The 72,089-nt window shown below is 47.4% G+C and overlaps 1 protein-coding gene across 4 annotated transcripts; it reads left to right on the forward strand.

The window, feature by feature from the left end:
* Positions 1–8,491: 8,491 nt before the first annotated feature.
* On the forward strand, positions 8,492–44,681 carry LOC142493853 (platelet-activating factor acetylhydrolase-like). Of its 4 annotated transcripts, none has more exons than XM_075598506.1 (12): positions 8,492–8,655; positions 28,137–28,341; positions 29,635–29,796; positions 30,453–30,603; positions 31,611–31,704; positions 32,826–32,894; positions 34,952–35,099; positions 37,165–37,278; positions 38,310–38,401; positions 39,062–39,232; positions 41,332–41,480; positions 43,026–44,681. In XM_075598506.1, the coding sequence occupies exons 2-12, from the start codon at positions 28,282–28,284 to the stop codon at positions 43,136–43,138; spliced, it is 1,323 nt and encodes a 440-aa protein (XP_075454621.1). In that variant the 5' UTR covers positions 8,492–8,655; positions 28,137–28,281; the 3' UTR covers positions 43,139–44,681. The 4 variants fall into 4 exon arrangements, with proteins under 4 accessions (XP_075454621.1, XP_075454623.1, XP_075454624.1 ...); XM_075598507.1 differs by lacking the exon at positions 8,492–8,655 and adding an exon at positions 21,508–21,638; XM_075598508.1 differs by lacking the exon at positions 28,137–28,341 and having other exon boundaries at positions 8,493–8,655.
* Positions 44,682–72,089: the final 27,408 nt, after the last annotated feature.

Consider the following 72,089-nt stretch of genomic DNA (forward strand, 5'->3'; position numbering starts at 1 on the left):
TGATGCATTTTCTGTTCCGGCCGTCGGGCTGGTTGTGTTACAGCCCCTAAAAAAACTAGCAGAGGCCCCTTGGGTGCCCCATTTCTTGATGTACACCATACATCAATAGCATAGGGCACTGAAAGCTGCAGTTCAGTCTTTTTTTTTTTTTTTTTTTTTTTTTTACTTCAATAGTTTTATGTGTGCAATCTCTAATTACCTAAAGAACTGTATAGCTGCAGGTCAATTCGTTCTCCATGTATTGATAGGTCGAAATTTGGTGACATAATTAGTGAAGGGATCTGTTTATATTCTGCTTGTCTGTCAGTGGAAGCTCATGAATATTCATGAGCAATCCTGCACTGACATGTGCTAGAGGGAGGGCAGGGCTGACAAAGGGGTGTGCCAGGGCTTGTGACAGGACATGAAGGGGCAGTGCCTTAGCAAATGGCTGTTAAAATAGAATACAAGAAAATTGGTCTTTAAAAGTTGTTTTTTTTAAAACAGAAAATGCTAAAAGTATTTTTTCTTACTACAGAACTGATTTATTACAAAAAACACACATGCAGGATATTGACTGAACTGCAGCTTGAAGTGGCTAATAGAGAGGCCCTGAGACTTTTTGACTGTTGACTTTTGTACATTTATTTGTGTCTCACACTGTGAGTTTCTTGAATGTATCTAATTGTGCCTCCAAATTGTATTGGTGATTATAGTCTGATATCCGTGTTGAGACTTATATCCTACTAGCTTTTGTGCGCCGCTTCGCCCGGGGAATGTAATATTGAATACACCTCCCTGCCCACCCCCCTTGCCCCCCAGCTGCTGGAACATCTCCCCGCCCCCCCAATCCCCTCCCCCTCCTCCCCCCACAGCTGGATGTAGTGCGGGGTGAGATTTGTCTCTGTCTGTGTATCTCTGTGTGTGTCTGTCTTTGTGTGTGTGTCTTCCCCCGCTGCCAGAACATGTCCTCGGTCCCCCCTCCCTCCCACCCCCGCTGGTGGCATATCTCCCCGCGCTGCTGTGGCATGTCCTCTCGCTGCCGGCAAATCTCCCCCCTCTCCCCATCTCCCCCCGCTGTCGGCACATGTCGTCGTCCCCGCCCCGCTGGTACATCTCCCCCCGCTAGCTGGCAGATCTCCCCCACACATCTCACATCACACACACACACAAAGACACACACAGCCCCGATCCAGGCAAGGACATGCACCTTCCCTTAGTAGCCACGCCCCCCCCCCCCCCCCCACTCCTGCTCTAACATTTTTGCTGTACAGCCGAGGGAAACTTAGAATGTCCATAATTTGGGAGGTGAGTCACATTGGAAGCTCAAAATAGTTGCGTTGACCAACAAAAATGCGTAGCAGAATGTCCAGTGAAAGTTTTGTTGCGCTACGTTGTGCCGTTTCAGAGATTTCTGTAACGATGCACGGAACACGCCCCCTTACCTGTTTACTTCTGATCGTCGCCCTCTAGCTGCGAGTCAAGATCCTGTGTCTTTAAGGATTTTGAAGCAAGTAACGCCATCTTGCTTTCTGGCAAACCCTGCCCTCTTCCTCCTGACAGGAAGTAAGCCTCTCTTTGACTTTCTCTTTGCATTTAGTCTTTTGCTACCAGCCCTGGTGCCTGCTAGTACTCATCGCATACTGTTCCTGTCTGGACCTCCTTGGGACCTTTACTTATCTCCTGTGGATTCCGGAAGACTGGGACAGTCACTCTTATACTACTGAGGTTAGTTTATCGTCGGGTAGTGTAGGTACCTGCTTAGTAGGGTTCACCTTGACGTGGTAGCAGGCTTATAATTCCTTGTCCAATGGATTAGACAAAGAACCCTTATGTTATGTTTAGTTTCGCTGCACCTTGCTGTTTCTGTCACTATGCCTTTAAGAAGTCTGGACGTTCTCCAAGAAGCAGTCCTTCTCTGGATGTTACCTTGTGCTCTGGACTCCATGTTCCATGTTTCCTGGTTTCCGTTTCCAGAATCCTGTGCTGAAGCATTGGCTTCCCGCAACCCCCGCGTTTGTGCCTGAGAGCGCACGCACTCCCGCTCTGCTGTCAGAGCATGCGCGCACATGCAGCTGGATCAGTCATGTCTCTGAGCTTGGCTCCGCACCTACGGACGCGTCGCGCATTCTCATGCGCGCGGCGCGGTCACGTGACTACGTGCGCCGATCCCCAGCTGCACGGCAACTTACTCCCTTCGTATCCCCTGCGGCCCCCCACCTCGCTAACGGGTCCTTCCCTTTCTTCCCTGCACTTGTGAGGAGAGCACAAGCATGACAATTTCGATGCTTCGGACATACAAAGAAACAAACAAACGGAATCCAACTTAGAATTATAGTATAGATAGATTCATGGTCAGAAACAATTCTTCAAGATTTTTTATTTCTTTTGTTTTTTAATATTTGTTGATTTTTTCATGTTTATTTTATTTAATGGAACATATGTTTTATGGGGTTATTTTTTACCATTTGTTCTAATTTAGTTGCCTACATTATGTCCGGTATCTTCCTCTGCAGCATCATATTGTTTTATATTGGTACAGTGTTTTATTATTTTAGCTTCTACTAAATTCTATTATTACTAGTATTATAGCTTCTACTATTCTGTTTTATTCCGACTGTTCGTACATAATTTCTGTAAGGTTCGCATCATCTTGCTGCTGTATACAATATATATGTTTGAATTTGCCTTTTAATCCTGTATATGTTGAAAACTATTAATCAAAATATTATTTTAGAAAATTAAATAATTGTTTATAACTTTACAGTGTATTTTGATAGGAAAAAAAAGTGCTTATATAAGAATTCTTCTATTTTTGTAGTTTGCATGTGTAGCACTGTGTAGCATTTCTTAGGCCGAGTCCATAGACGGACAGGCCGTGCTGAGGCGTGCGGACGCTCCGCGCTGAGCCCCTGCATCCTCAATGAGGATGCCTTGAGAGGGGGCTCACGCGAGCGTCCGCAGGCGTGCTGAAGAGTTGGATTTTCAGCCGAGCGCCAAGCTGTTTTTCAGCACGCTGTCGGCTGAAAACCTCCAATCACAGCACAGCAGTGTCAACGTCACGGCGCCGTGACGTCGGCGCCGTGACATCGACATCAGTGCGTCGCGGGCGATTGGCCCAGCAACGTCACTGCCGCGCCTCCAACCATCGCCCCCCGGCTCCGATCGCGCCCGCTGGCTCGCCTGTATGGGCATGAAATCGCCCAGATTTCAGCAGGCGAGCCTCAGCGTCAGCGCGGCTCGGATCGCCTCACGCTTCTATGGCCCGGGCCTTAGACTCATCACAAGACGAAACTTTGATTATCAGATATTGGGTTTCCTTGGAGCAGACCTCTATGCAACCTATATGGTACAGTTGTCTTTGTATGAAAATGTGGTAAGCACAATTTGGTATTCCCATTATATACACAGTTGCATACACTATGTGCCACTGTGCTGAAGGTGTTGAACTGCATGCAATAGTGAATAGTATGTATTTTTTAATAATCAGTGTTTCCATTTGAAATAAACTCTACAATGTATGTCAGGCACTCAAACAAAGGCTTCCGGCTGCCCGCTGCATCTCCCACCACCCCCATAGTCATGTCGTTGTCCAATACTCTGCCATTTGTTTGATTGTATCTGACTGCTCTGTCCTAGGCTCATCGGACTTGTCAGTTTATATTACATGCTCATACACCGCATGCAGACTCTTACCACTGCTGTGCATATCGTTCTGGCTGTCCGGGGACGAAATGTTTTCAGCTTCAGACTTTTTGTCCATTGTCTCGATCATTTAGTGTGGTTTAGTGCTGTTCCTATTTCTGTAGTGTACCTACGTGTCCTTGTTGGCTTTACTCTATATATACCCCACGTTTGGGTTACTATACTACCCCGAGAAGGTGGGCTTATCTTGTCCTCAAGCCAGAGGATTTTTAAAATAAAAACTATGCATTTGGGATATGAATTTAGAATTTAACAAGATGTGTGTTCTGATGCGAACCAGACATTCCTTCTCATCTTCCATGCTCACACAAGGCCTCTTTTGGGAGGAATCAGATATTATTATGTGGTAATGTATAGGAATTCTGCTTTTAGCCCATTATTTTTATACCCCCTCTTACTTCTGGGCCCCAGGCTGATACCTATTGCTGAGGTGGGAGCCTGAGTCTTTTATTGATTACTGATACCCCACACATGGCTGAGGTCAGACAGAGAGAAATATTATTAATAATAGCATGTTCTTGTATAGCGCTGCTAGTTTTACGTAGCGATTTACAGAGGCATTTTGCAGGCACAGGTCCCTGCCCCGTGGAGCTTACAATCAGTGTTTTTGGTGCCTGAGGAACAGGGAGATAAAGTGACTTGCCCAAGGTCACAAGGAGCCGACACCAGGAATTGAACCAGGTTCCCCTGCTTCAAACTCAACAACATCCAGGGAAGGGAGAACCAAATTTCGGCCAAAGATCCTCAAAAATGTCCACCAGACACTTGGGGGATCTTCAAACGGGCTGCAGTGCTCACCCTATGCATTTCGTTCTGCTGGAGCTTCCTCGGGGGTTAATTTTGTCTGATACCGATACTCACCTTACAGATGAGCAGAGCAGCTGTCTTCAGACGTGTCCCCGTCTCTCTGTCTGCAGCAATGTCCCCAACTCCCTCCTACTGTCTCTCTACGTTCTCCCTACCTACCAATTAGACTGTAAGCTCCTCGGAGCAGGGACTCCTCTTCCTTAATGTTACTTTTATGTCTGAAGCACTTATTCCCATGATCTGTTATTTATTTGATTACCCCATGTATTACTACTGTGAAGCGCTGTGTACATTAATGGCGCTATATAAATAAAGACATACAATACAATACAATCTCTCTGTCTGCAGCCATGTCCCCACAGCACAGGTAAGATGCAGTGCTGTATTTACTTATATAGGTCTCTACATCATGAAGGGGGGGAGGCTATATGGCCATATTTGGTCATCTACATCAAGGCTGCTGGACAATATTATGTGTCCTGTCCAGCCCCTTTGATTGTGTAGATTACCAAATATGGCCATTAAAGAAGAATTAATACTGCGGGATGCCCTTAAGGCGTTAATCGTCTTTGTTCACGGTCACAAGAACAGTAAGTCTATCTACATCTGGACAACTGGACATTCATTTTTGGTGGTGTCAGAATTGAGGTCATATGTGTGATGGGGAGATATTACTAATTTTTGGGACTCTGCAGGGAAATTAACAAGTCAGCTAGATAGCTATACAGTATGTATTAATCCTTGTCACATACACAAGTCACGTGCCGTTCATGACAGGTATGATGACACATGCTTTCGTCAAAACATAGAACTCAGAAACCCATTTTCCACACCCCTGTAACTATTTTGTAGGAAGTCTTAGGTGGTTTCTCTTGACATGTTTCCTTTTCCAAAATGACAAGTAAATATTTGGATTGTGACTCAGGGAATTGAGACACCGGCTGAATCATGTAGCTTACAAATATTATAATAAGTACATCTGCATCATTATCTACAGACAAGTAGTTTTTAAGCAACATTAGTACTGTATATAGCTAAACGGGGTTTACTTAAACCATACATGTACTAATCTCTTGCTTATATTCCACTACTGGCAACATATCAATGGCTAATCCCTTCCAAAATGTTAAATCAAGAAACAAATCAAATACTTTTAAAACAAATCAGTGGTGTTTTTTTATTTCAAAGGATTATTAGAGATCCAAGCAAAATAATGAGAAAAAGGTATGAAAACACATATCCTGAGATATACGGTATAAAGAAAGTAGCGTTGCTGTAAAAAGCATCATCAAACGTCCCAATCTGCAAAAATACTGTATCATTTTTTAAACTAAATAACACATATTGCAATGCTTTAAAGAAGCAAACTGCTGGTTTTCTTTTTTTTTTCTTCTTCTTCTTTCCCTTTTTAATATGTGCATCATGCGCTACAAGCAAAACAGTGCACGTGTCGCCCATCTGTGCTCAATGGGTTATGTATTGCTTTACTTTCTTATTTATAAATGGACAATTGTAATTGTAACCCTGTTTCCCCCCCCCCCCCCCAGTCTCTAAGGGAGTGTGAGGGATGCATGGGGGTTGGTTACGGGTGTGGTGGTGCGTACCTGTGAGGAACAGGAGGGCCTGAACTTCCCGCGATGTTGTGGGGGAGCCAGGACCGGGCTTCTGGGGTGATAGCCTCCATATTATCTTAGTGGTGCAGCGCCTCCATATTCTATACTCCCAGGGTAATGGGACAGGACCGGTATAGAAGAACCCCTCAGGTCCCAGGGTTATACTCTCCAAATCACACATAGTCTTTACGGGTGCAGAACAGTCTCTTTATTTGACAGAGCAACGATATCCCAACAACACGGCTTCCAGCAGCCACAATACAATCGCCAGTGCCAAGTACAACCTACTCAACTCCCTACGACCTCCTCCTCTCCTTCCCTCCAAGTCACTCGGCCGACAGGATGGTCTGAGCCAGGGCGGAAAAACCCCGTGGCCCACCCCCAAGGTTATTCTCGGGGTGGGTCTTGATTTTTATTCCCATCACCCCTGGCAGCGGGGTGAGGGCATTGGTCCACCAGTCTTATGATTCTATCAGCTCTACTTTACAGACGCTGATCGGTTTGGTTCCTCTCGCTCTCAACCGGCACGCTGCGCCGGGGAGCCCGTAGCCTCCCGATACTCCTCGGACCGTTCCGCAGGATTCGTGGCTTACGGCCTAATACTCAGCAGCTGTAGACCCTTGGTCTCTCTGCTCGCTCGAACTCTTCATTAAAGGACCATCAGTCAGAAAGGAACACAGCACACAGCAAGCACGAAGAACAAGAGCACCACTCACCGGAGTTGGCTGCTAAATATAGAGCTAGCCCCTCCCCTCCTGGTGTCAGCAGAACCTCCCTCTTGCTCACGCCTGCAGCAGAGTCCAGGCCTGCGTCTACCATTCAGGTTAGGGCTATGAAGGGGGAAAACCCATAATGATTACTGGCGCCTGATCTTAACAGGACTTACCGCAGTAGAAGGAAGATAGGTATAGCCTGAGCTGTTTACAGGGGGCTACATAATTATTGTTAAAGAGAAAGAAATTTATGTTTGAAAACCTCTCACTATTTTACAGCATAAATACTGCACAAAGCCGTCTCCAGTCTAAGTTCTTTCAAGACTTCAGCTGTCTTGTCTGTACAGTACTGTCACTCTCGCTCTGTATCAATCTCTCTCTCGCTCTGTATCAATCTCTCTCTCTGGCTCTGTATCAATCTCTCTCTCTGTATCAATCTCTCTCTCAGCATCCCTCTCGTTATCTCTCTCTCAGCATCCCTCTCTCTATCTCTCTAAGCATCCCTCTCTCTATCTCTCTTTCAGCATCCCTCTCTCTATCTCTCTTTCAGCATCCCTCTCTCTATCTCTCTTTCAGCATCCCTCTCTCTATCTCGCTAAAGCATCCCTCTCTCTCTCTCTTCCAGCATCCCTCTCTCTATCTCTCTTCCAGCATCCCTCTCTCTATCTCTCTTTCAGCATCCCTCTCTCTATCTCTCTTTCAGCATCCCTCTCTCTATCTCTCTTTCAGCATCCCTCTCTCTATCTCTCTTTCAGCATCCCTCTCTCTATCTCTCTTTCAGCATCCCTCTCTTTATCTCTCTTTCAGCATCCCTCTCTCTATCTCTCTTTCAGCATCCCTCTCTCTATCTCTCTTCCAGCATCCCTCTTTCTGTATCTCTTTCAGCATCCCTCTTTCTGTATCTCTCTTTCTGTATCTCTCTGTGTACTGTATCTCTCTCTGTGTATCTGTCTCTCTCTCTCTCTCTCTCTCTGTATCTCTCTCTCTCTGTATCTCTCTCTCTCTGTATCTCTCTCTCCCTCTCTGTATCTCTCTCTGTGTATCTCTCTCTCCCTCTCTGTATCTCCCACTCTCCCTCATAACTGTCCATGAAATGTTTGTGAAAACATAACTTTTAATGTCTTTTCATTTAATATATCCATGTACTGTCACCCCTCTGTGCCCAGGACATACCGGTACTTGAAAACGAGAGGTAACTCTCAATGTTTTACTTCCTAGTAAAATATTGTACAAATAAATACATTAAATAAATATATCATTCTAAAGTATACTTCAAAGAGCTCTGCCGCAATCTTTAATAAATGTAGATCTGTTATTAAATTTTCCCACAACTTTTATTAAACCATCCGACAACTTAGCACACAGGAACAGTACAGTATAAGAGCAGCACACATAAAACTAAGCTCGTCGAGATAATCATTTACAGCGTGAGACGCTCATACTTTCCCATTCAATTTATCCAATGCTCTGCTTTTCTGTAAGAAGCTGTGAAAATCAATGTTTTCTTTTGCGCTGCTTGCGAATTTATATACCATCGGCAACTTCCTAGAACCGTTTAATTAGTTGCACTCAAGAAGGGAGATTTTGTATATCAGCAAGTTACAAAATGATTGCAAAGGAAGGTAAAGTTCAACTCCTCCCAGTCAGCAGTGAACAAAAGACGGGAAAAATTCATTCCTGTCCCCTCCCCTGTTGCAAACAACATTGCTCATGCTACTGGTCAAATCATCTGACGGCAGAAAATAATGCACAGTCATTACACTGCCTATACTGTACTGTAGATCTGTAGAAGTCACAGACAGAATCAGCACGTTCGGGATTAGAGCTACAGCAGGGAGGTAAGTGCATGGTTTTGTTTCATCCTGTGTGGCATTATTTCATTATAGCTATAGTATGTGAAGCAGGCATTTATTTTCAGGTCCTCTTATTGCTGGTCCTGCCTCAAAAATGAGCGTGGTGCGCAGTGCAGTGATATGGAGTATTGCTATACACGTGTAAACTGTTTTCTGGAGTATTGGAATGAATCAATAATGCACCCCCTATAACTGTTTATCGGCAGTAGGGTAGACACTTCGGTGGTGTCTATATGAGCTTGGCTATATCGCGGGCACAGGGGGGGCATAATATGTGCCTATAGTGCCGTCGACGGCGACACGACGGGTGACGTCACCCGTCACCGTCGCCACCGGCGAAAGTTATGTTTCTCCGGGCGGCGGCGGCGCGGGATTCCGGCACTTTGATTTGTTCAAGGGCCGTCACGTGACGCGACGGCCCTCGAAAAATCAAATTTTGCCGGCTTCAGGTTTTCGCTCTGGCGGCAATGTATTTGTTTTCGGGCGACGTCGCGTCGCCATCGCCGGCACTATAAGCGGGGCCCTTAGGTAGATCAGGGGTCTCAGACTCAGTCCTCAAGGGCCACCAGCAGGCCAACTTTTATGGATATCCCTGCTTCAGCACATGTGGCTCAATCACTGGCTCAGTCAAGGACTGAGTTCGCGACGCCTGAGGTAGATGATGCAAAGAGTGATCATAGGTACCTGGGGTAGGGGATAAGTCCTGTATATTTAATTAGAAAGCCAAAGTCTATATTTATTATCTATGTTCTGTGCAGCATGTTCATTTTGCAGTGGTCAGAGGAAATCTCCTACCGCACCCCACATCTGAGCTTATGTTTTATTTAAAGCCTTCACTATGGGTGGCCTGTCCCACTGGCAGTGAGGGGACTAATTGTGCATTGTGAATACTTGGCCTGCAGTAATACAGTATGAAGTTTGGAGAGGGGTTGGAATGTGATAAGGTGCCACTACTTTTAACCGTTCCACTTAATTTTATTCACTTATTTATTTTTTCAAAATCACTGTGTATTCTTAATCATAGAAACCATTTCAAAATTTCCTTCAGAGAAGCGTAATATTTGTTTAAAGCAGCAAATCCCTGCTAGCCATTTTACAGAATTCGAAGTGGGGGTTCTGTGGAGATGAAGTGCTTTTTTTTAGCTAAAGATACTCTCTCCCCTCCCCGCCCCCCTGGTTAGCAAAGATACATACTGTAGAGGTTTAGTCACCGGTGTTTGCCTCCCCATTAGAAAAATGTACGGTAAATGGGTCCAAATTTTGTGGGTCTCACAGGCCAATAGGAAGCTCCAGTGTCCTGCGGGGGAGGGGGTGCAGCTTTCTATTTGACAGCTGTGTTAATGTCCATGAGGGAACACTGGTAACTGGTAACATACCTCAACATTATACAAAGTTATATTGTGTAACAAAAAGTGACAAAATCCCTCCACCATACAGTGTTGCAGACCTGTCTGAGACATGCACATGCACCATTTTTTAGTTACTGTAAGTATCTCAGGTACAGGGGGGGGGGGGGAGGGAGGTGTCAGAGCTAAAAATAGCATGGTTCAGCTCCTGGGGACCTTCTGGTTTGGATTCTGTACAAAAAGCAATAACTCAACGGGGCAGGATTGCTGCTTAAGGCCGCGTCCATGGTTAGTGCTTGCGGGCGGAGGCGCACTGAGGCGCGCTTCCGCTCGGCACTGAGCCCCTACAGCCGCAATGAGAGCGGCTTTAGTAGGGGCTCGCCTACGCTTCCGCAAGTGCGCGGAAGCGTAGGTCTTAGGTCAATTTTAAATCTTGCCGGAGCGCAGGGCCGGTCACGTGAGCGGTTCGCCCAATGACGGCGAACCAGCTCCATGACGTCACTGGCCCGCCCGCCGACACGCCCCCGACACGCCCCCGGACGGCGCGCTGTCTAAGGCCAGGGAAAGCACCCGCTTTAACCATGGCCGAGGCCTTATACGTATTATGCTTTCCCGTATTCAAGCACAGAATAACTTTTTAAATGCAGTGTAGCTAAAGGTTGCATGCCGTCTGTGGCAGAATTCTCACACGTCACTGGGATTGTATATGCTTTGGGATGGGCAGTATGTGCAATAAAATGAATGGTATACGACTGGAGAAGTTTGAGGACAATTTGACCATGGTGGTATTGTTATTTGCTTGTAGGCCATTAGAACATGAGTAGAGTACACTTACACAGTACCTCCAGTGTGTATGAAATCTTAGAAGTGCCTGCTTTAATCTGGAGTACGTTCATGGTATCAGGGCTAAACACCCCTTTTATCACATGCCTGCCAACCTGACTTCAGTCACCTGATAGTGATACGGATATTGGTAATGGTCTGTTTGCCACTTAAAGATACAGGATATGGAGAATCTGCACATCTATTTGCAAGTGACTGTGTGGATAACCGATCACCTACCTGGGTCAGGTGGTACCAACACAGAACAAATCGGGCTGCAGAGATACATGCGTGTGTTTACCGTGTTTCTAGAAGTGCATAAAATAGCGGCGATTTTCACTCACTGCAAGTATTGGTTTTGCTGCCTACACATTGCATATCACTTCGATCCTACTGAGAATTAAAAACACAGATAGTCCTACCAAAAAAAGCTTTCAAAAGCTTCGTTTTTTCAGAAAAAGGGCAAATACAGGCTTAAAATACTGTTCTTTGTCTCAAACTCCTATAACTTATTCAACTGGACCACTGAATTGAGAGCTGTGTGAATAAATGTATTTATCAAATGTTTTACCAGGAAGTAATACATTGGGAGATACCTCTGGTTTTCAAGCAGGTCCTGGGCACAGAGTTATGATGACAAATACATGGTTACATTAAGTGAACAGGGTTATACATTATGTATAAAGACATTACATGAACAGTTTAACATATTTGATCTTTTATGCATGACACAATTACAGACCAGATAAAAATTTGAGACAGCTTTAGTTTTGAAAGAATTTAGACCGGTGGCGGCTGTGAGAGCCTCCGGTAGATTGGTCCAGTTGTGGGGTGCACGGTAAGAGGAGGAGGTGCGGCCGAATACTTTGTTGAATCTTCGGACCGTGAACAGTGTTTTGGAGTCAGACCTCAGATAAGTGCTGCATGTGGTAAGTGCGAGGAGCTTGTTCAGATAAGGAACAAATGAAACTGAAAACGTGGAACATTCTATAACATCATTATTTAAAAGATATGTCAAAGATAGTGTATTATTGTTCAATTAGGGCAATGCTGGGTTAGAGTCGGAAACAACTGCAGCCCTGTGAGGAAACAGAACAGAAGGACAGGAGAAGCAACCAAAGGTTTTAAATCCCATCAGAAGCAGACAGCAACAAGGATACAGGCCGGGCCAGCCTTACCTTTGGCAAGGCCCTAGACGGCATGCTGGCAGCGGGCCCCCCTCCTCCTGCAGCGTAATGGCATAAAGACGTCATACGACGCCACGACAATGCAACGCTGCAGAAGGAAGGCCGCTCTGCATAGAGTAAGACCTCCCCCAGCTATACATACACACACACCCTACCTTGGGGTGAGAAGCGCTGCGGTCCAGCGCTGGTTTGGGGACTGCCCATCTCCCTCCTCCAGGTTTCCCCTCTCCTGTCAGGTGGAATTTGAATCACGGCACCAACCGGATGAGGGAGAGGAGAGAGCGCGGGGGCCCCTGAAGGCGTCTGGCCCAAAACAACCTGCTTGATCGCCTTGCCCTAAGGCTGGCCCTTAATGGACAGAAACTAGGTGAGGAAACATTTCTACCCTAGTAAGGACGGACAAAATTGTAGGTAATTAGGTGTTTTTTCCACAGTGTTTCTTCTCCCTATTATTGCCACAATGATGTAAATTGGTTATGCCAGCTCATTATATTGTGTGATCAGGTTTGTCCCGGGCAAGAGAGCTGGAGAAGGTGCAGCTGAGTGAGTCAAGACTCTGGCTCTGAAACAATGACCCTGAGTTTGAAGCAGGGGAACCTGGTTCAATTCCTTGTGTCAGCTCCTTCTGACCTTGGGTATGTCACCTTATCTCCCTGTGCCTCAGGCACCAAAATCATAGATTGTAAGCTCATCTGGGCAAGGACTGTGTACCGCGCACTATACTATAATTATGAAGTGCTTTGAGTGCCATTGGGAGAAAGTTTCTATAGGAAATAAAGTTGTTATTATTATTATTAACTTGTAGAGGCTGAGTTACTTCTAGTATAGGACATATATGGCCTAGATGTCTGAAGCATGCTTGTCACAATATTGTGGCCATATAGCACAATTACATCTAAGTCCAACTTGAGTTTGGTTTTCAACGCTATGAATACTACTACACTACTACACCCATACTAAATACTGTACTGTGCTCCAGATTATCAGACACTGACTCAGTGCATTTTCTTGTATTTCTTCCAACTACATTTTCCATGGAGGAAACTGTGTGACCAGTCTTTCTTCATACACTTCTCTACTGCACCACTAGCAAACATCAAATGTAAAATTAAAACCAGAGCTGGATTACTATCACTCAAGTGACCTGGTCAGTTCACATTTGTGTGAGATTTCCTCTGTACTGTTTATAATCTCATGTTCTCGTTTATTCTTTATCAAGGAGAGGAGCAGAGGCACTTACTGTATGGTAATAACGTTTCAGCCATTTCTCTTCATTTTTTTTTTTTTTTAAAGATTTAGGTGGATTTTTATTGTTGTCCAAATCTACTATATATTTCTGAAAGTGTTTATGTGTCCGTGTCTGTATGTGTCTCCCTGTGTCCCTCCCTGTGTCCCTAGCGGCAATCCCATTGGACCTGCCTCAGGCCAATGACATTGCTCCCTTGGCCCACCCGCCCCCGCACACCTCACACCACTGCCTCAGGCCAATGAGATTGCTCCCTTGGCCCCACACCCGCCCCCGCACACCTCTCATTGGCCTGCGCCCAACACACCAAACACACCAACACCACTGCCACACTCTCCCAGCCCTCACTGACCTTTGGGAATGCTTCACAGCACCTAAACCTCAGTTCTCTGGGAGATTTGGTAACGCTTCACAGCACCTAACCCTCATTGCTCTTCACAGCTCTCACCTCTCAACCAAAACAACTGCGGAATCAGGTACAGACTCTTAGCTATATATATATATTCTTTTCACCACTGCAACACTACCCACCCTCACACAACACCGCACGCTCACCCCACCTCCACACAACGCACCATCACGGAACACACTCCACCTGTTCACAACCACCCCCCCACCAATGCACACCACAAAGCACGCCACACATCTCCCGGTAGGGCCTCACACATCACCTTAACACTCCTGCAACATCAATGCTTCACTATATGACATAGCACTCATTCCATTCTAAACCACCTCCTCACACGTCTGCTTTATGCACCACAAAAACCACCTCCACGGACCACACATCTCGCCTTCACCCTGCTGCCACATCCGTGTTTCAATCTACACAACAAACCCTCCTGGATACCGGCCCCCCCCACCCCCCCCAAACACTCCCGTCCCACAGATGCCCCCCCACCCCCCTCCCAAACACTCCCGTCACCCGGATGCCCCCCACCCCCCCCCCAAACACTCCCGTCGCCCGGATGCCCCCCCCACAAATAACTCCCGTACACCACAACACCCCACAAACCCTCTCTCACTACCTCCGTTCAGGGCCCGCATCCCAAGTGCGCACGTGGAGCGCCAACAATACATCCACACCAAACCCAGCACCACATACACATAACTCCCAGCACCACACTAATAAACTCCCGTCGCACGGATACCCCCCCCCAAACACTCTTGTCCCACGGATAACCCCCCCAAACACTCCCGTCCCACGGATGCCCCCCCAAACACTCCCGTTGCCCGGATGCCCCCCCAAACACTCCCGTCGCACAGATGCCCCCCCCCCAAACACACCCAAGCACAGATGCCCCCCCCACCCGTCGCCCGGATGCCCCCCCACAAATAACTCCCCTACACCACAACACCCCACAAACCCTCTCTCACTACCTCCGTTCAGGGCTCGCATCCCAAGCGCACACGTGGAGTGCCAACATTACCTCCCGTCCCACGGATGCCCCCCCCCAACCCCCCCAAACACTCCCATCGCACGGATGCCCCCCCCCACGGATGCCCCCCCCAACTCCCCAAACACTCCCGTCGCACGGATGCCCCCCCAAACACTCACGTCCCACAGATGCCCCCCCCCAAACACTTCCGTCGCCCGGATGCCCCCCCACCCCCCCAAACACTCCGTCGGCCGGATGGCCCCCCAAACACTCCTGTCGCACAGATGCCCCCCCCCCACCCTCCCCAAACACTCCCGTCCCACGGATGCCCCCCCCCCACCCCCACCAAACACTCCCGTCACCCGGATGCCCCCCCACCCCCCCCAAAAACTCCCGTCGCACGGATACCCCACCCACCCCCAAACAATCCCGTCCCACGGATGCCCCCCCCAACCCCCCCAAACACTCCCGTCCCACGGATGCCCCCCCAAACACTCCCGTCGCCCGGATGCCCCCCCAAACACTCCCGTCACACAGATGCCCCCCCCCCACCCCACCCCAAATACTCCCGTCGCACGGATGCCCCCCCACCCATCGCCCGGATGCCCTCCCACAAATAACTCCCGTACACCACAACACCCCACAAACCCTCTCTCACTACCTCCGTTCAGGGCCCTCATCCCAAGCGCGCACGTGGAGCGCCAACACTACCTCCCGTCCCACAGATGCCCCCCCAACCCCCCCAAACACTCCCGTCGCACGGATGCCCCCTCCCCACCCCCCCCCAAACACTCCCGTCCCACGGATGCCCCCCCCTAACCCTCCCAAACACTCCCGTCGCACGGATGCCTCCCCCCACCCCCCCCAAACACTCCCGTCCCACGGATGCCCCCCCCCAAAACACCCCCCCCCACGGATGCCCCCCCACCCCCCCAACCACTCCCATCACCCGTATGCCCCACCACAAATAACTCCCGTACACCACAACACCCCACAAACCCTCTCTCACTACCTCCGTTCAGGGCCCTCATCCCAACCGCGCACGTGGAGCGCCAACAATACATACACCAAACCCAGCACCACATACACATAACTCCCAGCACCACACTAATAAACTCCCGTCGCACGGATGCCCCCACCACACCCCCCCCCCAAACACTCCCGTCGCCCGGATGCCCCCCCACCCCCCCTCCCAAACACTCCCGTCGCCCGGATGGCCCCCCAAACACTCCCGTCGCACAGATGCCCCCCCCACCCCACCCCAAATACTCCCGTCGCACGGATGCCCCCCCCACCCGTCGCCCGGATGCCCCCCCACAAATAACTCCCGTACACCACAACACCCCACAAACCCTCTCTCACTACCTCCGTTCAGGGCCCTCATCCCAAGCGCGCACGTGGAGCGCCAACACTATCTCCCGTCCCACGGATGCCCCCCCCAACCCCCCCAAACACTCCCGTCGCACGGATGCCTCCCCCCAACCCCCCCAAACACTCCCGTCGCACGGATGCCCCCACCACACCCCCCCCCCAAACACTCCCGTTGCCCGGATGGCCCCCCAAACACTCCCGTCGCACAGATGCCTCCCCCCACCCCCCCAAACACTCCCGTCCCACGGATGCCCCCCCCAACGCCCCCAAACATTCCCGTCGCACGGATGCCCCCCCCACCACCCCAAACACTCCCGTCGGCCGGATGCCCCCCCCCAAACACTCCCGTCCCACGGATGCCCCCCCTCACCCCCCCCCCCCAAACACTCCCGTCCCACGTATCCCCCCCCACCCCCCCCCCCTAAACACTCCCGTCGCCCGGATGCCCCCCCAACCCCCCCAAACACTCCCGTCGCACGGATGCCCCCCCCAAAACACCCCCCCCCACGGATGCCCCCCCACCCCCCCAACCACTCCCATCACCCGTATGCCCCACCACAAATAACTCCCGTACACCACAACACCCCACAAACCCTCTCTCACTACCTCCGTTCAGGGCCCTCATCCCAACCGCGCACGTGGAGCGCCAACAATACATACACCAAACCCAGCACCACATACACATAACTCCCAGCACCACACTAATAAACTCCCGTCGCACGGATGCCCCCCCACCCCCCCCCCAAACACTCCCGTCCCACGGATGCCCCCCCACCACCCCACAAACACTCCCATCCCACGGATGCCCCACCACCACCCCCCAAACTCCCGTCGCACGGATGCCCCCCCCAACACCCCCCAAACACTCCCGTCGCACGGATGCCCCCCCCCACCACCCCCCAAACACTCCAAAATCAACACAATGCACATTAAGTGCTCTGGAACACCTCTCCCCTGGAACATGAACCGGCCACACACCAAAACCTGCCCATAAACACACACACACAACACAAAATCACCTCAAACAATAAATAATAAAATATATTTTAACAAAAAATATCATTCTGCCGTCTGTGTAATTTCTGACACAAACACTCTACACACACACACACAACACCCATACCACACTCGCACACATACACACAACTATCAAACAACACTCAAATCACACACACAACACTCCCTCACCCACACAACACTCACACACACACACACACAACCCTCCTGTGCTCATACACCACACACAACAACTATTTAACACACCCCTACCCCCACAACACACTCAACTATGGAAACACACCTCAACTTCACCATCATACCACACACACTACATACAATGACAATTTACACGTCTATGCCCCCCCTCCTCTTGCACCTCAAACACCACAACACCCTTCCAAACAACACAAACACACCACTAAAACATCTACAACAACACCTGCACTACCACCACACCTCACACACCCAGTCGCCTTTTCCTTCCAATAACATCAATTACGCACACAATGCTAATTAGCCCCTATCTGTACTTTTATGCAACAATAATCATCTCATACACACACAACACTGACCAACACACACCCACAAAACAACACTACACCAACAACACTCACACACCCCACACACCACACTCACCCACAGACCCCACACTCATTCAACTACCCACACCACACTCAATCACACACACAAAAATCACACACCCAGCACACACTCAGTCATCCACCCACACCACACACACAACCACACACCACACACACACACAAGCAACAATCACCCACAACACACATACACACACACACACAAAATACATTAAACAAAACACAACACTCAACACACACACAATACTCACTCACACACACACCACTCCTGTGCTGATACACATCACACAACACTCGAGTCACACACACAACACGCCCTCACCCACACAACACTCACTCACACAACCCTCCTGTGCTCATACACCACACACAACAACACGTCAACACACCCCTACCACCACAACAATTTCTGTACACATTATTACACTACATTAACACATAATTATTCACAGTTCACATCACGGGCAACGCCGGGTCTCTCAGCTAGTGCTAACTAAAAGTAAACTAAGTAAGCAATAATGTGTCTAAGACCGCGTTTATAGTGCCGAAGATGGCGACGCGACCGATGACGTCACCCGTCGCCACTGGCGAAAGTTGAACTTTAGTTTTAAGCGACGTCGCTGGCGACACGGCCAGTGACGTCACCAAGGAGGGCAGCGCTCTGTGATTGGTTTAGAGACAGTCACATGTGGCGACTGTCTCTAAAAAAATCAAATTTCACTGGCTTCCAAATTTTTGGTCGCTCCGTCACCATCACGCTTACTATAAGCGCATTGCGACGGATTCAATGGATTTGTTTTGGAGCGACGTCGCGTTGCGATCGCCAGGCACTATAAGCACAGCCTAATACACTTCACAGCAAAATTCGGTCCTGGGCACTTGTGTAGCTTCCCAAGGCATAGTCCCACCAAACATATAGTTACATAGTTACATAGTAGATGAGGTTAAAAAAGACATGCCTCCATAAAGTTCAACCTATGTTACATTTAGGCAGATACTTTATCCTATATCCGTACTTACAGTATATTGATCCAGAGGAAGACAAAAAAAAAAAACCCAGTGAAATATCTAATGATGTCTAATAAGGGGAAAAATAAATTCCTTCCTGACTACAATATTGGCAATCAGATTACTCCCTGGGTCAACATCCTTCCCATGTTTACTTATTTGGTATATCCCTGTATACCTTTCCTTTCTAAAAAGGTATCCAACCTTTTTTTTTTTTGTAGACCACAACTCATTGTTTCTGCACATTCAGTGACAGAAGCATGCAGCCGGACTTATACCATTTGGGATTTCTGACAGAGTAGAGAAAAAGTTACCTGGGCTTCTATGTGACTCATAGAAAATGTATGTTTTTTCCTCATATCTGCTTCAGGGCTTTTGTTTGGGTTACATTTAAACATCATACAAAAGAAAGGGCAGTTTACCTATGCAACCTCTTGCTGTACACTCATCGTGCGTTATTCATTAAACAGCCCTAGTGCCGATCAGGGCACTGTCACATGGAAACGCCTATTGCTCAGCACTATCACGGTTTCATGACTCATCCCCAATGACACAAAAGTAATGGATAGAGACAATCAGACCCTCTCTGTCTCTGCTTACTTTTACTAAAGTTACTAAACTCACTTTTAAAAATTGATGGGGCCCCAAATCCTTAGAAATGGTTATGTGACCCTTTTTAGACTGATAAGCATCAATAAATGCTTTTGTGAGGTCATCAGAGATTTATTTTGATCGTGGTATGACGTGCTTCCACACACCTGTATGCTGAAGACCAAACTCACAAAGTTTCTGATCTTTATATAGGGTGGGATAACCAGTGGGATAACCAGAGGGATAAAACATCCACATCCGGACGTGATTGGGTGATGTGCAGTGTTGAGCTTGCGCAGTGTTGAGCTTGCGCCAGATGTAACACTTGTCATCATATAGTTTGTGAGGAAAGGATTTAAATCCAAATGTATTCCGCAAAGCTGTGTTTGCATAAAGTATAGACAAATAGAATTGTAGAGCAGGGGTGCGTACACTTTTTTCCTGGTGCCCCCCAGCCTGCTCTCCTCCACTGCTCCCGCCCCCATTACCTGGTCTGAAGTGTCAAATGATGCCGCGGGGTCATGTGACATCACGTGACCCCAACGCATTGCCATGGCGACGTGGCATCAAATGACCCCGTGGCATTCATTAGATGCCGCGTTGCTGAAGCCAACTGAGTCACGGTAAGTGAAGATGCAGAGCCGTGAGCCCCCCAACATTTCATTTAAATACCTTGGGGCAGAGCACGAAGCCAATGCAACCAAAAAAAATCAGGATCTGCTCTGGAGGATCGTATGCTGTACTGGAAATGAGACATGCCAGTGTCTGCTTCACTCAGATCACTGACTCAGCCTCAGCAGGAAGTATAATCAAAGATATTAGGGCTCGTAGATATCACAAGGTAGCGAATGTTGAAGGCAGATGAATAATTAGCCTTGCATCCGTGTAATAATTTTGTGCCCGTTAGTACAGTAAATAGCCTCAAGTTCCATGTAGATCCGCTACTAGTGAAGGTAAATGAATGTAGCAAAACGTTGCTGCGGTTCTGAGTTGCTACAATGTAGCTGTATAAGGATAGGGAAACAACTGAAACAGCTGAGCACGAGTCTGATCCAAGTCTCAACTACCAGCAGTATACTGTCTGTGACGTGGCGGGCTCACGCTGGCCGCGATGAAACACATGGCGGCAATGTGTGTGGCCAACGTGAGGAAGCGCCTGAGCATGCGCGATGCTTACCTGCTTGCCAAGCAAGCAAATTTGAATTTGGCACTCGCTTGTGCATCACGGGAGCGGTTCGTCCAATGAGGGCGAACCAGCTCTGTGCACCTCCGTGCACCTAGCCAGCCACAAATCGCCCGGCTGAACAGGGCGCAGCGCACGAGCGCGCTGACGCTCATGCGTGGTGACGTCACGCTCCCTGCTCGGCCGGGAGATTTGTGGCCGGCTAGGTGCGCGCGTGGGGGGGGGGCGTGGCCATGACATCACAGAGCTTCTTCGCCCTCAGTGGGCGAACCGCTCACGTTATGCGCCAGAGACAGACAAATTCAATTTTGCTTGCTTCAGCAAGCAGCTAAGCGCCGAGCATGCGCAGGCGCTCGCTCACGCTGGCCACACACATTGCTGCAATGTGTTTCATCGCGGCCAGTGAGTGTGAGCGCCTGCTTAGCGCCACCCTGGCCATAACCTGAGGCCGCAGACCGTGCTGACGCGAATCGAACAGACTGCCTTAAGGCTGTGCTTGCGTCTATGCGCGCGGAAGCGGGAGGGGGCGCGCGTTGCTCAAGAAATCAGTTGAAACTGATTTCTTGGTGCGACAGGCCGGTCACGTGAGCGGTTCGGCCAATGAGGGCAAACCAGCTGCGTGGCACGCCGCTAGACACGCCCACAAGCGGCGCTCTTACCATGGCCAGGGAAAGCACCCGCTTTCCCTCAGCCTCCGCACCATGTCCGCAGCAAATGATCCACATACTTTGGACATGCTAGATGTCATCGACTCAACCCCGGACACCATAGGGGTGTGTGTGTGTGTGTATATATATATATAAAACTATATATATATATACATGTAGCCAAATAAAAGCATTTCGTTAGCCACAGAACGGTATCGTCTATTTATTTTTTGATTATATATATATATTTATACACAGACATCTATATATATTTATGGGGAAAAGTTCGCTAAAACAGATGTGTACACGTGCATAGTACAGTAGTTGGTGGTGAGGATGTGTAGAGTGTGTCCCTGTGCTGCTGCCTCTGCTATTGCTCTGACACATGGAGATAGCTCATTACATTCTTACAGCCTCCCACACGTCACGAGCGAGGCGGGCACACCCCCATGTGACTTTAATCATAGTCGCTGCGACCCGCCCCCGGACACGCATAGTGCAGCCCCACTCCCTTTCCCCTGCCAGTGAGGACCCCGTTCACAGCACTGGACACCAAGGCGCTGCGGGGTCTCGCTGGCTGGGGGAGGAAGGTAAAAATAGCTTTTGCGATTGCATAGTATGTCAATTCATAAAGGTGGGGGAGGGAAAACGGCGGTTGTATCGGTTGGACCAGCGCGTGCGGTGAAAAGTGCGCGCGCGGGATGCGCGAGGTCATGGATGGGGCGGGGAGGTTGAGTTAAGTCATGACGACCAGAGGCTCGCGCATCATTTAACCCCTTCGGTGCTGAAAGGGCCCTGGGTTACTGGAACTTGCTGGGCACTTCACTGATAGTTATTGGTGCCACGACCATTGTATTGTGTAGTTGAAATGTATATTTACATGCAGTACTGCCTGCAGGTCACAGGGTGTCATTAAACTGCTGGAACCTATTCAGCTCGTGCGTTTTTTTTTATAATCAGTATAATATATTTTCCTGGAGAGTTGTTAAAATACATGTTCCCTACGCACTAAAGTACTGTGTCCTTATATCTGGGGGCACTTCAGCTTGCGGCCTGTGCTCCAAACCCAGCCCCTGTAAGGCTGGGTACCATGGTGCCTTCTCCCGTGCGGAGGCGTGCGCGCGCCCGTAACGTCACCTGCGTGACGCGGGTGCGTTTTGTGGCCTGTGGAAACGAGCCGTGGGGGGGGCGTGGCTAGGGGCGTCACGGAGCTGGGTCAGGGCGAACCGCTCACGTGACCGGCCTGTCGCGCCAAGAAATTAGTTTGAACGGATTTCTTGCGCAACGCGTGCTTGCTTCATCGTGCCGCATGGACGCGATCGCTGCCTTAAGGCGGCGGCAGCCTGTTCGTCTGCACGGTCTGCGGTAAAGATATGAGTGGCGCATGCACTGTCTGCCTCAGCTGCCTGAGTAAATGCAATGAGATTAGCAAAGTTCAATGAAACTCACTATAAAACTAAGGCATAAAAAAAAAGTATGGAGATATATATAAAATATATATCTCGTCTATTCGATTTTGATTATTAAGCTCGGCTAACACGGTACAGATATATATATGTGTATATATATATATATATATATACACACTCACTGAGGTAGTCCTACAACCAATCACTGAAAGTGATCGAATAGTGTTTATTATCCCATCAAACACGTGATAACGTGACGTTTCAGTTCAGTGCTGGTTTTATGACTACTTTGGTGATCATATATTGTTCTCTGTTACTCCCTATTGCTTTGCATAGAGTTGTCTTTCAAGCCGCTACTGCAACCATGTTGACTGCTGGTGTATGTAACTGAGAAACTAAGGGGGCGGGCGGGAATACTGTATCAATGTAGATTAAAGTTTCTTCTGACACACTGCTCCATCTTCTGTTTGTGTCCAATTTAACAGTTCTTTAATATATTTGATGGCGATCGCAAGGGAGACTTCTGCTACCTGACAGATCTTTTTTACAAGAAACGGGAGGGGGATCTTGAGGACTGGAGTTGAGAACCCCTGCTGTATAGCAAACTGAGGAGGCAATTAAAAAAAACTATTGCCCCGATTTAAAAATATATATTTTTTCTATTTAAAATGACACTTAGAAACTGTTTGCAGAAATATATTCTGATTGACATTTGTTAATGTTAATATACGCTGTACTCGCATGAACAAGCAGTTCACGTGAATCTGCTATGCATTATTCATTTGTTTTCAGGCATTTTTTAAACATACTAGGTGCAGAGGCTTAATATAAAATCACTGTTGCCCAGTAGTTTGCAAATGATGCTTTGTTACTATTCAGCTGTAAAAGGTATTTTATTCTGTACTACCACACAAAAGAAGAAGCTCTTGAAACTGTCTGTTTGTGCTTTGTAACTATGCTGTTCTTTCTGGCACCATACATTTAGCTATATTCAGCTTTCCAAAGGAAATGCAAGCAGGAGGTTTTTTTCTTTTATATAGGTTTTAAAGGATCAGTTTGTCAACTACCCCACTATAAAAGTCTACATCTTAGCAACAAGTACTACCAAGTATGGTAGCTTAAAAAAAAAAATATATATATATATACAGTATATACACACATACATACATTGTATGGTTAAACTGAACACTGTTATATGAGGATGAGGTTAAATGTCAGCAATGGAAGAGAAAAAAGGGGAAATGTACTAGTAGTATAAGTATTCAGCCTTTTAAGTCAGTACTTGGTAGAAGCAGCTTTTGCATCAATTACTGCTATGTCTTTTCGGATAGGTTTCTACTAGCTTTGCAAACTAGGAGGGGACATTTTTGCCCATTCTTCACATAAATATTTATCCAGTTCTGATAAGTTTTGGGGGGATCGTCGATGAACTGAAATCTTCAAGTCTCGCCATAAATGTTCGATTGGATTCATGTCAGGACTTTGACTGGGCCACTCAAGAACATTAATTCTCTTCTTGTCCTGACAAGCTTCCCATTCCCTGCTGAAGAGAAGCATCCCCATAACATGACGTTGCCACCATCATGCTTGACAGATGGGACGTGATTGGGTGATGTGCAGTGTTGAGCTTGCGCCAGATGTAACACTTGGAATATAGACCAAAAAGTTAAAAAAACAAATCATATAGATATTGCAGATATGTGGCAAAAGTTTTTGTTGTTAGAGAAGACAACAATTAGTTGGAATAAAATGTGCACAACTTGTAACATTTATTGGTTGGGGCTGAATACTTCTGCAAACCTCTGTACAGGAGGTCCCCCGCCATCCGCCGGTCCGTCATCAGTCGAACTGATTAGCCGACGCCAGATAATGCATTCCGCTGAACGCATTATTCGACGTGGGAACGGATTAGCCAACGCTCACCGCCGCGGATATATACAATTAGGACCCAGCGTTTTGTTAGACGCGGGAGGGGTGGGTAGGGCTGTATGTCACTCACATTCTCTCACACAGACACTGTCATATACACAGGGCAGCGTACAGAAAGGCTTCGACTAGCTGTCCCTTCCCCCCTTCTGACTAGGTCCACCCAAGCCCTCGTGTCCTGCCTCCTGCTCCCCATGAGAATTTCCCCTCTCCTCTGCTTACTGAGAGGCATGCCAGTGATTTGAGCTGTCAATCACTGCTGTTGCCAGTCCTAGCGCTCCAGATCCGGCTTTGATGTGGCTGGGGAGTGCTATTGCTGTCATTGCTGCTTACAGCACAGGAGCCAAGGGGAAATTTTAGGCTGGTCACCCAGGATTTTTGTATATACAGTATGTGTGTGTTAGAAAGACATAGGAGAGCTTATGATATTATTATCCTTTTTTTGTAAAGCCCCAACATATTCCTCAGCACAGTACAGCGTGACATCAATTACATAAACTGAGTGACATACAAGGACAAATGCAAACGGATACGGAAGGTAACGAAGGTCTTGCTCCTGAGATGCAGCAGAAAAGTTGTCAGTGCCAGAGGGATAGATATGAATGGGAAGAGGTAAATACGGGCTGCTGCTTTTATATAACACAATTGCCAGTGCTTATGAATCTATAATTATAATGATGTTGCTACGAGTCCTAATTGCCGCAGTAGAATCTCTGCATCAAACAAAAATAGCCATTAATAAGGGCAAATTAACTAATGGCCGTGGCAGCTTTAATTTGGTAAATATGAATGATTGACGCTGTTTAAAAAAAGTAGACAAATCACCATAGTAATTAAGTACCTTGGATTGATTTTACAGTCTTCTCTAATATGTGTGTGTGTGTGTGCGTGTGCGTGCGCGCGCGCGTGCGTGTGTGTGTGCAGACAGATTTTGCTGATGGAGACATGTATTGTTACTGATTCGTTAATCTGAATTTGCTGTGTTCTGGATCTTGCTCCACAATTGTCTTATATGGTCTGTGCCTCCCGATGGTCTAGGCCAGGGTTGCGCAAACTGGGGGGGGGGGGCGGTAGTTACAGAGGCCCCGCGCTTCCCGGAAGGCATTTAAATGGAATGCCGGGGGACCGCACGAGGCCAATAACTTCACTTACCTTTGTGTCGGGCGACGCATCGCCATGGCAACCCGACGTCAAATACCGCCACAGGGTCACGTGACCCGGTGGCGTCATGTGACGCCAAATTCAAGCCTGGAGGGGGGCGCGAGCAGGCAGGGAGGCGCAGAGGAAATAGTTTGCGCACCCCTGGTCTAGGCAGTTGTCTTGATTTTCCAGCAGCACGGATAGGCTGCTTTATCAGCAATTGCTGGGACACTTGTGCCAAGTGATAGACCATGCACCCCAGTGCCAAATGAAAGAGTATGTACTTTAATGTGAAGTGGTGTGCACACATTTTATATATAGGTCATTGTGGGTTGCTTTATTGACTGAGTCTATTCTATGGTGCACTATTGACCTTTTATACATTGATGTGTTATAATCTGTTTTTAGTCCATTTGAGGGAGGACTGTGTAGTTAGGCTGCAGGAAAGTACCATAAGCCCATCTGGGTCTGTGGGAACGGGCCTGAAGAAGTCGTCTACTGCCCCAAAACGTTGCCCCCCTCAACTTGCATCACTTTTCATTCCCCCTGTGGTCTTTCTATTTCTTTTTCCGTACCCTCTTTGTGACACTCCCTTTCCTTCCCCCACCCCCCTCCCACTCCCTTAGGCTGCGTCCATGCAGCAGAAGACCACGCAGAGGCGTGCGTGCTAGTGACGTCACCCGTGTTAAGGGAGAGCGTTTTGTGGCCAAGGTAGACATGCCATGGGGTGTGTGTCTAGGGGCGTGCCTGTGACATCACAGAGCTGGTTCGCCCTCATTTGGTGAACTGCTCATGTGATCTGCCTATCGTGCCGAGGAATCAGTTTGAACTGAATCCTCGTGCACCGCACTCCCCCCCCCCCTGCTGTCACGCGTGGGCTATGGACGCGATCAATGCCTAAAGCGTGGTGCACGCACTCCTCCGCACGGTTTTCGGCAGCATGGATGTCACCTTAGGTTTCACCGTTTTGGTTGTACAGATATTTTTATCCCTTTGTACTGACCACATAGTTGCTATGTAGCATGTTTATTTTCATAATATAATTTACACTTTTGGCATATACCCAACGTCTAGCAGTCATTTATTTTGTGTTCTGGGAACGTGTGTGTGTGTGTGTGTGTGTGTGTGTGTGTGTGTGTGTGTGTGTGTGTGTGTGTGTGTGTGTGTGTGTGTGTGTGTGTGTGTGTGTGTGTGTGTGTGTGTGTGTGTGTTTTTCTTCTTTCCCCAGTTTTTGTTTAAACTAATTTTGCCGCCATTATTCCCCAAAGAGATTATGAGTAAGAACAATAATTACCAGGGAAAGGTTATAATTAAACAGACCTGATGAAACGGAAAACAATTCCCTGTGCACAGGAAGCAAACTAGTGATCATTTTATGGGTAATGTAATCTTTAATAAAGCCAACTACATTGACAAGTTGTTTACAAATTCCTTGTTTGTCTCGTACGTGACTGCCACTTTAACACTATTATTTCAAACACTTCAAAGGGTTTTTTTTTTTTGCTAATTGTTTTAAGAGACCTGCACCAATATACTGTATATATTACATTTTAAATAATTGCAATTTGTTATGCCTTTTATTAAATCTAAAAACAAACCAATAAATAATTTTTATAATCATACATTTGTGGCTTGGTAATTGTTTAGTCTCGTCAGCTACCGTAGATAACAACACACAGTAGCTTTTCAACATACAGGCATACCCCGCTTTAAGGACACTCACTTTAAGTACACTCGCGAGTAAGTACATATCGCACAATAGGCAAACGCCAGCTCACGCATGCGCCTGTCAGCACGTTCTGAACAGCAATACCGGCTCCCTACCTGTACAGAAGCTGTGCGCAAGCGGGGAGACTATAGAGCCCGTTACAAATTCGTTATTTACATCAGTTATGCACGTATATAACGATTGCAGTACAGTACATGCATCAGTAAGTGGGGAAAGGTAGTGCTTCACTTTAAGTACATTTTCACTTTACATACATGCTCCGGTCCCATTGCGTACGTTAATGCGGGGTATGCCTGTACTCCCCAATTTCGGGTTTGGTATATTAGTATCACCCGGAAATCCTTCATGGATTTACTGGTCCCTTGCCATCGTTATGTTGCTTTCTGACAGCTTTAACATTTGTTTTCCATTGTACAAGTATATAGAGATGTGTTTGGTGCGTGACACATTGATTTTCATAATAAATACAATCAGAGTTGCTGCTTTTAATCATTGATTGGGAAATGGGCAGTTTGAATGTGATAGGTACTACAACACGTGATTGCTTCTAAATGGCTGCATTACCATCATTCTAGTAGGATTATATGATCTAGGTGGGTTTTTCATGTTTTAATTAAAAAAAAAGTCACGAATAGCAGCCAGTAAAGGCCATGTCACTGGATGAGCTCCAAACTCTGGGTGCACGATTGTCATATTTGATTGCTAGTGAGTCACTGAGCCAAGAGGATCAAAGATCAAAATGTAACAACCTCTGCAGCCGGCGGAACACTAGGATATTGCCTCATTTAGAGTTTGTTGCAAAATATGCCCAGTGTAGTAGTGATCGGTAATACCACGTAACAAGTGAATGCTACTGAACCGCTGCAATACCGTACTCTTCATAGCCTCCTTGGATCAACTGAAGCCACCAAGGAGCAGCACCCACAAAAGCCCTATACTGTACCAGGGAAAAAAGGCAAAACCTACTGATGACTACACTGCCACAAAGCTAACAAGAGGGCACTTTATGCAGACGGTGAACAGTCTGACATGGCTCAAGTAACAAGGTTACCAAAACAAGTGTTCATTCTTAACCGAGTTCTGCATTGGGTGAGGAATGTTATGTCTGTCTCCACTAATGCCATCTAACCGCTTCTTAAGCAGCAAACATATCTGTGTAAAAGACTTTAAAGTAGACATGGCATGCTGGTTAAGAGACTGTGTTTCACCACCATTGGAAGCTCTATATCAACTAGTTCTCAGTGTCGTTGTATTCTGCAATTACAGTCATTTTGGAAAGGTTGGATGTCTGGATATTTTTTTTTTTTTTTTTTTGTCATTTGATATGCAAGAACCCCAAATATTTCCAGAACTTTTAATTATGGAGGAGACTGTGACTTGCAAATTATACCAAATTCACACCTTTCCACCAATAAGTCTAGTGAATGGGGTAGGGTAACCAACTCCAGTTCTCAAGGGCCACAGGAGTGGCCGATGTCAGTTCTCAAGGGCCAACAACAGGTCATGTTTTCAGGATATCCCTGCTTCACCACAGGTCTGAGCCACTGATTGAGCCACCGGTGCTGAAGCAGGGATATCCGGAAAACCTGACCTGTTGGTGGCTTTTGAGTACTGGAGTTGACCACTCCTGGTCTAGTGTGTTCTGGCAGCTGTATTTTTTTTTAGACAAGTATACATGCTGTATATTGCAGGTTTTAACTATATTTCTTGGCCTGACAAGTACAGTAGGAGGACATACTTGAAGATGAGATGTACATGTCAATGTATCTTTTCTAGAAGAGTTGAAGTATGTTGGTTCATTAACCTCCTCCGTTTTGACCAGGACCATTTGAAATAGAACCCAAATAATTGAATAATTTTCTGGCAAATATGAATTCCTCATTCTGTTCCTGTTAAAGGCCTGGAACCCATTAATTAATCTGCACGCTTTCCACAGGTCCTCACGTCTGCGTATTCGCTGAGTTGTTAAATATCAGAGTAATGACATTGATCTGATTGACACTGATGACCTGCAAATTAGCTCTTTGAATGTTATATATAAAATGGTCCAATTGTGATCACTGTTTTACTATATTTGGCAGGTTCAGGCTCATTGACAAATTACTTTATTTTTTTACTTTTCAAATACCCAAATCTTGAACTGGAAAGCTTAGCAGTGCTACAAGAAGGAGGCTTTTTGAATCGTTTGTATTGGTAACTGGGTTGAGGTACAGTAGATGGCAGATCCCCCAATTATATCCTCTGTAGACATAGAAAAGTGCTTCTGTTCTGCGCCTCTCTGCAATACTTTGCTATTTGTGTTGTGTACATGTGTGATATATACAGTGCTGTGAATGCCGTCGGCAGCTCATACCAACCAATACCAACCGGTCTGTCTTCCAGGTGCAGGAGACGGTCTATGCGGCAATACATTTTGCAGGTGTGAATGGTAAAGTCTCAAAGGACATGGGGAGCAACAGCAGTGTCAAGTTCAGTGGCGTACCTGCTGGAAACGGACCTCATAGTGTTGGATGCACAGACCTTATGAGTGATCACACCATTCAGGTATTACACTAAAATCACTTCTTAACACTTCCATTCTCAGGTCTTGTGTATTCGTTTGAAGGCTGTCATACATGTCACTCTCAAAAAGAAGAACATCGAAGTGTGATGCCTGAGACACAGGGAGATAGGGGGACTTGGCTAAGGTCATAAGAAGACATGTCACTGGTATTTTTACTGGAGGGGATCCACTTCAAAGGCTTTTCTAACCACTAAATTACTCGTTCAGTCTATATTTTGTGAAGATTAAACCTCGAAATTGCACATTACACTCTTCCAGGGGTAGTCATGCTTATTATGCCAGCGTATTAACCTGAAAGGTACTAACATTACAGGGTGAGTTGGCGCCGATCTGGCGTTATCTACCATTGATTTAAATAGGAGTGAACGCAGGATTGACTGTGCCAACCCGTACCTGCTCTAAATATATCTGCCCCACAGAGTTGTACTGGGATGATTCTGTGATACAATAACACACACAATTTCACCGTGTCCCGTTACTGTTATTAAGATTTTCTAAATTAATGATAGACCAGGATACTTAAGTGTGCCATCATAATGTGGATATCTTATTTCAATAACCTTTCCTGCTGTTTTCATTGTAATACAAGTTATTCAGCTGTCCACATTTAACAAAAAGTGTATGTTCTTCTCCATAGGGAAGCTTTGTCCGTCTGTACTACCCTTGTTCAGACAGTGAAAACTATGAAGATGCTGTGTGGATTCCCAGGAAAGAATATTACCTCGGTCTTGCTGACACCCTGAACATGAACCGGACTATCGGGAATTACGTTTTCAGTCACTTTTTTGGTAAGGTGCCAAATGTGTAACTTTCCTCATCTGTTCTTTCTCACTGTAGAATGATGGACTTTAAATTGTTTGGAAATGGCCTTATAGCCCTTCCCAGATTGATGGGCAGCAGCAATAGCTTCTCTAAGATCATTGCTGATGTCTTTCCTCCTTGGCATTGTGTTAACACACACCTGAATGCTCCAGACCAGCAAACTGCTAAACTTCTGTTTTTATAGAGGTGGTCACACTTGCTGATGATCAATTAATCAAGGGCATTTGATTAGCAGCACCTGTCTGCTACTTACAGTAGCATCTTAATTCCTATGGAAGCAGTAAGGGTGTACTTAGTTTTTCACACATAGCTTCTCCATTTTGGCTTTATTTTTGTTAAATAAATTATGACACGGTGTAATATGTCATGTGTTGTTGTTCATCTGAGGTTGTATTTACCTCATTTTTAGACCTGCTAAGGAACAGATGATTGTTATTATGTCCTGATATGTAAAACCATAGAATTCAAAGAGGGTGCACTTTCTTTTTCACACAACTGTACATTGCTCTCTATGAGGGGTGGGAAACTCCAGTCCTCAAGAGCCATCAAGAGGTCAGGTTTTCAGGATATCCCTGCTTCAGGACAGGTGTCTTCAACTGAGCCACTAATTTGAGCCGCCTGTGCTGAAGCAGGGATATACTGAAGCCCTGACCTATTGATGGCCCTTGAAGACTGGAGTTGCCCACCGCTCCTCTATATCCAACATAGCCACGTAGCACATACAGATGGAGCCCGACTAATGTTCCCCGCGGCTGGAGAAAGCTACCTGCTGCAGAGAATAAAACAGTGTCTGTCTCTGCTAAAGCTTCCCTAGAGCCATGGAAAATGTGCTTCTTTCCTGCGGCTCCAGGAAAGATAAGTCAGGCTACATCTGTATGGAGAGCTCGCTGCGTGCTCTACGCGCACCTCGTGCTCCAGACGCACTTTGTGTACTCATTGAGAATCGCTCACGTGTTCATTCTGTGTGCTTTAGGCTCTGTTACCTGCCCTGCTAAATGGAACGCACCTTTTAAACCAGGAGAGAAATACCCCCTGATTCTATTCTCCCATGGCCTTGGAGCTTTCAGGTAATAAATGTTTTAAAGTGTACAACATATTTATATTTCTGTTTGTAAGGATTTCATGAAATTAAATCGATGAAATCAGTGGTCCTTTGTATGATTACATTTGAGGTAAATCTAACAAAGATTGTTTGTAATAAGTCTGTATCCCGATATTTATATTTTATTGTTAAAATTCTGTTTATCAGCATCCCCATCACCTCCTTGCAAACCTTTTCTATGCAGACCAAAAAGGGTGGCACAATTACTTATTGCCTCTCCTAGCCGTCATCTTGGTGATGATGTCTCCATGGTGGTGTCACAGTTACTGGTTGGCTCTCTTCCGGATGCCTGGAAGCCATCTTAGTTAAGGTCCTTCTTGTTTAACCCTTTGATTGCTTTGTGTACTGGTCGCGGGCAGGCATCTCCGGATATGAAATGCTACAGAACACAATCTCCCCCTAGAAAACGAGCATTTCAAGCATGATGTATGTCATAGGGCCCCGAGAGTCCCAGCCTTTGACATTCGGCGTACGTCATGGTACACTCAAAGGGTTAAAAGTGCATTTTTTCAGGAGCCTGTCAGTCTCAATGGATAGTGCAGCTGAGGTCTTAATCTGGGAGACCACCTGGCTATAATGCCCCTCCATAGAGGGGACACCTATTGTAATGTAAATCCTGCTTTACTGACTGTCACCTCCCAACTTTTCACATTTGAGTCGGTTGCAAGAAGATTTTCTAAGTACTAAGCATTGTAAGCTCTTTAGGCCTAAGACCTTACCTAACGTTACCAACTTGAATGAAGAGGGGGCGGGGGTACTTTCCTGGTTGTTAATGATATTCACTGCAAAGATACATCTGCCAGAGGCTCATGCAACCAGATATCTCTCTTACAAGCACTGTATATAACATTTTGTCTGTATTTCTGCCATACCCAATGAGACCCTAAGAGGTTCGAAAGCTTGTAACAATATATCAACTACTTGTTGGTCAAATAAAAGGTATCAAACCCCCTACTCCCTCTCCCTCCTTTGTTACTACATGGTAGAAAGGACCGGCACGGCTCCCCACCCTTCTTTGCTTGCTAAGTAGAATTGTATCCTGATCATATTTTCCATGTGGAATTAAAATGAAACCATTTTCTACAGGACCCTGTATTCTGCTATCTGCATTGGGCTGGCATCGCAAGGCTTCATAGTTGCTGCTGTTGAACACAGGTATGTATCAGTTACTATGCCTTTAGCCCCTTCAGTACTAGGCAGCCGAGTAACACATTGCAGAGGCTCTTTTGGGACTGGAGGTAATTAAATATTAATATGGAAAACCTGCTTCTTTTAAACACTGTGACCAAAAAGGTGACATCATACCTACACAACCCCATTCACTTGCTACTAGTGTAAGTGTAGATATTACATGTACAGTAATTCATATAGTTGTACTTACACAAAGAGAAGCAGCATCAACAATGCAGTCTAGTGTTTTCTTTAGATTGAGGATTTCAAAAGTCATAAGAACAAATATGGAAAAAAAAATGGATCAAATCCTGTTACACACAGCAAAGTAGGATAAAAAAAAGGCAGAAAAGTGCCCACCTCATAGAGCAGTATTAAAAGCTTTACTTGGCACAAGAGTAAAAAATGCACATAAAGAGCAGAAGGTACATAAAGAGCAGAAGGTAAAGTTGTTACTGTGGTCCAGCAGTACAGGCAGTCCTCGGTTATCCAACGGAATCCGTTCTGGAAGTAGCGTTGGATAGTGAAACCATTGTAAAGTGAGTCCCATGTTAATCAGTGGCAGTGAGCGTTGGATAATGCATTCCGGCGTCGAAAAATCGCCCTTATGGTTGTGTTGTAAAGCGTTGGATATGACATTCATTGTAAAGTGAAACATTGGATAACGAGGACTACCTGTAGTCTGTGTATGGAGTCCCTTGTTCCTGCTCGCGCATCCGTCCGGTGGCACCTCAGGTCTCCTCGTGCTTCCGTTCCACCAGTTCTCCTAGCTCCTTCACGCTAGTCCTTGTCACGCCCACAGTGTTGCAATAGCCAATCAGAAACCACCAGAGGGTGGAGAACTGGTGGCGCATGCAGCAGTAGCTCCGGCTCTATCCACCCTCCGTACCCAATCCTGTGACTCCCGTTCGGCAAGGAGTGACGTCACGACGTGGTGACGTGGCGGCGCATCATCCAACAGATGCGGAAGCATGAGGAGAACTGAGGTTCCACTGAACGGATGAGTCGGGCGTACGCGCCAGCAGGAATAAGGGACTCCATACACTACTCCTGGACCACAGTAACAACTATACCTTCTTCTCTTTATGCACAACGATCTTGTAAATGCATAAAGTGCACTTGTGCCAAGTAAAGTTTTAATACTGCACTATGAGGTGTGGGCTTTTCTGCTTTTTTTTATCTTTCTATAGTGTACTTGTGGAACGCCTGTGTTGCTTCCTGCTGAAGATAGCAGCACCCTCAAGATCGGACTTTTTAATCTCTATGGTTTTTATTTATTTATACTTATGTGTATTTAATGTGGAATTGATTTGATGTGAACATGTGTTTTAAAGCTGTTCTCACCACATAGGTTTTTGAGCGCCCCTAGCTGACATATGTTTTCTATTTAACTGTAGATTACCTAATATTAATACTAATATCTAATTAATTGTAATTATTTATCTAACAACTATTTATCAGCTTTTCAATTTATTTATTAACACACAGCAAAGTGTAAAAAATATAACTATTTTACAAATGTCAAAAATGATCACATCATTCCCATAAACTGTTTTCAACAGAGTCCATTATAGGTATATTTCTTTTGCTCAAACCAGAAATGTAATTTACTAGGCCTCTTGCAGATCGTAAATAAGAAGCACAGTATCTGGCCTTCTTATCTAGAAGTAACCCCTCTGCACATCCAGAGTACCAGCAGAAGGATTGCTGATGTGGTCTGGGTTAGAGCAGGCAAGACTTCTAGAAAACCCCATCACCTGCAAGATTATTCATCTCTGGGCGTCTATTTGAGAACCTCAATAAGTTACAGGTCTCAGGCTCATCTTGTCCAGATAGGCTCAATTTAGCTTTCATTAAACCACGTAACCCTCTTGATGCTAGAAGAGACGCAACACATTTAGAGTAGGCCTCACAGTCAAGAAGGTGTGAAATAATAATAATTAATTGTCTGAGATCTACATATTGATACTCAAAATAAGAGACATTGCAAAACAGAAGGCTAGACGAGCAAAAGGGTCATATGGAATAATTCTCTATTGCAGAGATGCATCCGCCTCAGCAACGTATTATTTCCGAGAGAAGTCCCCATCCGACGCCTGTGAGCAGGATTGTGGACTTTTGGAAGAGGTGTGGCTCTATAACAGGAGACTAAAACCAGCTGAACAGGAGTATCCTCTCCGCTTTGAACAGGTACTCACCGTGAAACTGTGCTCTCGTAATGAAGGAATGTAGCCTAGAAATGCTGAAAAAGGGCAGGTTTTAACAACTAGTCATCTTGCAGCCAGATGCCCATGTAACAAGACAAAAGCTTTGTGACGTATGATGAGAAATAGCATTCTGCTAGTTGACAGATTGTTAACCAAGGAAGCTGATGTAATCTCAGACCTGTTTTTATGTTAAGCTCAGGAAAAGGCAAAAGTGCCAGAGAAATGCTACACTTTTTACATCCCAATAACTAACTCCCTCTTTTGACAATCGACAAATCATACCCTGAGCAGATATCACATACCCTGATGCACTGTAAAGCAGATAGAATTCTGTATACCCCAATGCACTGAATAGCAGATAGAATTCTGTATACCCTGATGCACTGTAGAGCAGACAACACATACCCTGGTGCACTGTAGAGCAGGCGGCACATACCCTGATGCACTGTAGAGCAGGCGGCACATACCCCGATGCACTGTAGAGCAGGCGGCACATACCCCGATGCACTGTAGAGCAGGCGGCACATACCCTGATGCACTGTAGAGCAGGCGGCACATACCCTGATGCACTGTAGAGCAGGCGGCACATACCCCGATGCACTGTAGAGCAGGCGGCACATACCCTGATGCACTGTAGAGCAGGCGGCACATACCCTGATGCACTGTAGAGCAGGCGGCACATACCCCGCTGCACTGTAGAGCAAATGGCACATACCCTGATGCACTGTAGAGCAGATGGCACATACCCTGATGCACTGTAGAGCAGCACAAGGAAAGTGGCATAAGCCTTTCTGAATGTAAAAGGTAAAAACAAGTTGTGTGTGTCACGCAGAGGCTGAAATACAGAAGGTTAGAAATATATGACATGTATGTGTCTAAAATAGGGAGCAAGTAGACATAGTCCAGAAAGCAAGGTGGTGCTCATACAGTATACATAAACATAAAAACGATTTTCTTAGATATCAAAGCAAACATGGGAGGTCTCCAATTGGAGGGTCATCTGCATATGTATACTAGTGGCTTGTCCTTCAGCCTTGGAAAGACGCAGCAGCCAGGAAAATCGGCGTCATATATTTCTTCCAGACATTTTAAATAATCCATATTGCCCTTTTAGAGTATATTGTAGAGCCTCAAACACTCACTTGCTGTGATGAGTAGAATGGTTAGTAGACCATCCATCCAGGGCAGACCCTCCAGTGTGCGAATCCGCAAAGTAATGGTGATAGCAAAACAATGGAAGAAGTTCTGTGAGTTGTTTAACGCCAGAGGCAGAGTTATCCGAGCTCACCTTACCTGTCGGCCGCGCTCTGTCTAGAAGGCATCAGCTCCTATTGAAATTAACCAGTTTATAATTGTTCACAGTATAGTGTTAGGACCTGCAAATTTGGTTATACATTGACGTTGGTATGATGGCTTATGACGCTTTGGCCAAAGGGTTTAACTAAATAATTATTACTATTACCATATATGTTTTGTCACATTGGATATAGCATTGGATGTAGGCTCCCCTATCTTTTGTTGTATACATTTGCCACGCTCAGTAGCACACTTTTTGACCTCAAACTTGGAGGAGTTGTTAACACAAATGAATAAGCACACATATTCCCAGCAATGCGGCAAGCAGTCTGCAGGTATAAGAAGCTTGATTTAAAAAGCTTTTTACACTTCATATGTTTAAGCAAAAAAATAGTGCAGTGAAGCAAAGCAAACTTTCCCTGAGTTGATTCAGAGAATCACCACTATTTTACATTTGTATCTGGTTATGCCAGTTCTGTACCTGGGCTGCCTCATTCCTTATCGATACGATTATACTGCAAGTCGCTGCATGCTGGGCTGGAACCTTGTCAAATAATAAGTGTGTGAGCCCAATGCAGTATGGCTGGAATCCACCAAGCCGGCATGAGGGGTATTGCTCCCTGATCTTACCGTTGACGTGAATGTTGGTTAATTCTGGGTTGGGGTGCGATATATAGCATCACGGCTTAGTGAATCCTGGCCTGTCTGCTGTCCCCAGCATTAATTACCGAACCTGTTTTTCTCCTGTTTAGGTTCAGCAGAGAGCGGATGAATTTGTAAGAGCCCTAGATCTTATGCTTGACATCAATGCTGGAAAACGAGTAACCAATGCATTACCTTTAAACTTTGACTGGAGTTTGTTAAAGGTATGTACAGTAGTCTGGAGCTCCCCCTGCCTTATATTACTATAATGAGAGTTAGCTCTCGTTTCAAGTATATGTCCTTGGCACAGACTTATAGTGACAATAGATCATTATAAGTTATATTTACAGACATTTCATTAATTTGACTAAGGTTAAAGAGGACCGATTATTTATTTATTTATTTATATATATATATATATATATATATATATACTGTATATACTGTATATATTATATATATATATATATATACACACACACACACATATGGAATGGTAATAAAGGAGATGTTTAAACTAACCTACTCACCAAATTAGTGAGTAATCCATAATCCTGATAAGAAAGGATGAAACTAATACACCAGCATGGTGGATGAGAAGTGAGCATTCTGCTGCAGTGATGCTCGAGAACAGGTATTGTACAGTTTTAGACCTATAAACTTGTAAAAACAAAATGTATTCCTTCTAAAGGCCCAACGCCTCCCCAACAGCACTTCCAAGGAACTTGAAGAGCAGTAAAGCTTTCTTCATATACAGTATGTAGAGAAATCCCAGTGATCTAAACCTTATAACAATCCAGTGTTTGTAGTGACATGTTGATCCTCTATAGAAGTGGTCGGCTTTCTTGGATTAATTGCAGTTGCAGACGTACTGTAACACTTTGTAACTATAATGTGGAATTCATTACCCATGGAGACTGTGATGGCAGATACAATAGATTTGTTCAAAAAATGTTGGACATCTTTTTAGAAAGGAAAGGTGTACAGGGATATACCAAATAAGTATATATGGGAAGAATGTTGAGGTAATCCGATTGACAATTCTTGGAGTCAGGAAGGAATTTATTTTTCCCTTTATGAGATATCATTGGATGATACAGTATGTCACTGGAGTTTTGTTTGCCTTCCTCTGGATCAATAAGTAAGTATAGATATAGGATAAAGTATCTGTCTAAATTTAGCATAGGTTGAACTTGATGGACGCATGTCTCTTTTCAACCTCATCTACTATGTAACTTTACCTTCTTGCTTTAAGGACTCCATTGACGTCAGCAGAATAGCCGCTGTTGGCCATTCTTTTGGTGGCGCTACAGCAATCAAAGCTCTCGGCAGAGATTCACGGTTTAGGTAAGCCGTTTCATTCAAGTATTTCATTGGATGCATAGACCCAGATTTGCTTTATGATGCAATGCACATTCCAGTGAATAGGTCAGAAAGGAGCAGGTCCTCTTAGGACCAAAGTGAACTTATGGCAGTGACATGTTTAATAGGTTAATTCAAGGGTGGGCAACTCCAGTCCTCAAGGGCCACCAACAGGTCAGGTTTTAAAGATATTCCTGCTTCAGCACAGGTGGCTCAAACAGTGACTCAGTTAAAGACTGACCAGTCATCTTGATCTGCCTCAACAAAACTAGCAATTACCCATTACCTAAGAGTGTCTTGCGTGCTAAGACCCAAGTCGTACCAGGTATATCATTAGGGCACTGTGAAGGTTAAATGTGAAGCCAGTACACAGAACGGTAGAGGGTGTACACAGAAAGAGTCAACCTTATGGTTAATGGTTCAGTCATTTTAAAGATTTTTGGCTGGGTTCCTAAACGGCAGTAGTGTATCTAGTGTGAATTGAATTAAAGACGCCACATTTGCATCATTGCCAGAGGCCTTTACAATAGGTAAGATACTTGTATGAAATGATTGATCTGAAGGCACTAGTGACATCTTTCCCAGAGCAGAACATTGCAGACGTGAGCTGAGCAGAAACCCCCAAGTATTCTTCTCTGTTTCTAGGTGTGGGGTTGCTTTGGACGCATGGATGTTGCCCCTAAAAGAAGACATTTTGTCAGCCATCCACCAGCCGCTGTTGTTTGTTAACTCGGAAAAGTTTCAGTGGCTGGAAAACATATTGCTAATGAAAAAAATGGACTCATCCACCGTGGAGAGAAAGATGATGACCATCAAGTAAGTAATCACCCTGCAGAACGATGCACTGCATTGTATAATGGGAATCTTTTACCCACTTTCAACCCCGCACCCCACACACACATATCCTACTATAAAACATAATTCCCCTAAAACCAAACAGAAATTATGTCTGTATGTAAATGGTTGTGATCTCCTTCATACTTTTCCTAAAATTGAATCTCTTCCTCCGTTAACTCTCTCTGGACTCCCAACGCACACACACACAAACACACACAATCAGGGCTATAGTCATGTTGCGGAAACAATTGGCGAAGGCCTACGCATCGGCACAAGATTGATTGTCCGGAGGGTGAATCCCCGATGGCTTGGTGTTGATCTTATAACTGGTGTAAAGAAAGGTAGACGAGTATCTATACCCCGCGTTAATTTGGATGCATGGAACGAGCTCAATTTACCGTCCGTTTTGCATTGTTGACCATTTCCAGTCCCATTGCAAAGGTAATTAACCCCTGCAGGGCCGAAGGGTCATGCCACCTCCTTGGCCACGGACCCTGCGGCACTTCCACATCAAGTGACCGCTCTTCCCTTCAGTGTGAGACGTGGAGCGCTGATCCCATACAGCCTCTAAAAAACTGAGTAAGGGGCAATGTCGTGTAAGTCATAAGGGCCCCAGTGACTGCACTTTTTTGGGACGTCATTAGGTCACTGAATGGGTTAACATGTCCCAGGGCCAGTCATTTAAAGACCTTGGCCTTCTGTGAGATGAGCCCGTCTTCACACTTCACCATTACACGTTGCGTTATCTCGAGCTCAAGGATTCGATGTGTATAAAGTCAGCCCGAGAGACCCGAGATACCAAATATTGTTTACAAATAAGTTTTAAATGAAAACCGTTTACAACCATCGTAGATTTTTATTCTGAGAACAATCACAATTTGTTTACATTTAAGCTGGAACATTTGCTCTCAATACACAGTATTTAAGGCAAATCTATGGGGATCCTGCAGCCGCCCCCACTAATACGAGTGTTTAAATGTGTGCCTATGTATATGTCGTTAGAAAAATACAGTGCCCGCTGTGCTTTAACTTATATCTCGTCACAGTCAATGTGATTCTCCCTGCAGCTCCCTGTCTCCCGTGATCAGCCGGGCAATTCCAAGCACAAAAAGACACAATTAGTAAAGCAAAATACAATTTATATGTACGAATGGAACATATAACACTTACATAAAATATAGGTGGATCACAGTGATCCCAATCATCCGCACTGCCACAGAGGAACGGACCTTGGTTCACCGAAGCCCCGCGGTTCCAAAGTCCCAGTTGTTGAAAGGAAAGAGTGCGTCCCGGCCCTAATGATGGAATTCAGATGCCTGGATCAGTCCTTCAGTCGGCGTCCTCGTGGGTATGCACAGGTGGAAGCTTCCGCCGTCCGTCGTGACGGATCTTACATCGCCGCGTATGATCTCACCGCAACGCGTTTCGTGTCTTAGAGTGACACTTCCTCTGTGGCATTGCGGATGATCGGGATCACTATGATCCACCTTTATTATATGTAAGTGTTCTATGTTGCATTCGGACATATAAATTGTATTTTGCTTTACTAATTGTGTCTTTGTTGTTTCTCCTTTGCGCCCCTTTTTTATTTATTTTTTCCTATGTATATGTCTCCAAGAATGTATAGATTGTAGTGTGTGTGCGTAAGAATGTATTTGCAAGTCTGCACACAATATTGTATATGTTCACACAGGGCCCTGATTGTACGTAATTTTGTGGAGGGAACTGCACCATTAAATATAGAAACCTGCAGAATAATTTCACAATAAAATATGGGTCTTGTGGTTGTAACTTTTCCTTTAAATGACGTTTGTCTCTGGAAGGTTTCTTCTTTTATTTCTTGATAACGTAGAGAACAGTACCCCAAGTTTAGCACTGAGGCTCACACTCTGGTAATAATCAGAGTGTGAGCCTGAGTGCTAAACTCGGGGTACGGTTCTCTATGTTATCATTATTAATAGCTACCGAAGAGCACCGCCCACAATCAAACCAAGCAGTAGTGGGGGCTCCACACTGTTCTAGGGTCTTTTATTTCTTCCCGGCAGTTTTTCAGAGCTGTGGATTTTCTTTCTTTGCAGGGGGGCTGTGCATCAGAGTTTCCCGGACTTCACATTCCTGACTGGTTATTTAATAGGGAAACTATTTCAGTTGAAAGGAGAAATTGATCCTTATGTGTGTATGGACATCATCAATAATGTGATATTAGCCTTTCTGCAAAGACACTTGGGTAAGTGGTCAGGAGCCTGGTCAGGGTTGGATTGGGGTACTGTTTCAGTGATATCTTTCAGAAAAGCATGCTGTGAGAAGCTCAATATGTATAGAGCCGGGGTAGCCAACTCCAGTGCTCAAAGGATACCAACAGGACAGGTTTTCAGGATATCCCTGCTCAGGGGCTGGCTGGCTGGCAAGTTTTGGCCCAACGGTCAAATCCAACCGGCTCAAGAATCAGTCGGCCCACGCACCATACACAGACGCTACGCTCCAAAGCCACGCACCATACACAGACGCTACGCACTAATGCCACGCACCATACACAGACACCATACAAAGATGCACGCACACACCAGGTACACGCACTATATGCAGACTTATGCACACACCAGATACACACACCATACATCTTCGACTGAGCTACCTGTGCTGAAGCAGGGATATCCTAAAATCCTTACCTGTTGGTAGTCCTTGAGGACTGGAGTTGGCCACACCTGGTATAGAGATACTAAGGCTAAATCAGGGCTCATAAGGGGACGTTACCGAAACCAGGAAAACAGACGCTCCGTTTTCTGAGTTGGCATAGGATCCGTAACCCTTTATGTGCCTCTCCGATCATGTGACTGATGGCGGACGGGGAGGCGTCATCCCTTCTGTTAATCATCGGTTCAGACCGCGTCCTCTGTGCTCCCCTATGAAAACAATCATTTTTGCGGGGGGGGATACGTAGCTTCTATGTCATGGGGCACACCGGGTGCCAGAACCCATGACAGTAAGTACGTCCTTGGGCGCTCAAACTGTTAAAGCTAATTACATGCAAAAACAGCATCCGAACAATGGGCTTAACGTCACGTTGTTTTAGTACGTTGCATTATCTTCAGTAACGTGATGTAAAGAATGTATTGGCATTACATATAGACAGACCCTGAAATAGGTCTTTAGCTCAAGTTGAGAGAAGAGGGGAAATCATGATATGTTAGTTAATTAATGCCTAACTGGTGTTATACCCTTCCAGGCCTGTAAAAACTCTATATGAGTGTTCAGATGGGGGTAATTGCAAGTCTACATTTATTTTTATTACAGGATTGAAGCAGGGGGTCTCCGGAACTGAACAGCTACAGGGACCCTCTGCTTCCAAAGATATTTACCTCTGTAGGGGTACTGGTATCTGCAGCCATGGAGCTTGTGTGCCTAACGAAATGGCAGCGTTTAAATATCCAATAGAAAGCCATGATGTTATTGGGGGGGGGGGGGGTGTTGTTAACATTAACTGCTGTTGTGAAGTAGCAGTCTCTTCCAATATTCACTTAAAACAAACTTCAAATTATGCTCTATTCTTCTTTTCCAAACCATACCTCCCCTTTTTGTTTTTAAATTACAAATGAATATTATTTAATTTTACATTGCACCTACTTTGTATGCGGGGGGTTTATAGTGGGAGAATACAGACCATTTAAAATACAGGGACCTGCAGATCTAATCAGGGCGTTAAACATGAGTGTAAACACACGGAAAAAGGTTGATCACGTTTGTTCATATTGTTTCTTTCTTTACAAACCAGGCCTCCAGAAGGATTTCAACCAGTGGGACTCTCTCATAGAAGGAGAAGGGGAATTCGTCATCCCTGGTACCAACATTCCCCTACCCACAATGCAGACTGAAGTGGTCGGATGATACGTCGCAAGAAATAAATAATTATTGGAAGACGACCACTTCACTGTCATGGGGACCTGCAGACTCCTCTGGTAGTGAATGGGTTAATTCAGATTTGATCAATACCTCAAGAACCGTTCTCATTGATCCATATGGTTCATGCCAAGATCCTGCTTTTTACCCATGTGCTTGCAGAGACCAGCAGTGCAGGACCACTCCAGAAGGCTGTTCCCTGAAGAAAATGTGTGTATGGTCAACAATTGTTGAACTTTTACTATCTGTTCACTCAGGGTGGTTGCTAGCGGTGGGGTGAAAGACAAAGAATGTTCTATTTTAATCCAGTTTCCTGGGGGTTTGTGTTGTCGCTACTCCAAAAGAGTAGGTGTGAATACTCTCTGCACTACACCATTCTTGCTGCTCTCTGTGGGGCGCAAAACATTTTCATAAATGACAAAAGACGCACAAGGGTGCTGGCTCTAATGCTACAGTACTATACGGACACAAAAAAAAAAGCGTTGGTCATAATCTGGAAGAGGTGCACAACAAGCATCCGTTTCCATAGTGGAGTTGAGAAACCAGTGTTTCCAATTGTGGTCATTTGGCTCATCTTCAGAAACGTTTGCAGGTTATGAAAGAGTTGAAAAAAACGTGAAGCGCTCACAGTACAGAGAACCATTTGTTTTTTTTGTTTTTTTCAATTACAGTGCAAATAAAATCCAAATCCGTACAGGAGATGGCACAATTTGAGCTTATTCGTCATACAAACTTTGAATATATGCGGAAGAAGAGAGTACCGTCCGTTTTATATTATTGATTCACATCTGTATCAACGAGCGATGGGAAGTTTTGTTCCTTTTACTAACATATAATTTTTTTTTTTTAACTGGATCTGGAGTATTTCTTCAGCTGTTTTGGGGTGCAGAGCCTCTTAATCATGAAACTTTTCTTTACAGTGTAGAACTTTTTATTCTATTTAATTTATTAAATGTGCAGTGGCATATGACCAGCCAATGACTTATGTTACCAGACCATCATTAACCACTACAAGAAATACTGGCAACACTTTGCCAAAGGAATACCGTGTTGGCCCATGTAGAAGTGAATGGAGATAAACAGAAGAACCTCCCACTGAGATTTTAAAGTGGATCCCCTGTCTGCAAAATATGCTCCAACCCCTGTTCTCAGGTCTTCTTCTTGAAAATAAATATACTGGTTTTCAAATCGTGTGATTGAGGAAGTAATGGGGGTAAAACAAGCACTAGCAGAATACCTTGCATGACAGAACTCATTTGAAAGCCCTCCAACTTGGGAAAGAATATTAACTGGATGTGAAAACTGGAATTGATCTTCATATTTCTCACAGTTTAAAACTGACTTAACATTCCTGACATTTTCTTTAGTGTGAGAGTGGTCAAATTAACAAGAATACAAGGACATGGGATGGGGGGGTTCATATTTGGAAAATTGTTATTTAATAAATATGTAAATAGAAGTGCCATGCTTTAACTTGGATGGTTTGTAATTTTATTCAAAATGATAATAAAACATATTTTCCATAAATTTGCATGAACTGGTAAGCTTTTGTCAGAACACTAATTTTTCTTATATCCTAATATATAATAATAATTATGAATAATTATTATTTATTTTTGTTTACCCTATTGTTCAACATTTTTCTTATATCCTGTCTTGTGACCTGGATCATTTTATATATATTTTTTTTTCATTGGGACCCAACATCAGATACTTTGGGATCATTATTAGCTTGTTTCCATATTGCTGAATTTCACTGCTCTCTAGCGGCAACTAGAAAGGATTATATAGTTATCACTGCACATATTGCTTCTTTCATATACTTTCGATTTGCCTACTATTTAAGTTTTTTTACTAGGCGCACGGACAGGTGAACAGACAGACAGAGGGAGAGAGAATATATATATATACTTAGTTAAGTTATGGTGGGTGAAAAAAGTGACAAAAACCCTCCACAGCAAAGCATATAGCAAATGGAAATATTACTGTATGCTCATTTGCATGTCTTAGACAGGTCTGCAACCCCGCCTTTCACCATTATCACACAGCACTTCCACTGCAGCAAGGGATTCTGGGAAATGACATGCAAATGAGCACACAGTGCCACCTTTTGCTTCAAAACCATTCAACATGGTTCCTATATCTATATATATATAGATATAGAGTAAGAGAGAGAAAGGCCCTAAAAAAGCACTCTAGTATGTATTTAAGTACAAATCACATAATTTTTATTGATAAATTGTCACAGAACAACGGTTAAAAACGAAGCACAGAAAATGTTAAAATAGGGCATGGATCCCCTGTGCGTTACAAAACTTGACAAATCCTCCAAAGACGTGTCCTCATAGGGACATAACCAGAAGTCAAAATTGACAATAATAATGCTCTAAGGTACCTGACGAGGTAAGTCTAATATAACAAGCAACAGACTTAATAACCGTGGCTATGGCTACATAATCATAGGCAGAAAATCACAACACACTATTATTCCCATCAGTCTAGGGTTTGTCTATAGTGACACAAATAGCATGTAAGTGACAACAATGATACACAATGTGAAGCCTAGAAAGCACACTTAGGCCTGCAGCAAATGAGAGTGATACTGTACATCACCTATGGTCAGGTACACAAACGATGTGGCCGAAACGCGTAGGAGCAGGTCTAGTAGGCAGGATCCCCTGGTTTGTCCCCTCCTTGGGACACGTTATCATGCTTTGAGCTTTGCTCCTTGTCTCCTCCATTCATCCATCGTTTGTGTACCTCTCTTACCCTATTTCTCTGCCCTTATAGCACCACCGACATATCACTGTATATTGGATTTATCCAGTGTCGGTATTTGGTTGTATTCATTTATCCTGTGGATGCGGGGTCCCCCTTTTCCTCTCGCATATATATATATAGAGAGAGAGAGAGATATGAGAACAAAAAAACAAACAGAAGCGCAAGCTCCATAGCATGTAACTGTTTAAACAAAAGAGTACATTTATTAAAAAACTGCAGCCCAAAGGAAATGCACTTACAGGATTAAAAAAAGCAACCATACGTGGGAGAGAAATCTCTGTGTGTAGTCATCTGCGGGGGTGACGGGGGTCCCAGGTAGGCAAGGTATATCTGCACAGCTTGTAGCCAACACCAACTCCTGTCACAAGTTGGCGCCAGGAGACTGAGTCAATCCTGTAAGTGCATTTCCTTTGGGCTGCAGTTTTTTAATAAATGTACTCTTTTGTTTAAACAGTTACATGCTATGGAGCTTGTGCTTCTGTTTGTTTTTTGTTCTTAGATTCGTAGTGGTTTGTAGTTATATGTAGCTAAAAGTGTGTTGATTTTTATTAGGATTTTTATTGATTCATATAATTTATTATCATTATTCTATATATATATTGTCACTATTATCCACCTGAGCGCTACTTAATTTTGTGTTGGTCTTTGATATATATATATATATATATATATCAAAGTTTTGGTGCTTATCCCATAAAGCAATAACAGACCATACGATACTGGTTGCAACACGACATCAAGGGACAGCACGCAGGTAAGTTAATCATAAATTTTCTATATTTGATAGAAGACACAAAAACCGACGTTTCGGTCCCCCAGTGGGACCTTTCTCAAGGTGGTGCCACCTTGAGAAAGGTCCCACTGGGGGACCGAAACGTCGGTTTTTGTGTCTTCTATAAAATATAGAAAATTTATGATTTACTTACCTGCGTCCTGCGTGCTGTCCCTTGTTGTCGTGTTGCAACCGGTATCGTATGGTCTATATATATATATATATATATATATATGCAAATATAGCTGTATGCTCATCTGCATGTCTTAGGCAGGTCTGCAACCCCGCCTTTCCCCATTATCACCCAGCATACAGCACTTCCACTGCAGCAAGGGATTCTGGGAAATGACATGCAAATGAGCACACAGTGTCACTTTTATAGGGAACCATGTTAAAAATGGTTATTGAGGCAAAAAGTGACACTGTGTGCTCATTTGCATGTCATTTCCCAGAATCCCTTGCTGCAGTGGAAGTGCTGTATGCTGGGTGATAATGGGGAAAGGCGGGGTTGCAGACCTGCCTAAAACATGCAGATGAGCATACAGCTATATTTGCATATTTGCTTTCCTGTGGAGGGTTTTTGTCACTTTTTTTACTCACCATAACTTAACTCAGTATTATGATATATATATATATATATATATCTCCCACGTAAGATTTTGTCCTATATATCTTGCTCCTGTGAGTCTGGGTCTGTCTGATCTTGGAGTTGAAGGTGACAGGAGAGGAGACACTCAAGTCATATTGAGTAGGACTGATAGCACTCTAGTGAGGTGGACCAATGCCCCTCACCCTGCAAGGGGTGAGGGGAGAGTTAGCCTCACCCTGGGGACCTATACCTTGGGGTGGAGGTTTGGAATATTGAGGCTCCAGACAGCCCATCCTGAGGGAGTACTTTCTGGAGGGAAAGGAGAAGGAGGAACAGACCCTGTACATTGTACCTGTGCTGCTGCTACTGTGTGCTGCTACTGATCTGAGTACAATAAAGAGACATTGCTGTTTTTATACAAAGAGACTGTGCGAGACTGAAATCTCTTGCCCTGAAGCAAAGGGCTCTCTGGAAGGATTTCACCCTATATCCTAAAGGGCTTACCAGAGATGGAGGCGCTGCGCCATCACCACTAAAGATGAAGACATATACCCCAGAAGCCTGTCCCTGTTATCCTCAATACCATCGCGGGAGACTCAGGCCCTCCTGTTCCTCACAGGTATGCACCACCAACATACATGTAACCAGCCCTCACTACACCCTAGGGGTCCAATCTGCGACCGGGGGGGGGGGGTAACATGGGTTACATTTGGAGGCGCGCTGCTGAGATCCAGAACAGGACAGGCTTTCAGCGAAAGCAGAGCTGGAAGAGCTAAGTGCACCTTCCATGCAAGTGCTGCAGAGAGTAGGGCATATATGCATACCAGGGGTAGTCAGGGGAGCGTGGACTCTCGCACAGTACGTCCTGGGTGCCCTAAGAGGGTGTTGGAAGATGGGTGTGTGGCTATAGCTGTTCTAGTCCCTTGAGGCAGATAGTGTGAGGCAACTGGGGGGGTTAGCCTGTTAACTAGTCCATGGACCATGGCCTAGGGCCCGCACTATGAGTGGCCAAAAGGAGGAGACGCCCGTACTTAGGGAGATGCCCGGTACACTAGCCAGCACCCACATTAAACACACCACAGAGTACTTGCCGGAACCGTCAGCGAGTGCGGTGCACAGAGAAAGAGTTCTGCCTAGCCTGGGGTATGCCACATCATATCAGTGGGTAAAGCAATCAGAGAGAGTATGCAGAGAGCATTCAGTTAACAGTGTGAGAACAGTCAGTGTCTAGGAACGAATTATGCACTAGATACTGAGAATTGTGCAATTATACATTTGATGGGCTCATCAAAGATGGCGGCCGTCACTACATGTGCTCCGCGGAGCAAGAAAGAGTTAAAAATGGCGACAGCAGCGTCATCCACGGCCCAGCAGCTAGCAGCCGTCCCAAAATGGCGACTCCCGCCAATCCTGGATCGCGCACGTGAAGCGTGCAAAGAGACTGTAAGAGAAATGTGGCGAGAGATGTGCAGGGGTTTGGCGCCAAACCCAGATCCCCTGCAGAAGGAGCGGCGCGAAAGCCGAAAGCCCACCCACCTGTGCTGTGACTGGCCAACAGACAAAGCCACGTCACGATGAGTGAAAGAGTGCCCCTTCTCTTTTTTCCACCAGAGGGAGGGGGCACTGTAAGAGCCAATCAGAAGCGTCCACTCCGGAGAAGGGAGGGACAGGAAGTGAGAGCGAGGAACTTCACTTTTGCCTGACTGTCGAAGAGCAAGGAGCTGAACCATTGAACTGTTCAACCCCTGTGTGCAATATGTCAGAACTAAGCATGACGATCTTCCAGTTCCCAGGAGGCTTCCTGGTGGTGGAGATTGACGGCCGAGAGTACCTCCGGTGCCTGTGCATACATTGCAGGACACCCGGACCTGCCCCAAGCACCAAAGCACGATGCCCTCAATGTGGCACGTTCTACCTGTGGCCTACCGAGCCATGGCCAATGATCAAGACCCCTCGGGGTGCCTCTCCGGGAACACTAACGGACGTGGCGGAGGCGGCAGACGAGGCTGCCCTAGTTCCCTGCATCACCGCTGAGGTGGGAATCAAGGCCCAGCCAACTACAGAGCCGAGAGAGGTTCCGGCGGAGAAGAGCGCGACCGCAGTGGAGGTACCAGAGCGGGCCCGTTTCATACCCATACCCACTGGCGGTGCGGCGAAAGACCCCTGTGACTCCTTAGCGGAGAATCCGATCAAGTCGTCTTCGGAGGAAGAAGATGGCTTCCCATCGGTGGCGATGCGCCTACCGGCGAACCACCCCAGCTGTAAGAAAGATAGTGGTCTACTTACCAGAGAGAGGGAGCAGACGAGTCCGGACACCCCCCGACAGCAAGCGCTGGTGCGGCCTGAGGCCCGTAGAAGTCCCACGGCCGTGGTGACTCCCAGTGCGGCGGAGACGGGATCCGAGACTGCTCAGGAGGAGCCAGCGATCATCAGCCGGCAACGGGGCGGTAAGGTGACACCCTCACCCCCTTACTCCTATTAGGCGAAGACGGAACCTGCAGAGGAAGAGAGAGAGAGAGGCTTGCGGCCTACCTGCCCGTCCGTGATCCAGAGGCGACACCACCGCCCCTTCCGATCCTTGACGCACTTCCGGTGCGAGACCACGGAGCGGATGGAGATTCCGCGGGCACCAGCGATGACGTCACTTTCGGTTCCGGCTGGCACGGAGGCCCGGCGACCATATTTGCGGCAAGAGGAGCAGCCATGGCAGCTGCGCTTGCCACACTCGAAAGCCACGGCGTTTACTGAGGCGCACGAAGCACGCCGGCAAGGGCACGCACAAAACTGCCCACTGGTCGCGGCATTACCCGATTGCTGGACATTGACACGGACATTGCCGATGCCCCAGTCCCTGCCCCTAGCGCCATTACCCCGGCCAGTGCCCCTGCCCCGTCACGAGTTATGACACCAGGACTTAGCGGGGATAAATTGGATAAGAACCCCAAGTATTCTAAAGATTGGAGGGATTGGGACTTGAGTGATGAAGGGTCTGATGGGGAAATACCATATGCCAATGTGATACGTGTGCCTAACCCTGTACCATTTTCTCCTATGTCTAGAGGGAGGGCCCGAGGGTCTCATACTACTGCGGAGGCAGGGCCTGTGAGTAAAGTGGTCCATAAGATGAACCCCACCATCTACACTGATACTACCAGAGGTAGACGCAGAGGCTCGCACTCTATTGAGGCGGTCACGTCAGGTGTGTCTTCACAAACAGAGTCAGAGGCAGGTACTTCTAGTGCAGTGTCAGAGTACGAGCACCGTGACAAGTGGTGGGCACCCCTATTTACTGGGTACCACACGGGTATGGACCGTACGAGGTTCCTGCTCATCAGAAACAACATAGTTGACCATCGGTGGGCTGTAGGTGCCTTTTCTCCCCAGGAGGTGGCGGATGAGCTAGAGCATAGATACCAGGAGATAGAGCAGAAGAACATCCTTCCTAAGGGGGCTGCCATTCTATATGATGATGTTGCCCTAGAGGAGCCTGAGTTTTGGGTACTGCCAAGCAGGGCAGGTAACCCGGAAACTTACCAAATTGAGCCGAGCAGACAGGGCCATAGTGGCCAGGTATAGGTAATCACATGGATATGAGTTCCCCTATTTGCCTGAGCACATAATGCACGAGATAGAGGAGCAGAGAGATAGCTGGCTCAGGGAGGCCGTGATGGAGTACTTGCGAACAAGGTTCGGAAAGGCAGGGTACCACAATGAAGACAAAAAAAAGCTGTGTGTGCTGTGCACGCGCATATTAAGTGAAACTTCTTTGACTTTTGTCACAGAAATTTACTTATAACGCGCGTGCTCGGCACACATGTGTCAGTCAGTGTATGTGTCAGTCAGTGAGTATGTATGTGTGTCAGTCAGAGAGTATGTATGTGTGTCACTCAGAGAGTATGTATGTGTGTGTCAGTCAGTGTATGTATCTGTGCCGGTCAGTGTGTGTATGTGTGTCGGTCAGTGTGTGTATGTGTGTCGGTCGGTGTGTCAGTCAGTGTGTCAGTCAGTGTGTGCATGTGTGTCAGTCAGTGTGTGCATGTGTGTCAGTCAGTGTGTGCATGTGTGTCAGTCAGTGTGTGTGTGTGTGTGTGTGTGTGTGTGTGTGTGTGTGTGTGTGTGTGTGTGTGTGTGTGTGTGTGTGTGTGTGTGTGTGTGTGTGTGTGTGTGTGTTAGTCAGTGTGTGTGTGTGTGTGTCAGTCAGTGTGTGTGTGTCAGTGTATGTCTCTCTCTCTCTGTTGTGTGAATGTCTCTCTGTGTCGGTCAGTGTGTGTATGTGTGTCAGTCAGTGTGTGTATGTGTTTCTGTCAGTGAGTGTATGTGTGTCAGTCAGTGTGCGTGCGTATGTGTGTCAGTCAGTGTGCGTGCGTATCTGTGTCAGTCAGTGTGCGTGCGTATGTGTGTCAGTCAGTATGCGTGCATATGTGTGTCAGTCAGTGTGCGTGTGTATGTGTGTCAGTCAGTGTGCGTGCGTATGTGTGTCAGTCAGTGTGCGTGCGTATCAGTCAGTGTGTGTGTCAGTCAGTGTGTGTGTGTGTGTATGTGTGTCAGTCAGTGTGTATGTGTGTCAGTCAGTGTGTGTGTGTGTATGTGTGTCAGTCAGTGTGTGTGTGTCAGTGTGTATGTGTGTGTGTCAGTCAGTGTGTGTATGTGTGTCAGTCAGTGTGTGTATGTGTGTCAGTCAGTGTGTGTGTGTGTCTCTCTTTCTGTGTCCTGCCCCCTCTCTCCTGACTCCCTCCACCCCAGGCGTAGCTGCGGACCCGTGGCGGCTCTGTGTGAGTCTCTCCTCCCCCCCTCAGAGGCAGGCGTAGCTGCGGACCCGCGGCGGCTCTGTCTGAGTCTCTCCTCCCCCCACCCCCAGGGAGATGCGGCCGCACCGGCCCGGCGTATGTGAGGGGCAGATACCGTGATTGAGAGCCCCCCCCCTCGGCAGTGCTGCGTGGGAAGCGGCGCACTCAAACCCCCGCTTCCCGCGTTACCGGAAAAGGAGCTGTGAGAGGCGAGAGGGCACGATCACGTGTCTGTGCGTGCGTGCGCGGCATATGCTGACAGCGCAGCGGCCGTTAGCGATATCGTCCCGGTTACCCTTCATGATCCCAGGGCTCCTCTCCTCCGCCTCAGCGGGACACAGGGAAGGGGAAGCAGAGGTAGAGAAGAGGGAGGAGAGAGGCTGAGCAGCGGCTCCTCCTCTCACAGCCAGAACACTTGCTTCCCTGACCTCGGCTACAGGCCGTCCTGCCACATGTGGTGTCAGAAGTGGGATGTCGGACGGCCCCTTTATCTGAAGGGCCACAAAAAAAAAAATGGAGAAATTTTTTTCTCAGTTCCTTGAGCAACAGCTTCAGCTAGCAGAGAAGCAAGCAGAGAGACAAGCCCAGCAAGATGAGCGACAAGCCCAGCAAGCTGAGCGACAAGCCCAGTAAGATGAGCAACAGGCCCGGCGAGAGGAAAAGCTACTCCAATTGCTGGTCGAAGGCCCAACCCCAGGCAGACCAGGGATTCCAAATAACCCACCGGTGATGCTGCCTAAAATGAAGCCAAACGAAAACCCAGAGGCATTTCTCCTCACTTTTGAAAGGGTAGCCACGGCCCACGGCTGGACAGTTGATCGCTGGGTAACGACTCTGGCTCCACTCCTCATAGGGGAAGCTCAGGCAGCCTACCAGGCTCTTCCAGGACTATCAGAAACTAAAGGCTGCTATTCTGGATCGCCTAGGCCTCACGCCAGAGACCTACCAACAGCGGTTCCGGACAGTGAAATATACAAACCGAGACAGACCCCGGGTCGTAGCCCACCGCTTAGTAGACTTATGTGCCAGGTGGATACAACCGGAAAAACATGACAAGGCTGAGATCCTTGAACAGTTTGTGCTCGAGCAGTTCATACAGATACTGCCCCCCTCCTCCCGCTCCTGGGTAAAAAGACACGCTGCATTTTCCCTGGATTCAGCGGTCCGCTTGGTGGAAAACTTCCTGGGCGACGACACCCAACAGGATAGCTGGGAATGGCCGGTACAAACACCAGTTGCTTCCGGTGATACTAGAGGCAGGAGATCAGACAATCGAGGGGTCTACAACCCGCCAGCTCGGGAGATCCAGTCAACCCGATCGGAAGACCCTTTCCCATCTCGGAGGGTTCCTGGTACAAACTCCTGCAGAGACGCCCATCCTGGGTCCGAGGCCACTGGATCACTCAAGGGAGGCCGCCACCCACAGTATTCCCCGAGAACCTGGACTCCTGTCACCCACCAGGTGGAGAGGATAACCCCACCAACCAGAAGGGAGGACCCCATCCAACAGCGGAGAGGTCCAAACACCGAGCCCCGTCGAGAGCTTCCGCGGACGACGAGTTTGCGGACTCAGGAGATGAGGAAATGGACTGTTCATATGGCAGAACCACTGCCACAGCTTGTCTCCGAGGGGACCATAATCCGTGGTTAGTCCCAGCATCTCTGGAGGGGACAAAAGTAAACGCCATGCTGGACTCGGGCTCTGGAAAAACCCTGATCCTAGAGGGCCTAATTCCAAGCAATAGATTATCTTATGACTCTCCTTGGAATATCGAGTGTATCCATGGAGATACAAAGAGATACCCGACGGCGAATGTTACACTGCGTATCCAGGATCAAGAGGCTAGCCTACTAGTGGGAGTTGCTCCCTGGCTACCTGCTCCTGTTCTACTTGGCCGAGACTGGCCCTACCTCGAAACATTGTTGGCCCCTACTCCTACGGAGCCTACTTCTCTGGTACCGGAGAAGCCCGGAGACTTGTTCCCTTTTACCCCAGAGATTTTCCCCCGTAGACACCATGTCCCAAAGACACATAAACAGAGACGTGCGGAAAAAGAGGACTGGTTAAGAAAGGCTGGGACTTTTGGTAACATTAGTCAGCCCACAGGACTGCAGGTCATGGCCGGGGATGACCAGGGTGGGGAACAGATAGATACGGGAGTGTTGCCAGACCTGGATCTTCCTGACTTCCGTCAGAGGCAGAGGGAGGACCCAGCTCTGGCTAGACAATATGAGAAGGTGGTACAGGTCAACAACAAGATAATAGATGTACAAGGTGTAAAAGTGTTTCCACATTTTGAACTGTTGAATGACATACTATATCGTGTGAATAAGGTTACACAAACAGGGGAGGTCATTCGACAGATGCTAGTCCCTAAAGGGTTGATTAAAACAGTGTTTACCCTAGCCCATACTCTCCCATGGGGTGGTCATTTGGGCAGAGATAAGACCACGGACCGCATCTCGTCCCGGTTTTACTGGCCAGGCATACATGGTGACATCATGAAACTATGTGAAACATGTCCTGAATGCCAGTTAACTAGCCAAAAAGGACAGAAGCCGGCTCCTTTGGTTCCTCTGCCCTTGGTAGCCATCCCATTCGAGAGAATTGGGGTAGATCTGGTCGGACCTTTAGAACCCTCTGCGATGGGACATAAATTTATACTCGTTGTTGTTGATTATGCCACCAGGTATCCTGAGGCCTTCACTCTGAGATCAGCCACTGCTAAACAGGTTGCTCACAGGCTGTTAGAACTGTTTTCTAGGGTAGGACTTCCCCAAGTAATGTTAACTGACCAGGGAACAAATTTCATGGCAAAGTTAATGCAGGATGTCCTGAAGTTATTAGAGGTAAAATCCGTCCGGACCTCGGTCTACCATCCTCAGACTGATGGATTGGTAGAGATGTTTAACCGTACTTTAAAAACTATGCTTAGGAAGTTTGTGGACACTGAAAAGCGAGCTTGGGATGAACTTCTCCCTTTCCTGTTGTTTGCGGTACGAGAATTCCCCAATCATCCACAGGCTTCTCCCCGTTTGAGCTCCTATATGGGTATTCTCGACCTACTGAAGGAATCCTGGGAGGAGGAGCCCTCCCCCTCCAAGAATACCCTTCAGTATGTCATAGACCTTAGAAACCGCCTAGACATGATAGGTCGGTTTGCGAAGGAAAACCTCAAATCTGCTCAAGAACGTCAAGAGAGGCAGTACAATCAAAATACTCGCTTGAGGGTCTTCCAACCTGGGGACCAAGTGATGCTACTACTACCGACATCAGAGAGTAAACTCCTTGCGAAGTGGCAGGGTCCTTTCCAAGTTCTCCGCCGCACCGGGGAGGTGAACTATGAGATTTCTCAACCAGGGTCCAGGAAGGGTAAACAAATCTACCACGTGAACCTCCTGAAACCCTGGAAAACGATGAGATCGCTGTTCATTCACACTCGGGAAGGAGAGACGGATTTGGGTCCAAAGCTTCCAAAGGGTAGTACGTACACTGACCATCAGGTTCCCATGGGAGAGCAGTTAACAACGGAACAAAGGTCAGATCTACTTGATGTATGTGACCAGTTCCCAGATGTTTTTCTGAGCTGCCAGGGCAGACTGATTTAGTGTCCCATAGGATTGAGACAGAACCTGGCGTAAAAGTACGGTCCCGTCCCTATAGATTGCCAGAGGGTCGAAAAGACCTGGTAGAGAGGGAGATAATAGACATGTTGGAATTGGGCGTGATCGAGGAGTCCCACAGCGAATGGTGTAGCCCTATCGTGTTGGTCCCTAAACCAGATGGGAAGGTGAGGTTTTGCGTGGATCTGCGAAAGGTAAATGCTGTATCCAGATTTGATGCATATCCAATGCCTAGGGTGGATGAATTGCTTGATTCGCTTGGTAAAGCAGAGTATATCTCCACCCTAGATCTCACGAAAGGATATTGGCAGATACCTCTAGCGGAAGAATCCAAATGCAAAACTGCCTTCGCCACCCCTCTCGGTTTATACCAATACGTCACTATGCCATTTGGGTTACATGGGGCTCCAGCCACGTTCCAAAGGTTAATGGACAAGGTACTACGACCCTATAGGGCATATGCCGCGGCCTACTTGGATGACATTGTCATCTATAGCAGACACTGGCAGTCTCATATAAAAAGGTTAAGGGCAGTCCTAACGTCCTTAAGAGAAGCAGGGCTCACTGCAAATCCCAAAAAATGTGCCCTGGGTAAATCCACTACAAGGTACTTGGGCTATGCCGTTGGGGGAGGGATAGTAAGGCCACTAGCTAGCAAGGTGGCCGCCATAAAGGAAGTCCCCACCCCACAGACAAAGACACAGGTCCGCTCCCTTTTGGGGTTAGCAGGGTTTTACCGGCGGTTTATCCCCAATTTTTCAGAAATATCTGCACCCCTAACAGATCTGACAAAAAAGAGTGCCCCAACCCACGTTAAATGGTCTTGGGAGTGCCAAGACGCCTTTGACATGCTAAAAAAGTGCCTGTCAGAGGGCCCCGCTCTTCGGAGCCCAGATTTTAAAGAGCCCTTCATCATCCAGACGGATGCCTCAGAGGTAGGACTGGGAGCAGTGCTGTCTCAGCAATTTGATGGTGTTGAACACCCCATACTGTTCATCAGCCGGAAGCTGTTCCCAAGGGAAGTGAGGTATTCCGTAATTGAGAAGGAGTGCCTCGTTGTAAAATGGGCAATTGAGGCCTTGAGACATTATGTCGCCGGAGTACACTTCACCCTGGTCACTGACCATGCGCCCTTGAAGTGGTTAAACACCATGAAGGTCACAAATTCAAGGTTGACCAGGTGGTATATTGCCCTCCAACCCTTCTCTTTTGATATTCAGCATAGACCTGGAAAGGACCATGGAAATGCTGATTTTTTGTCAAGGGAAGGAGTGGAGGGTCGGGCTTCAGCCTTGTGGGACACTAGCCACACACAAACAGGGGAGGTATGTGACAGAGTGAAGTCAACTCCTATCAGTTACGCCTGGGAGACATATGTCTGAGTGTTTCATCCAGCACTCATAAGGGTTAACTCAGGTGGAAGTTAGGAAATCAGAACTCTTTAGCTGACACCTGAGAGCCAGCAAGGTAGATAAAGGATCATGTGACTGGCAGTAGCTGCCAGAGAGAGAGAGAGAGAGAAGCACACTGCTGCGTGAGCCCTTAGCCAGAGGGATTTCACCAAAGACTACTTCAACTAAAGTAAGGATTATTCATTTGTTTACTGACTGCTTAAAGTACCCTTATGGTTTGGTTCTGGTTTAGCCAGCCAGCCTGCTAGATAGGTCTGCTGTGTTATTAGTCAGTTTTTCTCCCAAAGTGGAGCAGGATTTATTTTGTTAAAGGGACAGTGTACCCGCATGTTATCTTACTGTGGAGAAATAAAGCCACTGAACGTTTTTATTTATCCTGAAACTATACGTGTGGACTGTTCCCTGACCTCGGCTACAGGCCGTCCTGCCACAGTGCCACTAAAGAAGTTTGACTTCAATAATTGATTTGTTCCGTGCCTGAAGTGTTGGGAGAAGTATATATATGCACAGTATAGTGTATCGGCCAGAGTATGGGTCGGTACAGCCATACTATGTAACTGTAACAGACCACAATGGGCGGGAAGTTAGGAAGCCTGACCCGCGCCATTATTATTAAGTTAGATTCTCCACGTTTGGAGGTACCTCTGTATCATTAATTCGCCATCCAGGTTGGGCGGTCTGAGGTTGTATGCACTAGTCAACTGTGTTTTGTTTCCCAGATTGTTCACCTGCAGGATGGAGCTGCTAAAGTTAGGTCCAAGTGGGGACCATTGCATTCCACCTGAGGGAGAGTGTAGCCCTGGTAAGATTTTGGGCTATATATCTTTCTCCTACTGGTGTAAGTCCTGCTAAGGGTTATCATGGGTTTCCCCCGCTTCAAGCCCTGGCCTGATTGGTGGAGGTAGGCCCCCTGACTCTGTGTGGAAGGCAGAGACACAGGGCAGGGGCCTGCTGACATCATGATGGGCAGGGCTGTCTCAATTTAGTAGGCTGCTCCTGTGAGTCTGGGTCTGTCTGATCTTGGAGTTGAAGGTGACAGGAGAGGAGACACTCAAGCCATATTGAGTAGGACTGATAGCACTCTAGTGCGGTGGACCAATGCCCCTCACCCTGCAGGGGGTGAGGGGAGAGTTAGCCTCACCATGAGGACCTATACCTTGGGGTGGGGGTTTGGAGTATTGAGGCTCCAGACAGCCCATCCTGAGGGAGTACTTTCTGGAGGGAAAGGAGAAGGAGGAACAGACCCTGTACATTGTACCTGTGCTGCTGCTGCTGTGTGCTGCTACTGATCTGAGTACAATAAAGAGACATTGCTGTTTTTATACCAAGAGACTGTGCGAGACTGAAATCTCTCGCCCTGAAGCAAAGGGCTCTCTGGAAGGATTTCACCCTATATCCTAAAGGGCTTACCAGAGATGGAGGCGCTGCACCATCACCACTAAAGATGAAGACATATACCCCAGAAGCCTGTCCCTGTTATCCTCAATACCATCGCGGGAGACTCAGGCCCTCCTGTTCCTCACAGGTATGCACCACCAACATACATGTAACCAGCCCTCACTACACCCTAGGGGTCCAATCTGCGATCGGGGGGGGCGGGGGGGCGGAGCATTGGTTACATTTGGAGGCGCGCTGCTGAGATCCAGAACAGGACAGGCTTTCAGCGAAAGCAGAGCTGGAAGAGCTAAGTGCACCTTCCATGCAAGTGCTGCAGAGAGTAGGGCATATATGCATACCAGGGGTAGTCAGGGGAGCGTGGACTCTCGCACAGTACGCCCTGGGTGCCCTAAGAGGGTGTTGGAAGATGGGTGTGTGGCTATAGCTGTTCTAGTCCCTTGAGGCAGATAGTGTGAGGCAACTGGGGGGGTTAGCCTGTTAACTAGTCCATGGACCATGGCCCAGGGCCCGCACTATGAGTGGCCAAAAGGAGGAGACGCCCGTACTTAGGGAGATGCCCGGTACACTAGCCAGCACCCACATTAAACACACCACAGAGTACTTGCAGGAACCGCCAGCGAGTGCGGTGCACAGAGAAAGAGTTCTGCCTAGCCTGGGGTATGCCACATCATATCAGTGGGTAAAGCAATCAGAGAGAGTATGCAGAGAGCATTCAGTTAACAGTGTGAGAACAGTCAGTGTCTAGGAACGAGTTATGCATTAGACACTGAGAATAGTGCAATTATACATTTGATGGGCTCATCAAAGATGGAGGCCGTCACTACATGTGCTCCGCGGTGCAAGAAAGAGTTAAAAATGGCGACAGCAGCGTCATCCACGGCCCAGCAGCTAGCAGCCGTCCCAAAATGGCGACTCCCGCCAATCCTGGATCGCACACGTGAAGCGTGCAAAGAGACTGTAAGAGAAATGTGGCGAGAGATGTGCAGGGGTTTGGCGCCAAACCCAGATCCCCTGCAGAAGGAGGGGCGCGAAAGCCGAAAGCCCACCCACCTGTGCTGTGACTGGCCAACAGACAAAGCCACGTCACGATGAGTGAAAGAGTGCCCCTCCTCTTGTTTCCACCAGAGGGAGGGGGCACTGTGAGAGCCAATCAGAAGCGTCCACTCCGGAGAAGGGAGGGACAGGAAGTGAGAGCGAGGAACTTCACTTTTGCATGACTGTCGAAGAGCAAGGAGCTGAACCATTGAACTGTTCAACCCCTGTGTGCAATATGTCAGAACTAAGCATGACGATCTTCCAGTTCCCAGGAAGCTTCCTGGTGGTGGAGATTGACGGCCGAGAGTACCTCCGGTGCCTGTGCATACATTGCAGGACACCCGGACCAGCCCCAAGCACCAAAGCACGATGCCCTCAATGTGGCACGTTCTACCTGTGGCCTACCGAGCCATGGCCAATGATCAAGACCCCTCGGGGTGCCTCTCCGGGAACACTAACGGAGGTGGCGGAGGCGGCAGACGAGGCTGCCCTAGTTCCCTGCATCACCGCTGAGGTGGGAATCAAGGCCCAGCCAACTACAGAGCCGAGAGAGGTTCCGGCGGAGAAGAGCGCGACCGCAGTGGAGGTACCGGAGCGGGCCTGTTTCATACCCACTGGCGGTGCGGCGAAAAACCCCGTTGACTCCCTAGCGGAGAATCCGATCAAGTCGTCTTCGGAGGAAGAAGATGGCTTCCCATCGGTGGCGATGCGCCTACCGGCGAACCACCCCAGCTGTAAGAAAGATAGCGGTCTACTTACCAGAGAGAGGGAGCAGACGAGTCCGGACACCCCCCGACAGCGAGCGGTGGTGCGGCCTGAGGCCCGTAGAAGTCCCACGGCCGTGGTGACTCCCAGTGCGGCTGAGACGGGATCCGAGACTGCTCAGGAGGAGCCAGCGATCATCAGCCAGCAGCGGAGCGGTAAGGTGACACCCTCACCCCCTTACTCCCGCTAGGCGAAGACGGAACCTGCAGAGGAAGAGAGAGAGGCTTGCGGCCTACCTGCCCGTCCGCGATCCAGAGGCGACACCACCGCCCCTTCCGGTCCTTGACGCACTTCTGGTGCGAGACCACGGAGCGGATGGAGATTCCGCGGGCACCAGCGATGACGTCACATACGGTTCTGGCTGGCACGGAGGCCCGGCGACCATATTTGCGGCAAGAGGAGCAGCCATGGCAGCTGCGCTTGCCACACTCGAAAGCCACGGCGTTTACTGAGGAGCACGAAGCACGCCGGCAAGGGCACGCACAAAACTGCCCACTGGTCGCGGCATTACCCGATTGCTGGACATTGACATGGACATTGACACGGACATTGCCGATGCCCCAGTCCCTGCCCCTAGCGCCATTACCCCGGCCACTGCCCCTGCCCCGTCACGAGTTATGACACCAGGACCTAGCGGGGATAAATTGGATAAGAACCCCAAGTATTCTAAAGATTGGAGGGATTGGGACTTGAGTGATGAAAGGTCTGATGGGGAAATACCATATGCCAATGTGATACGTGTGCCTAACCCTGTACCATTTTCTCCTATGTCTAGAGGGAGGGCCCGAGGGTCTCATACTACTGCGGAGGCAGGGCCTGTGAGTAAAGTGGTCCATAAGATGAACCCCACCATCTACACTGATACTACCAGAGGTAGACGCAGAGGCTCGCACTCTATTGAGGCGGTCACGTCAGGTGTGTCTTCACAAACAGAGTCAGAGGCAGGTACTTCTAGTGCAGTGTCAGAGTACGAGCACCGTGACAAGTGGTGGGCACCCCTATTTACTGGGTACCACACGGGTATGGACCGTACGAGGTTCCTGCTCATCAGAAACAACATAGTTGACCATTGGTGGGCTGTAGGTGCCTTTTATCCCCAGGAGGTGGCGGATGAGCTAGAGCATAGATACCAGGAGATAGAGCAGAAGAACATCCTTCCTAAGGGGGCTGCCATTCTATATGATGATATTGCCCCAGAGGAGCCTGAGTTTTGGGTACTGCCAAGCAGGGCAGGTAACCGGAAACTTACCAAATTGAGCCGAGCAGACAGGGCCATAGTGGCCAGGTATAGGTAATCACATGGATATGAGTTCCCCTATGTGCCTGAGCACAAAATGCACGAGATAGAGGAGCAGAGAGATAGCTGGCTCAGGGACGCCGTGATGGAGTACTTGCAAACAAGGTTCGGAAAGGCAGGGTACCACAATGAAGACAAAAAAAAGCTGTGTGTGCTGTGCACGCGCATAGAAAGTGAAACTTCTTTGACTTTTGTCACAGAAATGTACTTATAACGTGCGTGCTCGGCACACATGTGTCAGTCAGTGTATGTGTCAGTCAGTGAGTATGTATGTGTGTCAGTCAGAAAGTATGTATGTGTGTCACTCAGAGAGTATGTATGTGTGTGTCAGTCAGTGTATGTATCTGTGCCGGTCAGTGTGTGTATGTGTGTCGGTCAGTGTGTGTATGTGTGTCGGTCGGTGTGTCAGTCAGTGTGTCAGTCAGTGTGTGCATGTGTGTCAGTCAGTGTGTGCATGTGTGTCAGTCAGTGTGTGTGTGTCAGTCAGTGTGTGTGTGTGTGTGTGTGTGTGTGTGTGTGTGTGTGTGTGTGTGTGTGTGTGTGTGTGTGTGTGTGTGTGTGTGTGTGTGTGTGTGTGTTAGTCAGTGTGTGTGTGTGTGTGTGTCAGTCAGTGTGTGTGTGTAAGTGTATGTCTCTCTCTCTCTGTTGTGTGAATGTCTCTCTGTGTCGGTCAGTGTGTGTATGTGTGTCAGTCAGTGTGTGTATGTGTTTCTGTCAGTGAGTGTATGTGTGTCAGTCAGTGTGCGTGCGTATGCGTGTCAGTCAGTGAGTGTATGTGTGTCAGTCAGTGTGCGTGCGTATGTGTGTCAGTCAGTGTGCGTATGTGTGTCAGTCAGTGTGCGTGCGTATGTGTGTCAGTCAGTGCGCGTGCGTATGTGTGTCAGTCAGTGTGTGTGTGTGTCAGTCAGTGTGTGTGTGTATGTGTGTCAGTCAGTGTGTATGTGTGTCAGTCAGTGTGTGTGTGTGTATGTGTGTCAGTCAGTGTGTATGTGTGTCAGTCAGTGTGTGTGTGTGTATGTGTGTCAGTCAGTGTGTGTGTGAGTATGTGTGTCAGTGTGTATGTGTGTGTGTCAGGCAGTGTGTGTATGTGTGTCAGTCAGTGTGTGTATGTGTGTCAGTCAGTATGTGTGTCTCTCTTTCTGTGTCCTGCCCCCTCTCTCCTGACTCCCCCCACCCCAGGCGTAGCTGCGGACCCGCGGCGGCTCTGTGTGAGTCTCTTCTCCCCCCCTCAGAGGCAGGCAGAGCTGCGGACCCGCGTGCGTATGTGTGTCAGTCAGTGTGCGTATGTGTGTCAGTCAGTGTGCATGCGTATGTGTGTCAGTCAGTGTGCGTGCGTATGTGTGTCAGTCAGTGTGCGTGTGTCAGTCAGTGTGTGTGTGTGTGTGTGTGTCAGTCAGTGTGTGTGTGTATGTGTGTCAGTCAGTGTGTATGTGTGTCAGTCAGTGTGTGTGTGTGTATGTGTGTCAGTCAGTGTGTATGTGTGTCAGTCAGTGTGTGTGTGTGTATGTGTGTAAGTCAGTGTGTGTGTGAGTATGTGTGTCAGTGTGTATGTGTGTGTGTCAGGCAGTGTGTGTATGTGTGTCAGTCAGTGTGTGTATGTGTGTCAGTCAGTGTGTGTGTCTCTCTTTCTGTGTCCTGCCCCCTCTCTCCTGACTCCCCCCACCCCAGGTGTAGCTGCGGACCCGCGGCGGCTCTGTGTGAGTCTCTTCTCCCCCCCTCAGAGGCAGGCAGAGCTGCGGACCCGCTGCGGCTCTGTCTGAGTCTCTCCTCCCCCCTACCCCCAGGGAGACGCGGCCGCACTGGGCCCGGCGTATGTGAGGGGCAGATACCGTGATTGAGAGCCTCCCCCCTCGGCAGTGCTGCGTGGGAAGCGGCGCACTCAAACCCCCGCTTCCCGCGTTACCGGAGAAGGAGCTGTGAGAGGCGAGAGGGCACGATCACGTGTCTGTGCGTGCGTGCGCGGCATATGCTGACAACGCAGCGGCCGTTAGCGATATCGTCCCGGTTACCCTTCATGATCCCAGGGCTCCTCTCCTCCGCCTCAGCGGGACACAGGGAAGGGGAAGCGGAGGTAGAGAAGAGGGAGGAGAGAGGCTGAGCAGCGGCTCCTCCTCTCACAGCCAGACGACTTGCGGAGCTTCCGCCATCTTAGTACACTAACGCCACCGCCGCATGACACAGCAAGCGTGGGGGGGGGGGGAGTCGTGACGTCACATCACGTCACTTCCGTTTCATTTTCGTCTCCATCTCTCCAGTTTTGCCCCATCAGAATAGGTGCCACTAAAGAAGTTTCACTTCAATAATTGATTTGTTCCATGCCTGGAGTGTTGGGAGAAGTATATATATGCACAGTGTAGTGTATCGGCCAGAGTATGGGTCGGTACAGCCATACTATGTAACTGTAACAGACCACAATGGGCGGGAAGTTAGGAAGCCTGACCCGCGCCATTATTATTAAGTTAGGTTCTCCACGTTGGGAGGTACCTCTGTATCATTAATTCGCCATCCAGGTTGGGCGGTCTGAGGTTGTATGCACTAGTCAACTGTGTTTTGTTTCCCAGATTGTTCACCTGCAGGATGGAGCTGATAAAGTTAGGTCCAAGTGGGGACCATTGCATTCCACCTGAGGGAGATTGTAGCCCTGGTAAGATTTTGGGCTATATATCTTTCTCCTACTGGTGTAAGTCCTGCTAAGGGCAGGCCGCCATTAGTTATCATGTGTTTCCCCCGCTTCAAGCCCTGGCCTAATTGGTGGAGGTAGGCCCCCTGACTCTGTGTGGAAGGCAGAGACACAGGGCAGGGGCCTGCTGACATCATGATGGGCAGGGCTGTCTCAATTTAGTAGGCTGCTCCTGTGAGTCTGGGTCTGTCTGATCTTGGAGTTGAAGGTGACAGGAGAGGAGACACTCAAGCCATATTGAGTAGGACTGATAGCACTCTAGTGCGGTGGACCAATGCCCCTCACCCTGCAGGGGGTGAGGGGAGAGTTAGCCTCACCCTGAGGACCTATACCTTGGGGTGGGGGTTTGGAGTATTGAGGCTCCAGACAGCCCATCCTGAGGGAGTACTTTCTGGAGGGAAAGGAGAAGGAGGAACAGACCCTGTACATTGTACCTGTGCTGCTGCTACTGTGTGCTGCTACTGATCTGAGTACAATAAAGAGACATTGCTGTTTTTATACAAAGAGACGGTATGAGACTGAAATCTCTCGCCCTGAAGCAAAGGGCTCTCTGGAAGGATTTTACCCTATATCCTAAAGGTCTTACCAGAGATGGAGGCGCTGCACCACCACCACTAAAGATGAAGACATATACCCCAGAAGCCTGTCCCTGTTATCCCCAATACCATCGCGGGAGACTCAGGCCCTCCTGTTCCTCACGGGTATGCACCACCAACATACATGTAACCAGCCCTCACTACATTCTAGGGGTCCAATCTGCGACCGGGGGTGGGGGAACATGGGTTACATATATATACAGTGGTTGACAAATCACCCGAAAATCTACTCGCCACCTAGTCCCGCCCTGCTTGGTGTTGGCCATGAGGAGGTCGCCACGGGGTCAAATCCAGTCGCCACGGGCCTGTATTTTAATGTATTTGTCGAACACTGTGTATATATATATATATATACAGTGGTTGACAAATCACCAAAAAATCTACTCGCCAAACAAAAAAATCTACTCGCCACCTAGTACCAAACGTGTGCTGCTTGGGCCAATATTTACTCGCCCGGGGGTTAAATCCACTCGCCCGGGGCGAGCAAATGTATAGGTTTGTCGAACACTGTATATATATATATATATATATATATATATATACAGGCATACCCCGCATTAACGTACGCAATGGGACCGGAGCATGTATGTAAAGCGAAAATGTACTTAAAGTGAAGCACTGCCTTTTTCCACTTATCGATGCATGTACTGTACTGCAATCGTTATATACGTGCATAACTGATGTAAATAACGCATGTGTAACAGGCTCTATAGTCTCCCTGCTTGCGCACAGCTTCGGTACAGGTAGGGATCCGGTATTGCTGTTCAGGACGTGCTGACAGGCGCATGCGTGAACTGCCATTTGCCTATTGGGCGATATGTGCTTACTCGCGAGTATACTTAAAGTGAGTGTACTTAAAGCGGGGTATGCCTGTATATATACACACACACACACACAGTTGTGTGAAAAACAAAGTACACCCTCTTTGAATTCTATGGTTTTACATATCAGGACATAATAACAATCATCTGTTCCTTAGCAGGTCTAAAAATTAGGTAAATACAACCTCAGATGAACAACAACACATGACATATTACACCGTGTCATAATTTATTTAACAAAAATGTAGCCAAAATGGAGAAGCCATGTGTGAAAAACTAAGTACCCCTTATGATTCAATAGCATGTAGAACGCTGGCCGCGATGAAACACATTGATGCAATGTGTGATGCTAGCATGAGCAAGCGCCTACGCGGCACTTACCTGCTTGGCAAGACAACCAAATTTGATTAGGCTGCTCGCTGATGCGTCACGTGAGCGGATCGCCCAATTAGGGCGAACCAGCTCCGTGACGTGAAGGCTGCGCCCCCTGACACGCCCCCTCAAGCGCGCAACTGGCTGGCCCTGAAACGCCCAGCACCTGACATCACGGCGCTCGAGCACCAGCGAGCGTTCTCCTACCCTGGCCGCAGCCTAAGGCCTCAGGCTGCTCTGATCCGCGCTCCTGCTCTGCCTCGCCTGCTCAAACTGGAGCCTTTTTGTGCCCTGGCAGGCGAGGCAGTGAGCGCGCTTTGGGGGCGGGGCGAAGGCATGGCGGAGGCGGAACGGAGGCGTGGCGGGAGGTGGGGCTAGTCCCTCTCTCCCATTGGATGTGAGCGGTCACGTGACCGCTCCTCCACTCCCCTTAGCGGCAATTTTTTTTTTTGTAACAATCTTTTTTTTTATTGGCAACAACACATACAGACATGAGTACAGTGGTGTCATAGGCACATGACAACATTTCTTATCTGGGTTTGACAAGGTGTTGGCCAATAGAGTAAGCGCTGAAAAGAGGGAGGGAAAGCAAGAAGGGGGTGGAGGGGGGGGTGGGAGCCAGTAGGAAGGGGGAGGCAGACAAAAAGGGGGGGGGAGAAATGGGGCGGGGTGGGGGAGGGCTTTCTGACTTCCTCCTCCGCTTGGGTCTGCCCTCTTCAGGCCTAATGCAGGCCTAGTCCTTGCGGCCCGCTCCAGGGATCCCAAGTGTTCCAGAACTGTGGCATTTTTTTGCGGAGCTTGGCTGTGAGTTTTTTCATAGACATAACTTCGTCTATCCGTCTAAGTACCGTGCTTCTCGCGGGGGCCTTAGTCTGCTTCCAGGCCGCCGCAACTGAGCATCTGGCTGCGGTTAGAATGGATGTTACCAGTCTGCACAAGGGGGGGGGAGAAGGTCATCAATAGGTTTGCTCAGCACAAAGGTCAAGGGGTCCAGGGGGAAAAGAAGCCCCGTGGTCTCGGAGAAGCGTCTGGATCATAGTCCAGTACCTCTGGATCTCTGTACATGACCACAAAATGTGGGCCATGTCGCCCTTTTGACCACATCCTCTCCAGCACAGGTCAGGGGTGCTGGGGAAGATCTGGCTCAGCCTAGCCGGGGTCAGGTACCACTGAAATAAAATTTTATAGATATTCTCTTTTGTCACTAGCCAACTTCCAGATATCCTCCCACTCGTCCATATCTATTGGTATGTTGAGGTCCTCGGACCATTTTTGCATATAGTGGTGGGTCGGGGGTCGGTTGCCAACTCCATCCCCCTATAGATCTCCGAGATTAGACCTCTTTGATAAGTACCTTTGCTGCATAGAGACTCAAATCTGGTTAGTGAGGGGAATTTGGGGAAAGGGATAATAGAAACTGCCTAATTTGCAGGTACTTCAACAAATGGAGATCTTGTGATTGGTATTTATCTCGAAGTTCCTGGAAGGAGAGGATCTCCTCTTTCTTCAGCAGATCGGCGACCAGGCTTATACCAAGACCTTTGAATTTGTCGAATTATCTTTTGGAACACCCAGGTGGGAAGTGTGGGTTTCCAAAGATAGGGGTGAGTTGAGATGGGGTAGCTAACAGGCCATACTTTCCTTTGCTTTTAAGCCAGACGTCCCATGTGCATCTCATTGCCCCTAAATCAAACCTCCACGGTCCTCCCTCCCTTCCTCCCGAGGACCATAGTTGAACCTGGAGAGGGATGGGAGCCGCATGATGTGATTCTATTGCTAGCCAGCAAGTGGAGGCCGGGTCGTAATTCCAAACTACAGTTTGGAAGCGCAATGTTGTCAGTCTCCTACTTGGAGCTGTTTTAATGTAGTGTTTGCAGTCTCCTGGTTCTATTTGTGTAGACCTCAGAATTTGGTTATCTATCTCTACAGTCAGTGAGCCTGCCTTCCTGCTCTCCATGACATGTGTTTTCACAGAGCTTATGCTGTGAACTCACTTATAAAATTGCTGTGAGTGTCAGCTTCATTATGTTGTGAACTCACCATTATTACTACTGCATGTGTCAGCTCTACCACTTAAGCAATTGTACGTCAACATACTGACAATTCATCATTGAAGTGCCTAGTGGTATTAACTATAGCAGGATCGCTGGATATTCATTCATTTAATTGGTCGCTGACTTGTACATATATATATATACTTACCATCTGGTCTCACAGTTGCTCCAGAGGGGTTAATACCCTGACTCACAGCATCCTGTGTCCTCTACATCCCACCAACATTAAGTTGTCAATTGGGAGAGTATAATCATATATTTGATGACATGGATGCTTGGTAGTGTTGATTTAATTTATTTTTTAAACTCACAGTACACAACTCTTTGGTAATATATGTTTTAAGTAAATCTATTAAAAGTTAACTTTTACACTTTGTTGTGTGCAGTTTAGTGAATTCTTTTAGGGGGCACATTCATTTTGGGTTTCCCCTTCCCCTTTTCTGATTCACTTTTCAGTTCACAGTTTGCACCCACAATTTGATTACCTCATTCACGTATTTAATTACTTTATTCAATTAGTATGGTCCTGTGATCACTCCCTACTCCTTCGTGTTGTTTCTCAAACTACAGCCTGCTTCAGCTGAGCCGCAAGATAATCAGCAAAATAAAGGAGTGCAAAATGATTGGACCCCTAAGAGAATTCACTTAACTGCACACCACTAATTAAAATATAACTTTTAATGAATTACTTAAAACATATATTACTAAATGAGTGTATAACGTGAATAAAAAGAAATTAAATCAACATCACCTAGCACCAGAGCACGCAATGTTGTCAGTCACCTACTTGGAGCTGTTTTAATGCAGTGTCATTAGTCACCTGTTTCTGTCTGCAGAGTTTAAGTGTCACTACTCTATTTTGGCTTTGTGTTGCCAGTCAGTGAGGCTTCTTACCAGCTCTCTACCTAGTCACGTATGCACTTTGCAGCTCTTGTACTGTGAATTTATTTCACTGTTTCATTAGCTGCACTACGAGTGTCAGTTATTGTGTCTACATCTATGGTGCCTACACCCTAAATCTTGTATTAAACTGATATACCTTTAGGGTGTTTGAACAGCACATTACTATACAAGGTGGAGTTCTTATTTATTTATTTTATTTTATTTTATTATCATCCCTTTCCTTACTGCTGTATACATCCACTTACTACCTGCTCTGCTAGCTGATCCAGAGGGGTCTCTACCCTGACTATTAGTACCATGAGTCCCCTATACCCTACAATTAATAGTTGGTAGATATGCTTTTCCATCATAATTACTAGGTGACTCTGGTGCTAGGTGATGTTGATTTAATTTCTTTTTATTCACGTTATACACTCATTTGGTAATATATGTGTAACACCTTTCCCCCCCACCCCCCCCCCCCCCAATCGCAGATAGGGACCATGTGGGGAAATACACTTGTGTTAACGGGTGTGGTGCGTTACCTGATAGGCTCACAGAAGACCTGAACCTCTGCCACTGGGAGCCTGGGGTTACCTGATGATTTGTTGAACACAGCGCCTCCACCTGTAAGGGTTCCCACCTGAGTGGGATGGTCCTCTTACAAGAAACACAATAATAAGACACGCACACAGTGTATGCTAACAACTGTTTTACTATTGCAACTACTAATAACTCCGGTACTCTGTACCACACAGCAAGATGCATATAACCACACACATGGAAGTGCACCGGGTGCGCACATCAACATAGGTATTCCCCAAAGTACCTTATGTCCAATCCCACCCACGTGTGTTGGAGATAGCGCTATCCCTTGACGTGTTGGTGCACTACTTATAGATACCTGCCCGGGCTCCAGCCACGGGTGCCGCAACACAACTGGATTGGATCCGCCTGATCCGACGTGATGTCCTCCTACGCGTGGGGTGAATTCCGTCGTGGATAATATCACCTACTCGCACCGTACCGTCTATACCTTGCAGGGTGTCGTCTGCAGCCGGCAGGCCGCAGTCACTGCTTGGCGTGGCCTCCGTAAAGATAGTCTCTATATAACTGAGTGTCTGATCCCAGATCCAGGAATCAGGCTGCGCGCCACTGAGTGCTTCCTTAACTAACCAAACAGCTAAAGGGGCAGATCTCCTTCCTTAAGGCCTCTCTACACACTAAGCTCCTTCTTCTTCCCCTTCCCGGTCTTCTCTCTCTCTCTCTAATGTGACAGGTTCCTATCCTAGGGCCTGTCCCTGTGACCACCCACCCTCACTAGTGGGGAGTCTGGGCCTCAACTCTAGCCTGGGGATTTCTGGCCTAGGGCAGAAGCTCGCAGCTCTCTGCCCCCCTTCTTTCCCCCTCTGTGTCCTCAGCCTGACTGAACAATCCCTGTCTGCACACAACATTGTATCTTCTTTGCAGAATGAGAATCTGTCAGCCTTAGTGGCTGTCTGACTGCATGTGACCAGGGTGAAAGTGCAGAGGCTGCTGAGAATTGTAGTCCTTGGCACAGCTCTTTCCTATGGGGACTGCGTGTGCAATCTTTACTGCGCATGTGCGAAGCTGTAATGGCTGCCGCTACGCTTAACTGCGCCTGCGCAACCTCCCAGAGCTCCTGCACACTGGCAAAGGCCACCGCTACCCTGGCCAACCTCTGCGCATTGCGCGAACCTCGCGCCACAACCAAGATGGCGGTGCCCACCGGGAGAAGTCGCCGTCCCCTTCCCCCACTGCCCCAACTATCTTTGTCAGCGCCTCCACCTGTAATGGATCCTACTGTGTGGACTTGCCCGTTACAGGACCCATATACATATATAGGCATACAATGCCATATGAGGACACTGAACCATTGGCTCCCTGTATGCGCATTGAGAATCTCTTCGATGCGAGGAAGAGTGTATTGGTCGGGTACAGTGCGGTTGTTCAGTGTTCGGTAATCAACACACAGTCTCACAGACCCATTCCTCTTCCTTACTACCACTATGTCACTCAGTCTAAAGGTGTGTTGGGCGCTGCAACCCACATCCATCTCGCTCATGGAAAACACAACCCATCGCTCGTTCAACTTGGCCGTCAGCCGGTCTTTCCATCGAGCCGGTAACGTCGAATCTCCGAAGTTGAAGCCCAGGTCGACTGACTGCTCATCCACTGCGGCTGCGTTCACCTGAGCCATTGTTTCCATGGGGCTGACAGGATATATATGGCCCAATTTCTGTCCTGCATCGAAAGCCATAGTGAATGGGGAAATATTCTGAACATATTCGTAAGTTCGGAGGGGAATCTTGGCCATCCATTCTCTCACTTCGGGTATTAACTTATACCCCCTCTGAGCATCTTCCTCAGGCATGCTTTCCAGAGAGAAAAGATGGTCGGTGTCGTCTCGGTCGAGACAACAGCACCAGGTGGCCATGCGCTGTACTCCCCCTGGTAAAATCGTCAGAAGCCCGGCTCGACGGTTGAAGAGATCGAAAGATGATCTAAAGCAGATATCCTGTTGCATTCCTCCCGTTGGAGGGGATGGAGGTGTAGACTGAACATAGGCAGTTCGTTGGTTACTTGTAAGTAAGCCCAAATTATGGCTCGCACTATGTCGTATTAGTTCCCAGGATAATCGGGTATTTGGACTGCTCTTGAGTTTTAGGACATACTATTTCTTCCACGTCCATAGGGTGCGACTTGCTGGTGTTCAACTGGAGTATCTCCAGTCGAACATTTACAATGCCATCAATGGGGTAATCCTCATTGCTCAGTCCTCTCAACTTCATGTACTCGGCCGACTGCAAGGGGCGGTGTTGGAGGTGTTGATCATAGAACTTTCGATATACAATGGTCACCTGTGACCCAGTGTCTAACAGGGCAGAGGAATAGACACCGTCTAGCACAACACGTATGATAGCGGAAGGGCATACCTGACTGTAAGTGTCCAATGGTGGTGTTCCATCATTGGGGCTTGGTTCAGGATGGGCTTCGGTGACCTCAGGAAAGGCTTTGGAGGGCTCGGCCTCGGCGGTCTGTTCGCGGCAGAT

The sequence above is a fragment of the Ascaphus truei genome, chromosome 4, assembly GCF_040206685.1.
Source record: "Ascaphus truei isolate aAscTru1 chromosome 4, aAscTru1.hap1, whole genome shotgun sequence".
Lineage (NCBI taxonomy): Eukaryota > Metazoa > Chordata > Amphibia > Anura > Ascaphidae > Ascaphus > Ascaphus truei.

What these genes read in the sequence shown, in the direction of transcription:
- LOC142493853 (XM_075598506.1), top strand. Translation starts at nt 28,282, where the DNA reads ATGGCTCAAGTAACAAGGTTACCAAAACAAGTGTTCATTCTTAACCGA. An exon ending in CATGGCCTTGGAGCTTTCAG is followed by an intron (nt 31,705 to 32,825) that starts GTAATAAATGTT and finishes CATTTTCTACAG; the next exon opens with GACCCTGTATTCTGCTATCT. An exon ending in GTTGCTGCTGTTGAACACAG is followed by an intron (nt 32,895 to 34,951) that starts GTATGTATCAGT and finishes TCTCTATTGCAG; the next exon opens with AGATGCATCCGCCTCAGCAA.